The sequence below is a fragment of the Lepidochelys kempii genome, chromosome 3 (assembly GCF_965140265.1).
Source record: "Lepidochelys kempii isolate rLepKem1 chromosome 3, rLepKem1.hap2, whole genome shotgun sequence".
In the NCBI taxonomy this organism is placed as follows: Eukaryota; Metazoa; Chordata; order Testudines; family Cheloniidae; genus Lepidochelys; species Lepidochelys kempii.
Window position 1 is genome coordinate 58,638,397 of NC_133258.1, and position 72,089 is coordinate 58,710,485.

The window sequence follows — 72,089 nt, forward strand, 5'->3', positions numbered from 1 at the left end:
GCACTTACTATTCAATGGAGCTGCTTCTTTTATTTCATATTCTCTTTCTGCTAAATCATTCAGCTCTTCAAACCCCTTTTATAAATATATGCATTCAACTTTTCTGCTTGTAGCTTGTGGAAATGTATATTACTTGTAACTCTATCCTGCAAAACACATATGTCTTCCCCATATGTGCCCTTGAATCCTGCTAGTTTTAGACTTTTGTAAAGCTGTGACTTTGTGCAAAGTTGTGTGTGCATTTAAATCTGGCCATATTTTTAGGTATAAAAATGATTTAGGAACATACTCTGCGTATTTTTGACATATGTGCATATATCTTCTGTTTGCAGATCGTCCCCTGTGTCAGGCTCAGTGCTTTGGCTGCCTGTTATTCTTCCTAAAAAACATTCAAAATACATTATCACACACAAGCCTCTTGGGACTGTTGTACTGATAATTAAGGAGAGACCCCCACATAGTTAATCCTGAAAGTTCTGCTGTACATTGTGCTAGAATGTGCAAAATCTGTGTGTTGGGTCAAATAGACAGTGGAGGCTTTTTGTGACAGCAAGCATGGTTAAGCATTAGCCATCGCCTTCCACACTTAAGCCTCAGGCACGTTCACTCACTCACATGCAAACTCACAGGTAAACAATGGCTGGGGAGAGTGGAGAGCTGGTGTGTCTGAGGAAATATAGACATCAATGCAACCTTGTCATGGGCCTATAAAGCATTTAACCCCACATTCTCCTTAGACTTAGCTAAAGTATATGAAAAACACTCTGCAAAACAATGTTGTGTTGCATTTATTAAATGTACTATGTGTGTACTTATTAAGAGGGTTTTCATGGCTCTTAATTCTTATTTCCTCACAAACATTAATGCACTTATCCTTACAACATTCCTGTGAGATAAACTTGTCACCATGCCTCAGTGGGTCACAGCTGAGGATACCAGATTCAGGACAAACTGTTGAGAAATAGGGCAGACTCACCCCAAACTGGTGGTATATCATTAAATATACCAAGCCAGTAACAAAAGTAAACTTCTGTCTCACCACACTGGTTAACAAAAAGTCAAAAATGCAGTCTCCTTGAGGATCCCAACCCTTGTCTCACCACCCAGACACTGGACTTTATGATGAGTGGTTAACTGAAAACCAATTTCATCAAACAAAGTGTTCTTCTGAGCTCAAGACACCAGGCACATAGCCAGGTCAATATGTAACACAGATCTCACCCAATGTCACGCTGCTGCCAATCTTGTAGTAACAAATCTAAAGGTTTATATATAAAGAGAAAAGAAATAGAGTGTTAAAATGGTTAAGGAAATCATATGCATGAAAGTGATTGCAAAGTTCTTATATCAGTTTTGAAGCAGTGATGAAATAAACTCTCTCTGGAAATTACCCAAGCAGCTTGGGGGTCATCAGTCCTTGTTTAAAGATTCCTTCAGAAATCAGTGCAGAGAAATGAAGCAGGAAATGAAGACAAAATGAAGACATTTCCAGGGTCTTTTATATCCTCTCCCATGTGGGTGGAATTTTACTGTCCCAAACAAAGCTCCCAGTCTCAGCTGGTAGAAAATTACAGGCACAAGATGGAGTCCAGGGTCACATGAGTAAGTCACATGCTTTGATGATTGCCCATATTCTTTCTAAAGCCTCCACAGGAAGGCTCAGTGAGTGGGTCATATTTCATTCATACAGCGTCACAAAGGTAAATAACATATTTCTGTATTACAGATAAGGAAACAGATTTACAGAAAAGGTAAATGACTTGTTCACGATCACAGAGGAAGTCATATCAGAACTTGCAATAAAACCCATATCTGCTGAGTGCCACTCCAGTGCCTAATCACAGGACCATCCTTTTTCTCTTTTGGAAAAAAGTCTGAAAATATAAATTATTAAATGCACTTTTGTATTTAACCCTTCTGTCAGGTAGTGTTGGCAGCAGCAAGGGCCAGGTTCAATATCTAAGGGTCCCTTTTAACGTTACAAAAAGGAATAAGCTAAAGCCCCAACCCAGAAATCTGGGAAAACTAACCACCACCCCGGGCACCTCTAAGAGGCAATACTACCCCACTGACAAGCATTGAGCTTGGGTAGAACAAAAGTAAACTTTTATTAAGAGGGAGCGAGAAACACTACAATGATTCAAAAGTATGCAAACCATAAGTGACACCTGCCCCATGGGATCTTGGGTGTTGGCTTTGCCTCATTTTTCCATCTTGTGCTCTGAAAGTCCAATGGACAAATGTCGCTTTAAGACACCGCTCCCTTTTCCCTCTGCTGCACCTCACTCATAATTGGATGGCCAAAGTCAGCAAAGTCCCAGAATTCACAGGTGTCTTCACGTTGATTCACCTCCCATCCTGAAGGGGGCATCTACAGCCCCCACCCTGGTTCACCACTGCTTGATGTTGCTGTTGTCTCTGCCAGTGCTTAATGTTGTCTCTGCGGCCTGTGCTGCTGCTCAAGACCTGCTGCCACCTCGGCGTCTAGCTGTGATGCTGTGTTCTGAGGTTCCACTACTTCTTAGTGATTTCACTGCGTAGTGGGGAACCTCACTGCTGCTTTATCCTCTGCATTATCTTTCACAACACTGTCCTCACACCAGGTTTAAGGCTTTGCCCCCTCAATCTGGCCATCAGTGATTTCAGCTGTGGTGATCACTGAGCAGACACAAGGACTCTCCCACACGTCTTTAAATACTGGAGATGGAGGAGGGAGGGTGTCAAATTGTATCTAGAATGTTTTAAATAAGTCCATCCAACCAAACAGGAGAACTTGGATTTGGCATCATTACCCTCTACTCAGCATGTGAAATTAAATTTAGGTGACCCCTCAATTAGGGCATATTAAGTAAAATTTTCTGTCCCGTTAGTCATACAATAAGAATAACAACATTTCATTACTCCCTGCGTCCAACCTGCATCCTACACGGAAGTGAATTTTAATCCAAAATAGCTACAGCAGATCACTTTGGCAAAGCAGGTGTGTCTGCTGATCTCCTAGGCAAAGTAGGAATGTCTATGCAAATACAGTCTGCACCTGAAGTCTTTCCCCCCACTTCATCAGGAAAGGGCAGGGGAGAGATCCTTCAGACCCTGCTTGCATATATAGACCTTAAGCATGTTTATACTGAAGGTCTAGTCATCCTCGTCATTGTTGAGAGAATTTCCCCATATTCGATGTAGCTCCCAATGGCTGGTTGAGGTAAAAGTTATTCCACACTTTTTTGTTTTCTACTGACATGGCAATGGAGCAAAGTTGAAGCTCAAAAGTGAGCACATATTTAAATATTTAAAAAATCCCTAAAGTGTTTCTGAAGAGGAGCTCAGAAAAGACAATGGTTTCTCTTCTCCCAAACCACCCACAAGATTTGTTCAAACTGACAGCTCATTAGCACAAACCAGTTGCTGAGCAAAAGAATGGAAACTGGCAAATACATTAGCTGACATACAGCTTGGGAACTGAAAGAAAAAATTGGGTGAGAACCCAGAAAAAAATGTGTTTTAAGATTGACACAATACCTTCCCTTGAGTAATTTCTGGTCTATGTTAGTGAAGGAAGTGCCTCATAGCTTTTGAAGATCAAGATATTATTAATTAGTTGTGACTGCAAAATACCAGTAATTTTGGCTACAGACAATTTTTCTGCGTGTATATTCATAGGCAATGGGATTTATGAAAGGCTACAGATAGTAACTGGACATACAATAAGACAAATGGATGTCTGAAAAATATTTGGCTTATAAAGAGGCACCAAGCTAGATTTCTCAATTCCATGTACTTCCAAAGCTTGGCATGGTTAATCAGAAAAGCTGAAGATACTGAAAATATGATTTATGGCATCCTAGTTCTTGGTAATGTAAGAATATTTAAGAATTGTGCACACTTCACTGGAACAAATCACAATCACATTAAGTGCTGAAAAGTTATCACATTTTGGTAACAGTGCCTCCAAACATATGTCAGACCATATGTGTGTCAAAGTTTCTCTGCTCCCTTAAATTATGATATCACTTGGATTGTGCTTAGAGTTGAGTATCATTGAGAGAGTATTCTCCAATACTTGAATTGTTCTTCACTGTTTCTAAACATGATTTCTGAGATTCCTCTGCTATGAAGAATGACTGATCTGGCCTCTCTTAAAATCATATATCCATATCCTCAACTAATCAAAAACATCAGACTGCACTGGTCCCTAGGGGTATGTCTACACTGTAACTAAAGACCATGCTTAAGCTCAGGCTCAAGCCTAACACCCCTTGTGCCTACTGCAATTGTGCTAACCAGGGCTCAGACTCAGGGTCCCATGACCCTGCAGGGTCTGAGCATGAGTCAAGTGGGATCCAGGGTTTGAGACCGATTGCTTTACAGTGTAGATGCAGCCCCACTTGACTCGTGTTCTGGGAGTCTGCCAGAAGTATCCCACAATTCCATGGGCCAACGTCCTTAGTCCTTCTATCCCAACAATCTCCAATCCACTCTGTTGAAAACAGAAGCCCCCCCCTCCCCTTGGCATACAGCAGCAGCTCAGGTCAGCGGTAATCCATTCTCTTCTGATCACCAAACTGCAAGCACACTATCAGAGTGCCTCCTGGATTTGCAATGGAGACCAAAGTAGAGCAGGATTTTTGCAAAACGTGCGGCTTCATGGTCTTGGAAGCACAGCCAGATTTTGGTGAATCTCTGGCGTGAGGCCAATAAAACTGTGAACTTCAGCAAAAGCACCAGGAATGACCACATGTGCCAGCAGATAGCTAAAAGCTGGCAGCACTGAAGATTTTCTGGGATCAGTGCAAGAAGCATATTAAGAGGCTGAAGAGCAAGTACCAGAAGACCAGGGACAAGAACTGCACATCAGGCAACTCACAAACTATATGCCTGTATGATAGAAGTTTATCTGGGTGCAGACACTGTGCCTAGCATGGAGCCAGCCATGCTTCATGATGACCTGGTCAGTCAGGATGGTGCCCTGATGGCCCCTGAATCCAGCCTGGGGACTGATGGGAGACATAAAGAGACTCCCATTGAGGTGTATGAAGTGACTCTGTTTATGAAACCAGTTCGTGAGCAGGCTGTGGATCCGGATCAACAGCAAATTCAAAGTCCTTACTTGGAAGAGCGGTTTGACCTGCCACTCACCCACCCTGCTTCCCCTACTGAGAAGCAGCCCACTGCTGAGCCTGCAGCCTGCAGCAAACATGGTGGAAACAGAAGCCACCTCACAGCCCAGTAGGTGTCTCCATTTACAGTTTATTATTACAGTAATGGGAGGGATGTCTGCTGTAAGCAGCAATGCAAAGCCTTTCTTCTTCAACCCTTCTTCTGTGGATACCTCCACCTCCCTCCTACATGCCAAGTGCATGAAAAACGCAGCCAGGACACATGTAGAGGTAGGGGGTTTCAGTTGGGTTTGCAGTATTTCTAGCATTTTTTTTTTTTAGAAAATATTCTTCTGGTACTTGTTTTGGTGTGTTTTAATACCCATTGACAAATAAAACCTTTTAGGCCTTCAAGAAAGTTCATTGCTATCACTGCATCACTTGATGCAACCATGATTTCAGATGACAAAGCTAGAAACGTGATCAGGAGCAATTATACATTAGTAAATAAATGGTGTTCTTCTATTTACCAAGGTACAGCAATTCTCATTTCAATACATTGCATACGTGTTGCCCTCAAAATCCATTAATCATTGTCGTTCGTAATTATATCACATGGCAATCAAGCCCACACAACTTCCAAAGCATTAAATGCCCCACCCCAACATTTAACTAGCCTCCCTTCCATCCCAAAAGCACATTTGTACAGGTACTATTCCTCTTCCATTGGGCCAAGTCCATAATGCGAGAACACAAAGCATCCCTGACTTCCGCTGGGTGATAGGTGCACTATCTGGCTGAGGGTATCAATTCAACTGCCCCCGTTGATCCATTCAGGGGGAAATGGCTCACCTCCAGCTGCACAAATGTTGTGAAGAGCATAGCAAGGCACTGTCATGAGGACAGCATTAGTTACACTGGCATTCAAATGGGTCTGTAGACATCTCCAACGTGATTTTAATCTGCCAAAAGTCAATTCCACAACCATTCTACACCTGCAATTAAACTTTCTTTTGCTAGGGTCTCTGAAATCAGGGTATAGTTTCATAAGCCAAGGCAAAAAGCAGTAAGCACAGGGTCCTCCAGAATAACAATGGGGTCAGTATCTCCATTTATGTCTATGTCATTTTTTGGGAATAGTGTCCCAGCATGTCCATGAATGTAAATTCTCGAGCGGCAAAAACTCTGTCATTGTGAACTTTTCGAGTACAGCCCACATTGACATTCATAAATCAGCCTCTGTGGTCCATGAAGACCTGCATAACAATGGAGTAATACCCTTTGCAGTTTATGTACTCATTTGCTCACTGAGGAGGGCAAACTATGGGCATATGAGTCCTGTCAATAGCTCTAGCACAGTTTGGAAACCCCATTGTCTCAAAGCCAGCAATGACCTCCGGAATACCTTTAATGCCCCCCACCTTGAGGTAAACCACAGACCTGGTTGCCTCAGATACCTCCATCACCCATTTACCCACATTGGACTTTCCAGCCCCAAACTGGTTGGCAACGCCCTGATGATTATAGCAACTAACTTCTGGATGAGCAAGGGTGATCTCAGTTATGTCTCTTTATGCTGGAGGCATGGGTGGTGGGTGGAGCCCCCCTTTGGCGAGGCTAGCCCCCCAGCCCTGCCCCTTCCGCCTGAGGCCACACTTACCTGCAGCCGGAGCCCCAAGCCCCCCCCAACACTTGCCTGGAAGAGCCCTGACTCCCAACAACCCTCCACACACACACAGCTGGAGGAGCCCCAGGACAGCCTAAGACGCCCCAGCTGTGCTGCGCCTCCCAACCTCAGACCCCAAGTGTGTCTCTTTCCACAGAACCTGAGCTTTGATATGCCCCATGCATGTTCCAGGGCGGCTGAGGAGGCAGTATGTTCTACTCAGCTTCCTGGGTTCATCAGTCATCTCCCTGGGCTCCAGAGAGGTGCCTGATGAAACCAGGAAGCTGATGACAGGTTTCAGAGGAGAAGCCGTGTGAGTCTGTATCCGCGAAAAGAAAAGGAGGACTTGTGGCGCCTTAGAGACCAACCAATTTATTTGAGCATGAGCTTTCGTGAGCTACAGCTAGAACACACCGCCTCCTCAGCCGCCCCAGAACCTGGAAGAACAATTTAATCACCTCAGTAGCTACAGCTCAAAAGAATTCTAGAAATAACTTTATTGAAACTGATTTATTTCGGTCAAAAGGATAGCCGCAGGGACGAATGGGGAAGTGGGTGGAGTGGGGACAGCAAAGTCAACCCAGGGGTGCCCACCCACCATTTCTCCCACTATACTAAGAGGGGACGGGGACAGGGATGAGTAGCGAATGGGGGCAGAAGGTGGGGGAATCGGAGAGGCCAGCCACTCCTCCCTGCTAGGCTGTGGGCAGGGGAGGAGGGCATTATTGCGGGGGAAGGGAGTACCAAGACGCCTTAATCAGGCAGGGAACAGGGGGTGCGATAACTGACATGGGATGGGAATACTGGTTCATCCAGCTGCACTGGGAGGGAAAGACTACAATATCATACGGGGTGTAGTGAATAAAAGGGTTCAACATAAAAAGGGAAGGAGCACAAGCGTATAGGGGGAAAACATGGGTGCACGGAATGAGGGGGCTAGACAAAGGGGGATCAGTGGAAGGCAGGCTGGAAAACAGGCTGGGGACTAACTGTAAGGGTTAGGGTGGGGCAGGGAGATCAGCGAACATTCAGGGGTCAGAGTGGGGCAGGCAAACCAACACACTGCTGGGGACTGGGGTGGGGTATGCAAGCAGGCAAACGGCCAGGGGTTGGGGCGGGACAGGCCAAAAGGGGAAGGGGGGGGGAAACTGTTGCAGGGAGGCTGGTGGGTAAAACTGACAGTAGGGAGGTCTACCAGCCGAAAGGAGCAGAGGAGGGGGTGGGGGCTAATCAAGGGGGAAGGTACGTGCGCCCATGAGTACTTAAAAACTCAGTCTATGCTGGCTGCTGCAATAGTCCCAGATGATGGAGGAGACCACGGCAAGCTGCTAAGTCCAGGAGTGAGGAGTGGAGGCAGATGGTAGGTGGGGATGGTGGAGGGGGACGGGGAGGATTGGAGAGGGAGGACAGATGGATGAGGGGGAGGGCTCCACACCACCTCCCATGTCCCCACAACAACAGTAATTACCCCCACCACAAGAGCAAGGATGTAAACAGTTACTCAGTCCAGCAGTAAGCCCCCTCCACAGTATCCTGAAGGGTTCCTGCACGCTCCCCCGACAGCAAAGGTCCTCCTCTTCCTCATCGAGGCAGCAGCAGGGTTTCAGGGAGCAAAGGTAGCAGCAACCAGCAGGCAGGAGGGACTGATTGTAGTTTGGAGGAGTACTGTTGTTGATCGGAGCATCAGAGTACCAGGGGAAGGGAATCCCTACTCAAGCAGAGCAGAGGGACTCCCCCGGCATGGAGGACCAATAGAAACCCTGCCCAAGGGGAGAGAGGACAGGAAGCTCGAGAAGCTGAAGGGGCAAGAGGCGTTGCCTGACCCACCACATGAAGGAAAAGCATGGGACCCACCATAATAACGTTAGCCATTTGCGACACCCTGAAAACCCCAAGAAGCATGCTTTGTCCACCCCCTGATACAAGAACTCCAGTTAGGACTCTAGATATCATATTGAGAGCTACGTACAGAGGTATTCTTAGGAGAAAACCTGCCCCATGCACAGCAAGAAGAAACCAAGGAGCTGGTTAAAGACTTTAGTGATGTTTCCACTACCAAACCCAGACGAAACCATTTGATAGAACACAACATTCATCTTAAGCCAGCTTGTGCCATCTAGAAGGGCCATTCCTGGATATCTGGATAGCTAAGGGACACCATAATGAAAGAACGGCAGAGCATGCCCCACAAGTGGGGGTGGGGAGGCAACGGAGGAATCTCACGGCAAATGGTGTAATGCGATTGTGCTAGTCCTTAGCTTCTGCAAAGTAGACACAGTGTCTAAATTTGATACATACCTTATATCTTGGATTAGTGAGAGGCTGCATGGGCTGGGAAAGGTCTGTGACACAGAGGCCCACTGGTTCTCTGTGTCAAATACTACTCTCAAGCCTGAGAAACTCACTGTGCCTAACACATTGTTGTTGGAGTATTTTTCTATAAAGAATAATATATGAGGTATCAAATGAAAGCTTAGATCATACTAGTCTTCATAAGCACTGTGATGGCCAGTTTGTAAGGAGCTACGCATACCTACTAAAAATGTGTTTTAAACTGTTCAGCCAGGCAGAGTTGACAAACAGGGTTTTTTTCAGACAGGAGATAAGATGCATCTCTCTCTGGCACACGTAAATTAAGCCAATAACACTTGTATACATCTTTCAGAACATTTCAGTATAAAGGCAATAGTATGGAATGTTAAAGAAAAATGGAAATGATAAAGCTGCTTTCCCGTTTTTCTACATCCATTTTGAAGTGAGGGCACCAGAATATTACACAGTATTTTGGTAATTGTCTTAATGCTGTTACTATCACCTCCCTATAATATTATTCCCCAGCTTATGCATCCAAGGACCACATTTACCATCTTCGCTACAACATGCACTGGAAGTTCATGTTCAGTTGGTTATCTACCACAAGCCTTAAGCCCTTTTCAGTGTCATTTCATTCCAGGACACAGTCTCTCATCTTGTAAGTGTGATCTGCCTTCTTTGTTCTTAGATGTATGACCTTTTAGTGGGCTTGTGTATTCTGTTCAAATGAACTCAACATATGAAGAGATAAAGGTCAGTCTGTATAACTGACAAGTCAGTATTTACCACTCTGTCAATCTTTGCATCATCCACAAATTTTACTAGTAATGATTTTATATTTACTTCCAGATCACTGATAAAAATACTGAATAGTATATGCCTATTCCTTTTATCAGAATGTCACATGGGACTAAGTCAAATGCCTTACAAAAGTCTAATTATTTTAAGTCAGGCAATTAACTTTTATCAGCCAAACTTGTGATCTTATCAAAAAAATGAAATCAGGTTTGTTTGACAAGATCTATTTTCCAGAAAACTTTGTTGACTAGCATCAAGTATATTCCTGTCCTTTCATTTTCTATTGATTGAATCCATATGAAAGTTTCCATTATTTTTCAAAAAACTGATATCAGGCTAACCAGCCTATAATTACCTGGGTCATCCCACTTTTCCCTTTTGAATATTGGCACTTCTGAACTTTTCCAGCCTTCTAGTATTCCAAGACTTATTAAAAACTAACATAAGTGGATGAGAGATCTCCTCAGCCAACTTTTTAGGTCTCCTGGGTGCAAGTTATCCAAGCTGCTGGTTTTAAAATGTTTATCCCTAGTAGATGTTGTTTAACATCCTCCTTAGTTATTAATGGACTGAATGATAGTTCATCAGCCTCATGTAATATGAATACATCAACCTTGGATCTGCCAGCCATGGATTTTTCCCCGATGTCTTTAGCTTCCTTATCAATTTTATAAGCTTCTTTACCTCTACTGTCTATTGATTGCTATCTATCTCCCCTTTTTCCATTTGTGTGTGTGAATATATATATTTATTTCTACCTTTGCTTCCCATATTAACCAGAATGGGCTTTTAACCAAAGTTGTTATCTTTAACATTGTGGAATTGTGACTTTTTGCACATCTTCTAGACTCTTCTTAAACAACTCCGAATTTCTATTCACATTTTGCTGTCTAATTTTTTTCTTCCAATCAATTTCATTCATATTTTTCCACAGCTTTGGGAAATTATCCCTTTTGAAGAACCAAATATATCTATCACTGGTTGGGTCTGTCCTCTGTTTGCCTTTAATTAACATAATCAGGTCATGATCGCTGGTCCCTAGGCAACCACCAACTTGTAGTCAGTGATCAATTCATATTTAACCATTACAATGAGTGTTAAAATAGAGTTCCCACACATTGGGTTCAATTTTTAGACACTACAGTGATGTTTTACTAGTGACTACAAGAAACTTCAAGCATGTGTGTCCCAGGCTGAAGTCCTCCATGATAACACAAATTTTCTTTCCACAAATTGCAGACATGGTCTGAAGAAGCAACTAATCCTGCTCTTCTGGTCTTTATTAAAAAAAACTTATTGAGAAAATTCCATCTCTTTCCTTCTTAGTCAAAAAGGTCTCTTAGTCTTTGTGGTGCTTAGGTACATATTTGAATGGTAGAGTAAGCATTGTGCTTTTTTTTTTTTTTAACCATTATGTTTGAGGAAAACAAAAATAATTAATTATTGTCTATTAGGAAAGAAAGCAAACAGTGGTTAAAATGCTCACATCCGGCACCACTTTGTTAGATCTAATGGCATCTGAGGGTTTTTTTTTTGTTTTTTTTTGTTTTTTTTGTTTTTTTGCAAATGATTGTTTGAAATATGCTTTTGGAAAATGTACATAAAAATAGAGCTGCTGCTTGTATTCATATTCACTGTACAAATAATAGTAATGTACTTTGTTAGTTAATCAGGATTTCTGTTTATGCTAATGGGAAACGTGGAATGAGCTATGGAAATGAGTTAGCACAATCTCTCTCCATCTCAGGTTTCTGTATATGATATTAGAGTATTTTGACCACTCGTGGTAGAGTTGATGGCTAGCTGTAAGTCTATTTTTCTGCTACTAGTCTTTTGCGGAGGTAACACAAGTCTAGTAACTAAACTCTAAAACCCCCAAGGATGTGAATAAAGTTCATTATTTGCCAAAGTGTCTGTGAAAGGATATATAAGGCTAGCACATTCCTTTCAGACAGGCTGATGCTATAAGCCCTGTGCACTCAATATTGCAGTTGAAGTAGAAGGGCCAAGTAAACCTAGACCATCCCTGACGGGTGTTTCTCTAACCTGTTCTTAGAAATCTCCAGTGCCAGGGATTTCACAACCTCCTCTGGAAGCTAATTCCAGAGCATAAAATACCCTTATAGTTAGAAAGCTTTTCCTAATATCTAGCACAAATCGCCCTTGCTGCAGATTAAACTGATTAATTCTTGTTCTACCTCCTGTGGACATGGAGCACAACTGATCACAGTCCTCAACATATTTGAAGACTATTATAAGGTCCTCCTCCCCCGTGCACAGTGTTCTTTTTTCAAGACTAAACACACCCAATTTTTTTAACCTTTCCTCATAGGCCAGGTTTTCTAAATCTTTTATAAGTTTTGTTGCTCTCCTCTCGACTCTCTCCAGTTTCTCCATGTCTTTCCTAAAGCATGGTGCCCAGAACTGGACATAGTACTCCAACTGTGGCCTCACCAGTGTTGAGTAGGGTGGGACAATTACCTCCTATGGCTTACATCCAACACGCCTTTTGATACATGCCAGACTGTTATTAACCTTTTTCACAAGTGCATCACACTGCTGAGTTATATTCAATTTGTGATCCACTATAACCCCCAGATCCTTTTCAGCAGTATTATCACCTAGTCATATATTCCCAATTTCATAGTTGTGCATTTGATTTTTTTTCCTTGCTAAGTGAAGTCCTTTGCATTTGTCTTTATTGAATTCCATCTTGGGGAAGGCATATACAAGAAATGCTAGATCAGGTCCGTTGATTTTAACTTAGAGCCTAATCCTGTAAACCATTACTCATGTGAGTTGCCCTGACTTCCATTTAGACTACTCATCTAACTAAAGATAATGCATATGAGTAAGAGTCTGCAGGATTAGACCCATCGTTATTATGCAAGGTTCCAACTCTGCAACTGATAGCTCCGTGAAAGGAAGGCTATTGTGAAAACTTTCATTCCCAACAATACGTTTGTATTGTCAAGACTGTCTTCACAAGGAAAAGGACTAAACAGAGAGCTGGCTAAATACCGACAATTCCATTATGCAATGGCTTTTGAGGTTATGAAATGTGTTTTTATTCTTCATTGGATTGAAAACAAAACCTTTAGAATATTTTTGTGAAAAGGGACTGTTTCAAAATGTCCATTTTCCAACTGAAAAGGTTTTTGATACAGATCTCTCTCTTTCTGGAAGTGACCTGAAAGATGATGCTGGACCTCAGAAATCTACCCATCAGAATCAATATATCTCCACAAAACATTTCAATGTCAACAAAGTAGCACAGTTCAATGAGCTCTAGCTAGCTTTTTTGTTTTTAAAAAGGTAACTTAATATTAGCTTTGAGAGTTGGGTAGTCTCCAGAACTGATGGGCATAAAAGTGGAGCTAAAAAGGGCCCAATGCCTGGCTTTAGAAAGAGGATCTCAGGCTGAATTTCATAACCCTATGCAGACTCATTACTAGTGTATGCAGGCCTCACTGTTGTTTCTAACAAATCATAATTCCACTTTGGAGTTTTATAAGACATATACACCAAAGCATTGCAATCCACGTTTATTGTCCTGATTTGGTAGTAAAACTGAAAAGGAGAATGGTAGTCCACTGGTATGGTTAGTAGTAGTCCTAGTCCTAGAAAGAGTAGTCAGTGCTAAACCTGGAGAAAAATCTTTTTTTTAATCATTAAAATAAAATAGCACAGATTAACTATGTCATGGAATTTTATTGGAAAATGTAAAAATCAGATTTACCCTGTGCTTGGTGGGGTAACACATTCTCCAATTTTACTGAAGCCTAGCATTGTCCTCAACTCCTCATACACTGGGCATTTTAGTGGCCATTCTATTGTTTTAACCAACTATCTGGAGAAATTGCTGGAAAAGGCTGATGTAGCTGCTAATGTCTTTATCCAACAGACATTCCCACCAGAGTGTCTCAGCACCTCTGTACTGAAATTGCCTCTTGCTGAATATTACGTGTCAATAAATATCAAACCAACTCTACTGTGTTCAAATCCAAGGAACTGCCACAAGATAATAGATGTGCACTTAGTCTAACAAAACTGTGATTTCTCCCCAGAGTGCCATCTGGAAATGTGGTATCACTGAGCCCCCAATGCACCAGGCTGGGCTCCCTTTACACTGTATTGCTGTGACCAGCCTGCTAAGACCCCTCCCAGGCTCCAGCCTGCACTTTTACCAGCACACGTACAGGTAGGGACACACCCAGCTGCAGTTACATACAGACACTGTGATCAACTCTGCATGGGGAGGCTTCAGCTAAGGAACTTCCCAGCTACTCAGGCATGCGCCCCCCACTCTGGAGTGAAAACCCAAAATTATACCATCTTGCATTGCACAGGAAAGTGTACAACATAAGCTTATGAAATTCGTCCCCTCCCTCAATTTGGAGAGGAATACACAACAGCTTTTTGCCCCGAGTTATGCCTCCCACACACTGGTTTTAGACAAAGCAAAAACAAGTTTATTAACTACAAAAGATAGATTTTAAGTGATTATAAGTCATAGCAAACAGATCAGTGCAGTTTCCCTCGTAAATAAACAAAACATGCAAACTAAGCTTAATATACTAAACAGATTTAATATGAATAGCAGATCCTCACCCTAAGCGATGATACCAGCAGGCTGCAGATTCTTAAAGGGCAAGCTGCACTAATTTATAGCTTAAAATCCCCAGGTGTTCCATTGACAGGCTAAAAATCCCTTTAGCCTGGGTCCAGCTCTTCCCCCAGTTCAGTCTCTCTGTTTCTTAGGTGTTTCCAACAGTCTCTTTGGGTGGGGAGGTCAGTGAAGAACCACGATGATGTCACTCCCCTGCCTCATATAGCTTTTGCATATGGCAGGAACCCTTTGTTTCAACACTTGCTTCCCACACTAGTCAGTGGAAAAACACTGACATCCCAAGATGGAGTCTAGCACCAGGTGTCCAGGTCGCATGTCCCTGTAGTGTCACAGTGGCCATAATTCAGAGGCTGTCTGTAGCATCCTCCAGAACACTCCCCAGGTCCAGGAAGATAAGCTCCTTCTAAGGCCTATCATTTTCCTAATGGCTCATTAACCTGAATGGACCCTTCCCAGCCAGCCATCTAGACTGAGAGTCTTTTGCCTAGTGGACATTTCCCAGGTGTAAATACATTTGTAATACAGATATATAGTCAATATTTTTAACTTCAGATACAAAAATGCTACATACATATGTAACCCCCACACCTCCTGAGTGTGGTGTTTTGTCCCATCTAGTGAGACCAAGACCACTTAGAGAGAGTTAAATGAGTCTTCTGTACAGCCTTAGCTAACAGACAGTTGGCTTTTAGCTCATGTTGTGGAGGCTCATGCACTAAGCTCCAAAGGCCCCAAGTTTGATCCTGCCCGCCGATGACTGGAGTCTGTTGATGTTACACATACAAATAGGATAATCATATCCAGTAAATCATAACCTTTCCAATGATATCTCACATGACCTATATTACATAAAATACATCATAATTATGTCATAATCATATAATATCTCTATGAAGAATATGGGATGTCGTGTCACAAGTGGAATAATGATAAACTCTAAAAGAAATGAATGTGAAACACACCATTGTGATGGAACTCAGCTGGGTGGTGTGGTATAAACATATGTTTAAAGAAACCAAACAGGTTCCAAATCTACAGATTTTACATGACCCATCTTTATATGGAAGGAATGCTTCGTATCACTTCCTAAACTTTGTCATTGGTTGCCATATTTCTTGGAGTTCTATAAAATGCTCCTACATATTCAACATGACCAGCTCCTCTCATGTGCTTCCACTGTATCGAGCTTTTATAGACAGACACCATAGACAGGTTTGTTTTCTCTCTGGGTGCAGTCTCAGACCAAGTGTACATTCCCTCACCTGCTAGCTGACAGAGGGAGATACCTTGTTTTCTATTTACTCAAAGTAATCCAATGCATTCTCCCTCTCCAACTTTCTTGTTTGTCAGAAACCAAGTCTGTAAATCTTCCACCACCCCTGTCTTTCATCCTTCCCCACCAGTTTGTATTGATCAGTCAATTTCCTCACTGATGAAACTTGAACAGGTTGGAAGAACGAGATCTACTGTCACCTGATCCTGTGAAATGAAGATCCACTGCTTCAAAAGCTCATGGGTGTCTGAAGAACTGGGGTCAAGTGTTCATGACACTCAGCTCCAAGGATCTCTTATTGTATGAACCTGCTGGAAACTAGGGAACGGTAAATATCAGGCTTTGTGATTCCACTGAATGGTGATTTAGCAGATGTGAAGCAGCAATAAACCATAAATCAAAATTAAATTTCATTAGACAAACACCCCTTTTTTTAGGGCTCACTCAGAACCATGAGGGAGAGAACAACCTCCCCACCAACATCCTCCTCATGTTTTCCCAGGAGCCCTCTTTATAAGCCTGACTCCTGAGCACCTGTACAAAGGAAGGAGAAAATGAAGATGGAGTTAACCCCTTATGTACTGGGGACCAGTAGTGTTACTGCATCTGGTCACTTTCATTAGAGTGAGATTCTGGAAATCATTACTGAGGCCAGCAGTCATGTTAGAGTCAGCAGTGGACCAAAGAATAGCATTTCAGCATTCCAGTGAGGTCAAAATTGGGCCAAATATGTTTGCTCATCTCTACAAGAAAGCACTGAAGTTTATCACCATCTTTGTACTATGTTTCTGGGTGGTAGCAACCTGTATTGCTGTATATACTTGTTTACTCAGTTATTCTCTGTATGATTTTAAAACTATTATTCAATATTTTGAATTCCAGTGAATAGCAGAATTTGGTGGGAATATTCTCTTGTGCAACTGGCCTGTGGAAGATCTTCCTCTACCTTACTTGCTATTTCCAACTGCTTTTCTTCACTAGATAGATAATATTTTGTTAATAATAGAAAGAGCAATTACAATATTTGTAATAGATTTTAAAATAGTAATAGTGTGTAGAAAGAAAATGCATATACATGTACATAAATATACTGCAATGTATGTTTTAAAATATATTGTTTATTTTCTATAAACTATTGCTAATATACTGTAACTAAACTATATAAAAAAACCCACACACTGAGTCCTCTCTGGAAACATCAGAAAGACAAACAAGAAAGACATTCACTAGTGAAACTTATTTGACCAAAGCTGAGATCAAAGGGGACAAGAGAAACTGGGAATGTCGAATTCAGCCTTTATCACGGACTCCTGTGATGTGGTGTAAAGTGAGCAGAGAGCATGTTATTTGCCAGATGTTGAAGGAATGAGAAGCAAATAAATAATATTAGTCAGACAGCTGCACTTATTTGTACAAAACAAATTCCTACAGTATAACAACATGCAGGAGAATACAACAAACAGTAATGTTAGAGAATCAACTTATTATGGAGTTAGATTAGAAATCAATGCCTTTAGGAAGTGAGGTTTCCAGTTTAAGGCCCCAATCTTGCAAACACTTGTGCACATGTAAGCAGGGTCTGAATGAATTTTCCTCTGACAACTAGCTGGGAGTGGGAGAGACTTCCGGAGCAAACTGTATTTACATGAACACACCTGCTCTGCTTATATATCCATCAGATAGAGCTGTGTTGCTCAAAGTAATCAACTTTGGCTGGTGTTGGGTTACAAATCACTTAAAAACTGAGTGCAGGGATAGTGAAATGCTGTTACCAATGTTGTCATTATTCTATGAATAAAGAGGAGCAGAACTGTGCTTAACCTGTCCCAAATGAAGGGTTCACCCTCACCTGTTAAGCCAGGGGCTCAAATGCCAGAGCCCTGGGAAAGTAAGAGTGGTGGGGAGTCTCCCTAAGTCTGGTCCCTGGTCTGGTTTAAATGCTCAATCAGAACTGAAATCAGTTGTGGTGAGACTGTGTTTCTGCCCAGCCTGCTAAGAGCTAAAAATCACTGAGAGCTGAAGTCACCTGGCAAATGGTAAAGCCCTCTTTCTCAGAATTTTCAAAATGACTCCTATTCTTCCACTGTGTTCCTATCACCCTTCCTGTCTCTCTGTTTCAGATTTTTTCCTTTCACTGTACCTGTTTCACTGCTATTGAAAGTAGGTCCCTTATTTTTGTGCCTAAGTAGCTGCTGAGTTCTCTCGAAAATCTTACCCTTATTCTTGTTCTGCATCAGGTCTCCACATGTAAAAGGGGGCTAATGATACTTGTCATCCCGCTCTTTGTCTGTTTAGTCCTTATGCCCTTTGAGGGTGGGTATATCTCTTACTATGAATGTACACAGTGTCTAGCACAAGAGTGCCCCAGTGATATATGCCACCACTAATCAGTACTGTAAGAGAAATAAGTGCTGTGACTATTTATTATTATTATTAATAATAATTAATACATTTCCCTGAACCTGCCTTGGTCCAGTTGTCTTGTCAGGTAACTTATTTGATATATTTATTGCACATTATAAGAAAAACTCTGTCTGTAAACTTTATTTAATCCTATCTTTTAGATTATAGGCCCTACTTTTTTAGCCCTTTTTACTGGCTCTTAATCACTAACAGAAATCTGCACCAAACTCTGTGCCATTGTCTTTGCTATGGAATTTATCTTCCAATTATTGCCTGTAATTCATCTGGGCCTGGAGCTTTCATCATCTTTTCGTAATTCTGATGATCCCATTTTCTGTTCTCATACAATGGTAAAAACCATTAAACATGCCATTTTTTACTTTTTGGAAATGGATTCCAGTCTTTTTGGGACACTATCCATTTGTCTGCTGAATCAATTAGGTGAAGGAATAATTTAAGTCCGAAGTAATATCAATATTGTGTACGAAACGTTACACAATGAACCTTCTTATTCTGCAACATTAATAATTTATTTTCATGCCCGCTATGTGTGTTACCAGCTCCATCTGCATACAGTAGCTTTTCCTTAGGAACCCCACAGTTTCTTCTCTCTCTGCTTTTATGTTATTCCATTTGATTTTAACTAGCATACCCTGCAACTTATCCATAATGGGCTCTTTCTGACTCTTCACACTGGAAAGGAAGAAGGGCCTTAATCCAGCAATCTGTTCAATGGGGTTGAGTCCTGTGCCTTCACAGAGACTGCAGCGTGCATCACCTCACATGGCACTGGAATCCACACTGATGCTATTACTTGCATGATTGTGGCCATGGTTCCAGAGATAGAAGACAATTTAATTAAAAAACAGGAAACAAAAGAACGACCCTTGAAAATATCTACAGTAAATATATTAGGAGAAATATTTACATTTAAAGTAATGCTGATAAGTAAATTCAGCCAATAAAGGAGCCTATCCTGATCCCGCTGATATCAATAGGCCCAAAAGTGGACCCAAAGGAACTCATTGTGTGACAGATAGGGAAACTTCCTGCAATATCTTTGATAAACCCTACTGTACTAACTGTAGGACTGGTTTATGTATCATTGTGGGCTAGGGACTGCTTGCACTCCACAGGGGATGGTTACCACAGCTCCTCCAGGAAGTGAAAGCAGTAGGGGATGATTAAAGCAAATCACTCAGTTTGTAACACTTCCAGAAAAGTACCACCTGCTGGGATGGCTCATATATTCTGATTCAAATTGGATGCTCTGGAGACCAGCAGACATAGAAAGGATTTTTTGATGAACAGTCTGAGCTTTGTCCTGGTTCTTGACCTAAAGTCTCACATGAACCTGTAACCTGAGGAAAAACCCAGTTTGGGAGTTTGAAGAACTAACAACTGTCGGAGTTGGGAGTGACCTCTGATAAGCATTTTTGCATGTATGTAGGTTGTGTAATTGTTTCTATGTACTTTCTCTATAATGCATTTCCCTTAAGAATAAATGTGCTTGCTTAAAAGGAGCTGTGTGGTCAGTTGTAATTTCTGGAAATACACTGCTCATAGCCCTCAGAGAGAAAGCAAAGCACAGGAGCTGGACTTTTAGGCAGACTGGCTTGCCGGGGATATCACAGTGTAGATCAGAATGCTGTGCAGCCTTAAAGCCCCTGGTCAGAAGGGAGTGAGATGCTGGTTTCTACCCAAGAGACGTGACAGCTGGGTGCCAGAAACCTTTAAGTGGGTGCCCTCAAGGGACCACAGAGTGAGAAATAGAGACACAATTACCCTGAAACTGTAACATGTTGCTCATTCCATCATGTAGTACTTCCTATTTAACTCTTGCATCACTCCAGTGAGGAACCTGAATACAAATTAGTTGTTTACATTTCCTTTCAGCCTCTTTTATTTAGATACTTATTGCATTCTGCATCCTATCTCTTCAAATCAATTGTTTCTTCATTTGAATTATAAACATTGCTTTTCCCATGTCTCTTCCAGGCATCTCCAAAACCACATCAGATTATCAGTCAAAAGGAGAAATGAAGTTTGTGAAATACAGTATTTATTTATCTCAAGACAAACAGTAAAGTGCAATGGTGACATCAGTACTTGGCATAAATATGCCTCTTAATCAGGAAAGCAGCATGACTTTTCCTGTTTGTATGATGATAATACCCCCAAGGCTTTATTTTTCAATTTCAAAGTCCCAGTTGCTGGTTTCTTAGTTTTGAAGATGCAGCCAAGCTATAAAAAAATAAAAAGTTTTAAACCATTAGTATTGTGCTTAAAAATAACCACTCAATGAACAGGCCATTGTACAGTGTCCCATTGTACATACAGTTTGGAGCTGGCTGGGGAAATGGAGGGAGGACCAGAACTGGGGTCTGGGCTCCCTACTCGCCACCGCCCCCCCAAGATGGACCTGACTGAGGCGTCCTATTTTCTGTACCTACAAGCTCTGTTTTGGACTGTGTTCCTGTCATCTAATAAACCTTCTGTTTTACTGGCTGGCTGAGAGTCACGGTGAATCGCAGGAAGTGGCGGGTACAGGGCCCTGACTCCCCCACACTCCGTGACACTTACAATTAGGTTTGGAAGAATTCATATTTTTTTAAAAAACATTTTGATTAATAATATCTGTTTATTTTTAAGCATTTTTTTTCAATTTTTATGGATTTAAATTTTCACAGGTGTGGGATATCAGGGAGGTTTCAGAATTATTCAATTATTGTAGATGCTGAGATTCATAAAGTTAAAGCTTTCTAAACCATTAAAACACAAATTGGCAACATCACATGTCAAAATATATTAAGTCAATATCCTTAAATCAACAAATCATATTGTTTTTTACTATTGATTCACCACTACATTTGTAACAAGCTTAATTCAAAAGTCCAAATCACTGTATTTTGACTATAATCAGTTCTCAATTTTTTTCCTTTATATTGCCTATCTGTAAATTTTTATTTTTATCAATAGAAATATATTTTTGTCAGTTTGAGTGTGTGTGTGTGTGTGTGGTTAAATTGATGTTTATCAGCAGTTACCAAGGAAAATCTACTCCTTCCAAGCCTACTTAAAATGTAAATAGCCATAGAGCACATTATGGTATATTGGATTTTGGACCAGATTTTCATGGATTTTGAACCAGAGGATTTATTGTGCTAGAAAGTAATTCATGACAAGAACTCAAAACTTAAAATCAATCCACTCTTATTGTCAGAGACACTTTCTAAGCAGAACAGAAGGCATGGTCCCTGCACCAAAGACTGTACATTCTATACAAAACAAAGAAAATGGCAAGAGAGAGAAACAGCAATAGACAGGTTTCAGAGGAACAGCCGTGTTAGTCTGTATTCGCAAAAAGAAAAGGAGTACAGTAGGACAGTGGGGTGGGAGGAGGTATTGTTTCATGATTTCTGTGTGTATATAAAGTCTGCTGCAGTTTCCACGGTAAACATCTGATGAAGTGAGCTGTAGCTCACGAAAGCTCATGCTCAAATAAATTGATTAGTCTCTAAGGTGCCACAAGTACTCCTTTTCTTTTAGCAATAGACAGGTTGGTGCTGAGTTGAACTCACTGCTCCTGATTGAATAAAATCTGTGAACATCCTATTATTTTTATTACTCCATCTTCCCCACCCTGGGAAGATTCCCACCCTGAGTTTATCACTCAGTTGTCAAAATCACATATGTATTCCTTTCCCAACATTTCTAAATGCTTCAAAATCATGTTACAAATCTTGTTAAAATATATTTTGTAACCTATCTAAGGTATAAATGTGAACTGTAATACACAATAGATGGATGATTATAATATGAATAAGCCTGATTTCAAGGGAGTTGCCAGGAATTTGGTTGAAAGGTGAGTAGCCTCCAGCACCCGAGAATCTTGCAAGCTCAACAACACTCTAGCTGTATGACCCACAGTATAAGAGATGGACCCAAACTTAAGCTATGGGTCCTAATACTTCCAAATGTCATGGCTGTCCCAATCTGCATAATGGACAAAACCAAAATTCCTGCTACAGACACTCACATTTTGGGAATGTTCACTCCACATTCTGGATTTGGATCCAAATCCTGTGGCATGAGTCCAGCTCTCTGACAGAGAATATATATTGTTATGACTGCAAGTACCAACTTTTGGCAATTGGAATTTATGTTGGTATAGTTCCATAATTACACAGATCAGATTGCCTCCCACAAACCAAGAAACTTTATAGTAAAAAATAGTGGTGAAATTGAGTGTTTATCTCTTGTGACTCAAAGATTAATCAGCAAATTGAAATCATGTGAAAATATTTATTTAGAAAATAGATTTGCCCCTGGAAACCTTCCTTCTGGGTGAATGATTTACATATTCTTCTGTGTATCCTTGCAATGAATTGGAGTTTGACACAAACCTCTTCATGATTATTCATAACTGATTTTTATTAGCTAAGGCAGGTTCCAGAGGTCCCATGAAGAGTTACTTAATTGGATTAGGGCTAGATATTTCCCTCCATTGCATGGCATAGAGCAAGCAAATGTGCTGGGTGAAATGTGACTGGGAATTATATAAGAAGGGAAACAGCTGCAAGGTATATTACCCTCTGTCACATAGCAAGTGGGGCAGGTCTCTGTGGCAATGTCTCCAAACATTAATTAAACTGGATAAGTGCCTGGTCACAGTGGAGTGGTCTGTGGCAGTAATCCAGAAATACTGTCACAGAGTAGTGCAGGGAAAGCCAGCAGAGGAATGAGGATTCCATTCGTACGGTAGGGAATTCAGTGGGGGAATCTGCTCAACAGCTTAGATGTTTATACATAAATGTAAGGCATATTGGGAATAAACAGGACAAACTGGAAGGATTAGTACATAACCTGAATTATGACTTAATTGGTATCACAGAGACATGGTGGGATAAGTCTCATGACTGGAATATTGATATAGAAGTGTATAGCTTATTCTGGAAGGACAGGCAGGGTAAAAATTGAGGAGGTGTTGCATTATACATCAAGAGTATATACACTTGATCCGAGGTCCAGAAAAAGGGATGGAAGAGAGACCAGTTGAGAAGCTCTGGGAAAAGATAAAACTGGCAAAAATAGGGGTGATGTCCTGGTAGAGGTTTACTGTAGACCACCAAATCAGGAAGAAGCCATGGATGATGCATTTCTAGAACAAATAACAGAAACGCGAAAAACACAAAACCTGGTAGTAATGGGGGACTTTAACTATCCAGACATCTGTTGGAAAAAGAAATAGGGCAAAACATAATTTTTCTTGGTATGTATTGGAGCTTTTTTTCCCAGAAAGTGGAGGAAATAACCAGGAGGGACTTATTCTGACCAACAGGGAAGGGCTGGCAGCAAATCTAAATGTGGAAAGCAATTTGGGTGAAAGTGATTATGAAATGATAGACTTAATGATTCTAAGGAAAAGGAGTGAGAGCAGCAGAATGACAGAGGACCTCAAAAATAAATAAATAAATAAATAAATAAAAAAGCAGACTTTACGTACCAGTTAGAATCATAGAATATTAGGGTTGAAAGAGACCTCAGGAGGTCATCTAGTCCAACCCCCTGCTCAAAGCAGGACCAACACCAACAAAATCATCCCAGCCAGGGCTTTGTCAAACCGGGCCTTAAAAACCTCTAAGGATGGAGATTCCACCACCTCTCTAGGTAACCCATTCCAGTGCTTCACCACCCTCCTGGTGAAATAGTGTTTCCTAATATCCAACCTAGACCTCCCACACTGCAACTCGAGAGCATTGCTCCTTGTTCTGTTATCTGCCACCACTGAGAACAGCCTAGCTCCATTCTCTTTGGAACCCCCCTTCAGGTAATTGAAGGCTACTATCAAATCCCTCCTCACTCTTCTCTTCTGCAGACTAAATAACACCAGTTCCCTGAGCCTCTCCTTGTAAGTCATGTGTTCCAGCCCCCTAATAATTTTCGTTGCCCTCTGCTGGGCTCTCTCCAATTTGTCCACATCCCTTCTGTAGCGGGGGGCGGCCGGGGGACACCAAAACTAGACGCAGTACTCCAGGTGTGGCCTCACCAGTGCCAAATAGAGGGGAATAATCACTTCCCTCGATCTGGTTGCAATGCTCCCACTAATACAGCCCAATATACAATTGGCCTTCTTGGTAACAAGGGCATACTGCTGATTCATATCAAGCTTCTCATGCACTGTAATCCCCAGGTCCTATTCTGCAGTTCTTTGAGTTTAAGGTCGCGTGGGAAGAAAATCTAAGCTTAAAAATTGTTCAGGAGAACTGGCAGTTTCTCAAGGAGACAATATTAAAGGCACAACTTCAAACTATCCTGATGCAAAGGAAAGATAGGAAGAATAGTAAGAGGCCAGGCTCCTTCAGGAGCTCTTTAATGATCTGAGGGAAGATTACAAAAAGTAGAAACATGGATAAATTGCTAAGGAGTAGTACAAAAGAATAGCCCAAGCACATAGGAACAAAATCAGAAAGGTTAAGGCACAAGTTGAGTGATACCTAGCAAGGGACTATAAAAGGAAGTAAGAAGAGATTATTTAAATATATTAGGAGAAAGATGAAGGAAAATGTAGGTCCTCTACTTAACAGGGAAGGAGGGCTAATAATGATGATATCAAAAGATTGAGGTGTTTAATGCCTAGTTTGCATCAGTCTTCACTTAAAAAAAGTGAATGTTGACTTGGTACTCAAACACAATAAATATTAACAAAAAGGGGGAAGGAATCCTAGCCAAAACAGGAAAAAAACAGGTTAAAGAATATTTAGATAAGTTAGATATGGGGTCTCAAACACAAATGACCATGAGGGCCACATGAGGACTAGTGCATTGGCCCGAGGGCCGCATCACTGACACCAGCCCCTTGTTGCCCCTGGCCCCGCCCCCACTCCACCACTTCCATGAGGCCCCACCCCTGCCCCGCCTCTTCCCACCCCTTCCCTGCTCCCATTCTAACCCCTTCCCCAAAGTCCCCACCCCAACTCTGCCCCCTCCCTGCCCCCAGGGTGTGCAGGAGGGGTGCAGGGTGTGGTGGGGGCTCAGGGCAGGGAGTTGAGGTGCAGGAGGTGTGCAGGGTATGGCAGGGGGCTCAGGGCAGGGAGTTGGGGTGTGGGGTGCAAGAGAGGTGAGGGGTGCAGCAGGGGGCTCAGGGCAGGGGGTTGGGATGCAGGGGGAGTGCAGCATGCGACTCAGGGCAGGGAGTTGCCACGGTTACCTGTTCCCGGCCAATGGGAGCTGTGATTGGCAGTGCCTGGAAGCGAAAGCAGGGCACGGAGTCCTCTGTCCATCCCCCCCGACCCAGGGCCACAGGGACATGGTTCCGTGTGCCACAGGGGGGTGATCCCACGGCTGGATTCAGTCCATGGGCTTTGGTTTGCCCACCGTTGGCCTGAAGGTAGGCAGAGGGGCCGGGGGGGGGGGGTGCAGGGAGCTTGGCAGGCCACACAAAAGAGCCCCGCAGACCATGTGTTTGAGACCCCTGAGTTAGATGTATTCAAGTGGGCAGGGCCTTAAGAAATTCATCCTAGCGTACTTAAGGAACTAGATGAAGCTGTCTCGGAATTGTTAGCAGTACTCCTGGATGACTCCACTGAGAACCCCTGGAGGACAGAAAACTGGAAAAAGGCAAAAATGGTACCTATATTTAAAAAGAGGAACAAAGAGGCCCCTTCGTCAGCCTAACTTTGATACCTGGAAGGATATGGGACAGATAATTAAACAGTCAGTTTGTAAGCACCTGAAGGATAATAAGGTTATAAGCAATAGCCAGCATGGATTTGTCAAGAACAAATCCTACCTCACACCTAATTGCCTCCCTTGACAGGGTAACTGGCTTAGTAGATGTGGAGAGAAGCAGTAGACATGATATATCTTGATTTTAGTAAGGCTTTTAACCCAGTCCCACATGATAGTCTCATAATCAAGCTAGGGAAATGCAGTCTAGATGAAATTACTATATGGTAGGTAGACAACTAGTTTAAAGACCATACTCAAGTGTAGTTATCAATGTCTTGCTGTCAAAGTGGGAGGACAAATCCAGTGGGGTCCCACAGAGGTCAGTCTTCAGTCTGGTATTATTCAATATTTTCAGTAATGACTTGGATAATAGAATGGAGAGTACATTTATAAAACCTGCAGATGACACCAAGCAAGGGGGAGGGGTTGCATGCACTTTGAAGATGAATATTAGAATTCAAAATGACACTGACACACTGGACAATAGGTCTGAATTCAACAAGATGAAATTGAATAGACAATTGCAAAGTACTACAATTAGGATGGAAAAATCAAATGCACAGCTACAAAATGGGGAATAGCTGACTAGCTGATAGTACTGCTAAAAAAGGATCTGGGGTTATTGTGTGTCATAAATTGAATATGAGTCAACAATGTGATGCAGATATGAAAAAGGCTAATATCAATCTGGGGAGTATTAACAGGAATGTTGTATGTAAAATCTGGCAGGTAACTGTCCCACTTTACTCAGCACTGGTGAGGCCTAAGCTAGAGTACTGTGTCCAATTCTGGGTACCACACTTTAAGAAAGATGTGGACAAACGAGAGCCCAGAGGAGAGAGAGAGAGGGGAAAAAAAAAGATAAAAGGTTTAGAAAACCTGACCTGTGCGACAAGGTTAAAAAAACAAAATGGGGCATGTTTAGTTTTCAAATCTGATAGCAGTCTTCAAATATACTAAGGGCTGTTATAAAGTGGACAGGGATCAAATTTTCTTCATGTCCACTGATGGTAGGAAAAGAAGTAATGGGCTTTATCTGCAGCAAGAGAGATTTAGGTTGGTATTAGCAAAAACTTTCTAACTACAAAGGTAGTTAAATTCTGGAATAGCACTTAATCCCCATCACTGGATGTTTTCAGAAACAGGATGGATAAACTCCCATCAGGGGCAGTCCAGGTTTACTTGGTCCTGCCTCAGTGCAGGAGGCTGGACTTGAGGACTTCTCAAGGTCCCTTCTAGCCCTACATTTCTATAATTCTATGGTCCAGATGCAGGATTTAGGCCAAAGCTTCTTGTGGGTTCTATGGTCAACACAGTTGACAGGTCAGGACCCGTTGCCAGGAAGGGAAATAATATGAAGGCCAGGACATGTCCATGAATCATTGCCAGGAAGGGAAATAATATGAAACAGTGTCTGAGAACACAACCTGGGCAGGATTGAGCTCTTTGCCTTTTGAGCACATTAAATAAACCTGATCTTGTGAGACTATCTGCTGAAGCTGGATTTTTTTCCAAGTCAAGTCTGAGGAAAATACACAAATGGTATTTTACTCTTGGTTGGCTACAGCTCCTTATGAGGCCTACCAATAATAGAGCCAAAGGTCTGTCATATCCTGCTCCTATATTATTGCCCAGGATAGTTGAAAAATACCTAGTATGATATGTTTTCTGAAAATGTAATCAAACTAAAAAAATTAATCCAGTTAGACACCAACTATAATTTGTGTCAGGCTGCATGTAAATGTTTTTCTTCTGATGGTACTTTTAATAATTACAGATGTGTGTTTACAAAATAAGTGACATGTAAGCTTCTCCATTGTTTTAAGATGTGTGACAGGCCAGATGGCAACAGGAGAGTGCAGGAAGGAAGGTAGATTAGCTTCAGGATAAGCAGGTCCCTCTTTGTTGTATCAGCCAGGCAAGGTACTAACAAGCTTCAACAGGACTTTATTTTCTAAGTGGAAACCTCTTTACCAAGCTGCTGCTGCACCCTCTGTAGCTTTCTCCCAGCCTCTCAACTCCTCCCCCCTCCTTCCTGTTTCCTGTCCTTTCAGATTCCCAGCAGCCAGTGCTCCCAATTCTAATAATTACAAGCAACATCTAAACACCACATTCTTCCCCTGGCAACTGGTCAGGGGTTACTCCAGGTTAATTAGGACACCTGAAGCCAATTAAGAACCAGCCAGAATGGGTTAAAAGCCTTCCCCACAGCCAGTCAGTGGGGGTGACAGCTGATGCTGACAAGGACCAGGGGAAAACTGCACAGGTATAGAGATTGGGGAGAAACCCTATCCTAAACAGGACCTAAGGACCTTTCCAGGTCCAAAGATCTGAAGAAAAGGACCCTGCCAGAGGGGAAAGACTGAGGGCTTAGCTACATTTGCAGATCTAGAGCGCTGGGAGTTAAACCAGCCTTCAGAGACCACAGCAGGGAAAATGCTGCTATGTGTTTACACTGTCAGATTCAAGTGCACTTGCATGGCTACATCAGCAGCTCTTACAATGCCACAAAGAGCAGTGTATTGTGATAGCTATCCCAGTTTGCAGGTGGCTACAACGTGCTTTTCAAATGAGGGGAGGTGGAGTGTGACAGGGAGTGTGTTATATGTATGTGGGGGGAGAGAGTGTGTGTTTTGGGGGGCTGAAAGCATGTCAGCATGCTGTCTTGCAAGTTCAGACAGCACCAGACCTCTCCCTGCCCCACACTCACAACAGCAGCATTCCACACTAATGGTTGCTTTGTCACCGAGCAGATAAACATGCCTACTGTCAGAAACAGAGCTTTGAAAGGGGATAGCCGCATGCCTACTGCCAATTCAAAACAATGAGAAGAGTGGCCACTTGACCGCAGGGGATTATGGGATGTTTCCAGAGTCCAGTCACAGTGTAGTAATGCAACACCAACTCCACACTGACACCTGGGTGTTTCAACCAGGGTGCAGCAATCTTTATGCTTCTTATGGAGGTGGATTACCAGGAGTGGTCCAGCTTCAGAGTCCAGGTGCTCTATGTGCCTTGCCAGTGTGGACACCTCAGGAGTTAGGGCACCCAGGGCTGCTTTAATGCGCTCTAACTTGCACGTGTAGGCAAGTCCTGAGCCGTGCATTTGGTGTGGTGCTGCCATGCCTGGAAGGGCTACCAGAGACTAGAGGCTTTCCCTTCCCCAGCAGGAGGGTCCGGAGAAACCCTACACAAGCAAAGTGGGGACAATAAGCCGAGGGGTGGGGAAGTAACCCAGGAAAGCTGCAAGCTTTTTGAGGCTGCTACTTGTAGGGGCCCAGAGTAGAGGGTGGGACTGGCTCCCCCCTACTTTTCGTCTCACTGGATGTCCACCAAGGAGGCCAGAAGCCCCAGTGAAGCAGTGAGGGCCTAGCAGGCCCAGAAATGGGAAGGTCGCTTGGAGACAGAAATTCCCCGCCCACTGTGATCAGAAGGGGGAATTCTGAGAGATGAGACAGTATCCTGACCCACTGCAAGAAGGAAGCATAGGACCCACCAAGGCAGAGAAGGAGTCCTGTTACAGTTGTTAAAATATAAAGATTTTAATTCAGTTCCCTCGGCATCCATTTGGAGGGGTCTGATCTCACTCTTATTAAGTATAAATGGGAATTTAGTCATTTATAAGAATGTAAGAATACAGGACTGGAAGGTTCCACCTAGGTCATTAAGTCCAGACCCCCCTGTTTTGTATTTTTTTTCCTCATTCAGTTTGTGGAAACTTGTAGGGAGCAATTTGCTGTGAAAGAAGCAGAGCCCTGATTAGGGACCCTATAAAGGCAGCCATACAGTCATCCAGTGGCACAAGAGCAGGCAAACAGAACTGTAAACAGGGGAGTTTGAGTGAGAGTTCTGTTGGAGGGAGTGTGTAGTGTTTGTTTGTTTGGGTTTATGGGGTTTTTTTGTTTTCCTTTTTCTGAGACAGGACTTTAGGTGGGAAGGCTACGACAGATACAGGGGCAGCAGTGGTAGAGATCCAAGCATTGGAAGAGACAAAGGGTATGTCTACACTACGAAATTAGGTCGAATTTATAGAAGTCTGTTTTTTAGAAATTGTTTTTATATAGTCGATTGTGTGTGTCCCCACACAAAATGCTCTAAGTGCATTAACTGCATTAACTCAGGGGAGTGCTTCCACAGTACCGAGATTAGCATCGACTTTCGGAGTGTTGCACTGTGGAACAGTGCCCATTGGAATTCTGGGTTGAGATCCCAATGCCTGATGGGGCAAAAAACATTGTTGCGGGTGGTTCTGGGTATGTCGTCAGGCCCTCCTTCCCTCCCTCTGTGAAAGCAATGGCAGACAATCGTTTCGCGCCTTTTTTCCTGAGTTACCTGTGCAGACACCATACCACGGCAAGCATGGAGCCCACTCAGGTCATTGTCACCATATGTCTCTTGGGTGCTGGCAGACGTGGTACAGCATTGCTACACAGCAGCAGCAACCCATTGCTTTGTGGTAGCAGACGATGCAATTGGCCTGAAAACCATCCTCATCGTGTCCGAGGTGCTCCTGGCTGCCTTGGTAAGGTTGGTCAGGAGTGCCTGGGCAGACATGGGCGCAGGGACTAAATTAGGAGTGACTCAACCAGGTCATTCTCTTTAGTCCTGCAGGCAGTCCTATTGTACCATCTTCTGCTGAGTAGCCAGGAGATGTGGATGGCTTGCAGTCCTACTGCACCGTCTGCTTCCAGCCAAAACTGTAAAAGATAGATGGAGTGGATCAAAACAAGAAATAGACCAGATTTGTTTTGTATTCATTTGCTCCCACCTCCCTCCGTGAAATCAACGGCTGACAATTGTTTTAGTGAGGTCTGTCAGGGGCACCTTGAAAACTTTAATGGAGATTCAGTCCTGCCTCAAATACCAGAGGGAGGGATAGCTTAGTGGGTTGAGCATTGGGCTTCTAAACCCAGGGTTTTGAGTTCAATCCTTGAGGGGGCCATTCTGTGTGATAGTTGTTTTTGTTTCTCCTTGATGTAAAGCCACCCCCTGTGTTAATTTTAGTTCTCTGTAAGCCATGTCGTCAGTCACCCGTCCCTCCGTCAGAGCAACGGCAGACAATCATTCCGCGCCTTTTTTCTGTGCAGATGCCATACCATGGCAAGCGTGGAGCCCGCTCAGATCACTTTGGCAACTAGGAGCACATTAAACACCACGCGCATTATCCAGCAGTATATGCAGCACCAGAACCTGGCAAAGCGAAACCGGGCGAGTAGGTGATGTAAGTGCGGTGACAAGAGTGATGAGGACACGGAAACAGATTTCTCTCAAACTACGGGCCCTGGCAATGTGGGCATCATGGCAGTAATGGGGCAGGTTCATGCTGTGGAACGCCGATTCTGGGCCCGGGAAAGCACAGACTGGTGGGACCGCATAGTGTTGCGGATCTGGGATGATTCCCAGTGGCTATGAAACTTTCGCGTGCTTAAGGGCACTTTCATGGAACTTTGTGACTTACTTTCCCCTGACCTGAAGCTCATGAATACCAAGATGAGAGCAGCCCTGACAGTTGAGAAGCGAGTAGCAATAGCCCTGTGGAAGCTTGCAACGCCAGACAGCTATCGGTCAGTCGGGAATCAATTTGGAGTGGGCAAATCTACTGTGGGGGCTGCTGTGATGCAAGTAGCCCACGCAATCAAAGATCTGCTGATATCAAGGGTAGTGACACTGGGAAATGTGCAGGTCATAGTGGATGGCTTTGCTGCAATGGGATTCCCTAACTGTGGTGGGGCCATGGACGGAACCCATATCCCTGTCTTGGCACCGGAGCACCAAGCCGCCGAGTACATAAACCGCAAGGGGTACTTTTCAATAGTGCTGCAAGCTCTGGTGGATCACAAGGGACGCTTCACCAACATCAACGTGGGGATGGCCGGGAAAGGTACATGACGCTCGCATCTTCAGGAACTGTGGTCTCTTTCAAAAGCTGCAGGAAGGGACTTTATTCCCAGGCCAGAAAATAACTGTTGGGGATGTTGAAATGCCTATAGTTATCCTTCGGGACCCAGCCTACCCCTTAATGCCATGGCTCATGAAGCCATACACAGGCAGCCTGGACAGTAGTCAGGAGCTGTTCAAGTACAGGCTGAGCAAGTGCAGAATGGTGGTAGAATGTGCATTTGGATGTTTAAAAGCGCGCTGGTGCAGTTTACTGACTCGGTTAGACCTCAGCAAAACCAATATTCCAACTGTTATTACTGCTTTCTGTGCGCTCCACAATATCTGTGAGTAAGAGGGAGACATTTATGGCAGGGTGGGAGGTTGAGGCAAATTGCCTGGCCGCTGGTTACCCACAGCCAGACACCAGGGTGGTTAGAAGAGCACAGGAGGGCGCGGTGCGCATCAGAGAAGCTTTGAAAACCAGTTTCATGACTGGCCAGGCTACGGTGTGAAAGTTGTTTGTTTCTCCTTGATGAAACCCCCCACCCCTTGGTTCACTCTACTTCCCTGTAAGCTAATCACTCTCCCCTCCTCCCTTTGATCACTGCTTGCAGTGGCAATAAAGTCATTGTTGCATCATGTTCATGCATTCTTTATTATTCATCACACAAATAGGGGGATAACTGCCAAGGTAGTCCGGGAGGGGTTGTGGAGGAGGGAAGGACAAGGCCACACAGCACTTTAAAAGTTTAAAACTTTAAAACTTATTGAATGCCAGCCTTCTGTTGCTTGGGCAATCCTCTTGGGTGGAGCAGCTGGGTGGCCGGAGGCCCCCCTACCACGTTCTTGGGCGTCTGGGTGAGGAGGCTATGGAACTTGGGGAGGAGGGTGGTTGGTTACACAGGGGCTGTAGCAGTGGTCTGTGCTCCAGCTGCCTTTCCTGCAGCTCAACCATATGCTGGAGCTTATTAGTTTGATCCTCCAGCAGCCTCAGCATTGAATCATGCCTCCTCTCATCACGCTGCCACCACCTTTCAGCTTCAGCCCTCTCTTCAGCCCACCACCTCTCCTCCTGGTCATTTTGTGCTTTCCTGCACTCTGACATTGTCTGCCTCCATGCATTCGTCTGTGCTCTGTCAGTGTGGGAGGCCAGCATGAGCTCAGAGAACATTTCTTTGCGAGTGCGTTTTCTTCACCTTCTAATCTCACTAGCCTCTGGGAAGGAGAAGATCCTATGGTTCTTGAAACACATACAGCTGGTGGAGAAAAAAAAAGGGACAGTGGTATTTAAAAAGACACATTTTATAGAATGATGGGTACACACTTTCACGGTAAACCTTGCTGTTAACATTACATACATAGCACATGTGCTTTTGTTCCAAGGTCTCATTTTGCCTCCCCCCACCACGTGGCTAGCCCCTCCCCTCTCCCCATGGCTAACAGCGGGGAACATTTCTGTTCAGCCACAGGCAAACAGCCCAGCAGAAACGGGCACCTCTGAATGTCCCTTTAAGAAAAGCACCCTATTTCAACCAGGTGACCATGAATGATATCACTCTCCTGAGGCTAACACAGAGAGATAAAGAACTGATGTTGTTTGAACGCCAGCAAACATACACTGCAATGCTTTGTTCTACAATGATTCCCTGGTACATGCTACTGGCCTGGAGTGGTAAAGTGTCCTACCATGGTGGACGGAGTAAGGCTGCCCTCCCCAGAAACCTTTTGCAAAGGCTTTGGGAGTACATCCAGGAGAGCCATGAATGCCAGGGCAAATTAATCATTAAACATGTTTGCTTTTAAACCATGTATACTATTTTAAAAGGTACACTCACCAGAGGTCCCTTCTCCACCTGGCAGGTCCGGGAGGCAGCTTTGGATGGGTTCAGGGGGTACTGGCTCCAGGTCCAGGGTGAGAAACAGTTCCTGGCTGTCGGGAAAACTGGTTTCTCCACTTGCTTGCTGTGAGCTATCTTCCTCATCCCCAAAACCTGCTTCCATGTTGCCTCCATCTCCATTGAAGGAGTCAAACAACATGGCTGGGGTAGTGGTGGATGAACCCCCTAAAATGGCATGCAGCTCATCATAGAAGCAACATGTTTGGGGCTCTGACCTGGAGCAGCTCGTCACCTCTGCTGATGAGCTCTGCATGGTCACCTCTGCTGATGAGCTCTGCACTCACCTGCAGCTTGCTACGCTGGCCAAACAGGAAATTGAAATTCAAAAGTTCATGGGCCTTTTCCTGTCTACCTGGCCAGTGCATCTGAGTTGAGAGTGCTGTACAGAGCAGTCACAATGGAGCACTCTGGAATAGCTCCCGGATGCCAATATCATCTAATTGCTTCCACAGTACCCCAAATTCGACACGGCAAGGCTGATTTCAGCGCTAATCCCCTTGTCAGGGGTAGAGTAAGGAAATCTATTTTAAGAGTCCTTTAAGTCAGAAAAAAGGGCTTTGTCGTGTGGACAGGTGCAGGGTTAAATTGATTTAACACTGCTAAATTCGACCTCAACTCCTAGTGTAGACCAAGGCAAAGATGACCAGATGTGGAAGCTGCAGGGTGTATTTGATCCTGGAGTGGGTACCTGAAAAGAGATGGCATTTCATCCTAACAAAGCTGATAGAACTGATGGAAGAGACAATCCAAGGTTTGGAGATGTAGGTGGAAACTATGTTTGAGTTTTGAAGGGGATTTGAGCAGATGATGGTGGGAAGGCAAGAAGAGGTTGAAGGAAAAACTCAAGACTCACAGATACAAGCTGGCCTGAAGAACTCTGAGGGGAGACTGCTGAGTGAGGAAAGAGAACCAGGCAGAAGAAAAGACTGGCTAATGAAGGAGAAAGAGAGCTCAGGAACAGGTTTGCTGAGTTGGAGAATGAAGAAGGGGCATAGCAGGCAGTAACTGAAGTTGGGAGGGCAAGAAAGCAGAGAAGAGCAGCTACTCCCATAAGAAGAAGGGCAGAGTTCAGAACCCTGGGATACAGAATACTGGTTGACTTGCAGAAGATTGCAAGGGAGAATAAAAGACAGGATGACTCTCAGCCAGAAAAAATAGGAGGAAGGCTGTAGAATGACACCATCACAAGGGAAAGGCAGGTCTATGTGACTGGGGACTCCCTGCTAAGAAGACCAGGATGGAATCCACCTGTGTGTGTGTGTGTGGTGGTGGTGGTGGTGGGAATATACTTCTGGGATAGAGGTTGCAACAACTGATTAAAAGAGCTTTATACTAGAAACTTGGGGCAGATGGTTGGGAGATGCTCAAGTAATCTCCCCACCTGATTTCAACATTGAGAGAGAGGAAAATCAAGAAAGGGTACAGCAAAGGAGAAAGAAACAGCAGTGGGTAGGAGAATGGACATTAAGAAGATAGATAATGCCAATACCAATGAAGCTAACAGTCAGATAGGTGACGATGGCAGTAGAATGACTGTAACCAATCGGGCGAGGAATGTGGGCAAAGCCAATCAGCAACAATTAAGATGCTTGTTCACTAATGCAAGGAGCCTGGATAACACAATGGAGGAACTAGAACTAGTGATGCAGGAAGTGAAACCAGATATTCTAGGGATAATAGAAACATGGTGGACTAGTAATCGTGACTAGAGTACAGGTATTGAAGCGTATGTGCTATTCAGGAAAGAAACATAAAAAGGCAAAGGTGGTGGAGTAGCATTGTATATTAATGATGAGGTAGACTAAAGAAATTTTAGAATTGACCAAATGGATAAAACAGAGTCTGTTTGGGCGAAAATCACTTTGGGGAAGAAAACTACTAGCAGTTCCTCTGCACTGGTGCTTGGAGTATGCTACAGCCACTGAGGATCCAATCTGGATATGAATAGAGACCTATTTAATGCTTTTGAGTAAATAAATACTACTGAGAAAATGTTGTTATCTGTGTGATTATGGGAGACTCTAGTTTCCCAGATATCGGCTGGAGGGCAAGTGCTACTGATAATAGTAGGGCCCAGATTTTCCTGGATTTAATAGCTGACAGATTTCTTCACCAAATACTTGCTGAACCAACAAGAGGTGATACCATTTTAATTTGGGACTGGTGAGTAGCGAGGAACTCAAAGAACTGTTTGTAGAAGACAGCCTTGGTTCAAGTGATCATGAGCTAATTCAGTTTAAACTAAATGGAAGGATAAACAAAAATAGATCTGCAACTAGCGTTTATTTCAAAAGGATATTAAAAATGTTAAAAAATTAAGTTAAACTCAAACAGCTTAATAAGAACTAAATCGGGGGCCCAGATAATGTTCATCCAAGAATATTAAAGGAACTGTCACATGAAATTGCAAACCCAATAGTAAGGATTTTTAATTAATCTGTAAATGCGGGGGTTGTACCCTACAGCTGCAGAATTGCTAATATAGTTCCTATTTTTAAGAAAGGGAAAAAATGTTATCTGTGAAACTACGGACCTGTTAGTTTGACCTCAATTGTACGCAAACTCTTGGAACAAATTTTGACAGAGACAGTAATTAAAGACATAGAGGTGAACGGTAATTGGGATAAAATACAACATGGTTTTACAAAAAGTAGATCATTCCAGACCAACCTGATCTCCTACTTTGAGAGAATAGCTAATTTTCTAGCAAAGGAAATGCAGTAGATCTAATCTACCTAGATTTCAGTAAGGCATTTGAAACAGTTCCACATGTTGCATCCGATGAAGTGAGCTGTAGCTCACGAAAGCTCATGCTCAAATAAATTGGTTAGTCTCTAAGGTGCCACAAGTCCTCCTTTTCTTTTTGCAAAGACAGACTAACACGGCTGTTACTCTGAAAACAGTTCCACATGGGAAATTATTAGTTAAATTGGAGAAGATGGGAATTAATATGAGAATTGAAAGGTTGATAAGGAATTGATTAAAGGGACAACTAGAAAGGGTTGTACTGAAAGATGAAGTTCCTCAGGGATTGGTCTTGGGATCAGCCTTATTTCACATTTTTATTACTGACCTTGGCACAAAAAGTAAAAGTGTGCTAATAAAATTTGTGGATAACACAAAGTTGGGAGGTATTGCCAATACAGAGGAGGACCGGAATATCATACAAGAAGATCTGGATGACCTTGTAACCTGGAGTAATAGAAATGGGATGAAATTTAATAGTGCAAAGTACAAAGTCATGCATTTAGGGACTAAAAACAAGAATTTTTTGCTATAAACTGGGGACGTACCAATTGTAAGTGACAGAGGAGGAGAAAGACCTGGGTGTATTTGTTGATTGTGATATGGCCAGAAAAAGGCTAATGTAGTCCTAGCATGCATCAGATGAGGTATTTTCAGTACAGACAGGGAAGTGCTAGTATCATTATACAAGACACTGGTGAGACCTCATCTGAAATATTATGTGCAGTTCTGGTGTCTCATGTTTAAGAAAGATTAATTCAAATTGGAAAAGGTGCAGGGAAGGGCTATTAGGATGATCCGAAGAATGGAAAACCTGCCTAAGGAGAAGAGATTCAAAGAGCTTGTCTTGTTTAGCCTAATCAAAAAGTCTGAGAGGAGATATGAATGCTCTCTATAAATACATCAGAGGGATAAATATCAGGGAGTAAGAGGAGTTAAGTTAAGTGCCAACATGGACACAAGAACAAATAGAGAGAAACTGGCCATCAAAAAGTTTAGGCTCTAAATTACACTAACGTTTCCAATCATCAGAGGAGTGAAGTTCTGGAACAGTCTTCCAAGGGACACAGTGGGGGCAAAAACCTAACTGGCTTCAAACTGAGTTTGAGAAGGAGGGGATGGTATGATTGCCTACAATGGCATGTATCCAATCTCCGACTGCTAGTAGCAAATATCGCCAATAGTCAGTGATGGGGCACTAAATGGGGCGGGTTCTGACTTACTGCAGAGATTTCTTTCCTGGGTGTCTGGCTGGTGAGTCTTGCCCGCAAGCTCAGGGTCAAACTGATTACCATATTTGCCGTCGGGAAGGAATTTTTCCTGGGTCAGATTGGCAGAGACTCTGAGAATTTTTTGCCTTCCTCTTCAGCATGAGGCGTGAGTTACTTGCAGGTTTAAATTAGCATAAATGGTGGATTTTCTGTAATGTCAAGTCTTTAAACCATGATTTGAGGTCTTCAGTAATTCAGCCAGAGGTTGGGGTCCATTATAAGAGTGGGTGGGTGAGGTTCTGTGACCTGCAATGTGCAGGAGCTCAGACTAAATGATCATGATGGTCCCTTCTGGTCTTAAAGTTTATGAGTCTAAAACATTTATTGCAATCTCTAGGCCTAATTCCTTATGTCTACACTCACAGCTGTGAAGCCATAGTTCAGGAAAGCTGAGAATCTGGGTCTAGTTCTCCTCTCACACTAGTTTTTTCTGGTGTAAATTCCTTTGACTTCAGTGGAGTTTCTCCTGATTCACACTGATGTAAGTGAGAGGAGTATTGGACATGGGGGGCAACTTGCATGTATCATGACTCCTTCCATGAGCCAGGCTTACAGAATACAGCCCTATGAAATGTACCAGGTCAAGTGGATGTATGGCTAGAACTCAGTGGAAATACTCACAGTGGTAAGTATTAATTTTGATAATTTGTGTTTGCAGGACTGACTCCTGAGATTGAAGATACAGATAGCAAAACTTGTTTGTAAAGTGCCAAAGTTTAATATTAAATAGAAATAATCATTACATATCAATGCCACTGATTTTTTGATAACATTGTTTAAGTGACTAAACATTATTTAATTCAATCATTTTAATTGTGTATATCTGTCCATAATAAACCAAACACATATTGCGCTCAATTCTGCCTTGGTTTTGCATCAGAAATTCCCACTGATTTTTGGACATGTAAAGAATACCAGATTACACCCTGTGTTAAATACAATTTTTCAAAATAAATGTGACATTTTACACAGCATAGACAATCCAGGAAGTTTTTGGAAAGCGTAGGGGACAATTTCCTAGCGCAAGTGCTAGAGAAGCCAACTAGGGGGGGCGCTTTTCTTGACCTGCTGCTCACAAACTGGGTAGAATTAGTGGGGGAAGCAAAAGTGGATGGGAATCTGGGAGGCAGTGGCCATGAGTTGGTTGAGTTCAGGATCCTGATGCAGGGAAGAAAGGTAAGCAGCAGGATACGGACCCTGGACTTCAGGAAAGCAGACTTCGACTCCCTCAGGGAACGGATGGCCAGGATCCCCTGGGGGACTAACATGAAGGGGAAAGGAGTCCAGGAGAGCTGGCTGTATTTCAAGGAATCCCTGTTGAGGTTACAGGGACAAACCATCCCGATGAGTCGAAAGAATAGTAAATATGGCAGGCGACCAGCTTGGCTTAATGGTGAAATCCTAGCGGATCTTAAACATAAAAAGGAAGCTTACAAGAAGTGGAAGGTTGGACATATGACCAGGGAAGAGTATAAAAATATTGCTCGGGCATGTAGGAATGAAATCAGGAGGGCCAAATCGCACCTGGAGCTGTAGCTAGCAAGAGATGTCAATAGTAATAAGAAGGGTTTCTTCAGGTATGTTAGCAAGAAGAAGAAAGCCAAGGAAAGTGTGGGCCCCTTACTGAATGAGGGAGGCAACCTAGTGACAGAGGATGTGGAAAAAGCTAATGTACTCAATGCTTTTTTTGCCTCTGTCTTCACTAACAAGGTCAGCTCCCAGACTGCTGGGCTCGGCATCACAAAATGGGGAAGAGATGGCCAGCCCTCTGTGGAGATAGAGGTGGTTAGGGACTATTTAGAAAAGCTGGACGTGCACAAGTCCATGGGGCCGGACGAGTTGCATCCGAGAGTGCTGAAGGAATTGGCGGCTGTGATTGCAGAGCCATTGGCCATTATCTTTGAAAACTCGTGGCGAACGGGGGAAGTCCCGGATGACTGGAAAAAGGCTAATGTAGTGCCAATCGTTAAAAAAGGGAAGAAGGAGGATCCTGGGAACTACAGGCCAGTCAGCCTCACCTCAGTCCCTGGAAAAATCATGGAGCAGGTCCTCAGAGAATCAATCCTGAAGCACTTGCATGAGAGGAAAGTGATCAGGAACAGCCAGCATGGATTCATCAAGGGAAGGTCTGCCTGACTAATCTAATCGCCTTTTATGATGAGATTATTGGTTTTGTGGATGAAGGGAAAGCAGTGGATGTATTGTTTCTTGACTTTAGCAAAGCTTTTGACACGGTCTCCCACAGTATTCTTGTCAGCAAGTTAAGGAAATATGGGCTGGATGAATGCACTATAAGGTGGGTAGAAAGCTGGCTAGATTGTCGGGCTCAACGGGTAGTGATCAATGGCTCCATGTCTAGTTGGCAGCCGGTGTCAAGTGGAGTGCCCCAGGGGTCGGTCCTGGGGCTGGTTTTGTTCAATATCTTCATAAATGATCTGGAGGATGGTGTAGATTGCACTCTCAGCAAATTTGCGGAGGATACTAAACTGGGAGGAGTGGTAGATACGCTGGAGGGGAGGGATAGGATACAGAAGGACCTAGACAAATTGGAGGATTGGGCCAAAAGAAATCTGATGAGGTTCAATAAGGATAAGTGCTGGGTCCTGCACTTAGGACGGAAGAATCCAATGCACAGCTACAGACTAGGGGCCGAATGGCTAGGCAGTAGTTCTGCGGAAAAGGACCTAGAGGTGACAGTGGATGAGAAGCTGGATATGAGTCAGCAGCGTGCCCTTGTTGCCAAGAAGGCCAATGGCATTTTGGGATGTATAAGTAGGGGCATAGCGAGCAGATCAAGGGACGTGATCGTTCCCCTCTATTCGACATTGATGAGGCCTCATCTGGAGTACTGTGTCCAGTTTTGGGCCCCACACTACAAGAAGGATGTGGATAAATTGGAGACAGTCCAGCGAAGGGCAACAAAAATGATTAGGGGTCTAGAACACATGACTTATGAGGAGAGGCTGAGGGAGCTGGGATTGTTTAGTCTGCAGAAGAGAAGAATGAGGGGGGATTTGATAGCTGCTTTCAACTACCTGAAAGGGGGTTCCAAAGAGGATGGCTCTAGACTGTTCTCAATGGTAGCAGATGACAGAACGAGGAGTAATGGTCTCAAGTTGCAGTGGGGGAGGTTTAGATTGGATATTAGGAAAAACTTTTTCACTAAGAGGGTGGTGAAACACTGGAATGTGTTACCTAGGGAGGTGGTAGAATCTCCTTCCTTAGAGGTTTTTAAGGTCAGGCTTGACAAAGCCCTGGCTGGGTTGATTTAACTGGGAATTGGTCCTGCTTCGAGCAGGGGATTGGACTAGATGACCTTCTGGGGTCCCTTCCAACCCTGATATTCTATGAACTAGAGAGAAGTGTGATTACTAGGTGTCCCAAATCAGTAAAACACGTGGCAACACTCTAATACTGCAAATGCCAGTTTTTCAGGGCTTCTGCAGCCTCGCATAGAACCTGGACATACTTTTTACTACATCTGGCAACTAAATTACTCTACATGGAGACTTTCAATATGTCGTAGACTGTAGGCTATATCTAGCACCATTGTATATCGGAGACAGTGATGTATAAACTTCAAATAATTAAAATAAAATTATTGGCTTTCAAAATGTCTAATCTTATTGGTGTAGTATTTAGAATCTGCATCCCTGCCATACATGTTTGGCAGATGGTTGATGTTATGTCAGTCACAAAAAGGGGGGAGTTTCTGCAACTATTAATACACACACAGTTCTCCTTTATACCTGGGCACCTGACACTGTTTCCCCTTTCTTTAAGTTTACTGCCAATGAAATTTAATGACTAAGTGGCTGATCCAGTGCCCACTGAAGTCAATGGAGAGCCTGCCATTGACTTCAATAGATTTTGGCTCTGGTCCTTATAGCACAGACAGGTTCAGCTTTGTCATGGAGCTCTGCCTTTGCTCCTCGTTCCCTAGGGGCCACATTCTTATTTTGTTCCCAGACAGGAAACTATGTTAAATTGGAGTTCAGGCTAAGAGTATATGGCAATAATTTAGGTTAAAAAGAAATTATAAAGATGTTGTAATTATCCCAAAACGAAGCACTACACAACCAGGGAATTCAGACATAAAAGTTTACACATAAAGGAAACCCAAATATATTAAGGCATGGCAATGTACAATTAAGACACTCAAACAACTTCACTTGCCCTGTAATTATAAGCACATAAACACTAAAATGCCATAGTCATAAGCAAATGTTAATTGCATGGTGCCATAACAAAAAGGGTGAAGCCTTCCTTTAAGGGAAAAACTCAACTCAACTTAAACTATGGAGTCATGACCAAAGCTTCTATAATTACTTCTCTTCAGCAAATATTACTAGTCTGATAGCCCTTGTGCTGTTTCATTAGGGGATTGTGTTTTGTGGAGGTGTAGCGAGGCGACGACTCACTGGTGCGGTGCCTCCTGCAGGTCGTCTCAGGAATTAGCTCTTTCCAGTTTTCGGAGCACCGGTGTCTCACCTGCCGCTGGTATCTGTGTCCCTCCTGGACCCCAGTGCCCTTTTACATCAGGGTTCTGCCCCAGCAGTACCCCCACAATCTGGGTCTCTCCACCCAGGGGAACCCCCAGCCCTCTATCCCCACCTTGCCTTAGTGGCTACTGCCAGTCATCATCTAGCCCCTGCTCACTGGGGCAAACTACAGTCTGTCAAAGCCACTCATCATTGGCAAGGAGGTTGGGCCAGGTGCCTCTGCCAAACCCTATGCTGCACCTCTGCAACCCCAGTACCCGTGTAGGCCTACAACAAGGCCCCGCTCCCTTGCCCTATTCCCCAGCACTGCTCCATTTTCAGGTATTTTGCTCCCAGGCAGCTAGCCCTTCCCACTCCAGTGCTAGAGTGAGACTCCTCCAGCTTCTGGCCTACAGCCTTCTTATCAGAGCCAGCTGGGCAATAATTAAGCTAGCCACAGCTGTAGTCAACTACTCAGTCAGCTTCCCCAGCTGTTCTTAATCCCTTTTACCCAGCAGCAGCCCTCTCCAGGGCTGCTTTTAACCCCTTCAGGGGAGGAATGGGGTAATTACCTCACTACAGGAAGGAGAGGTCAGTCTGTCCTGCTGGCTGGAACTCTCTCCCTTCCTGGGCTGCTGTTTGGAGCTCCTTCCCTGGGCTGTTGCTGCTGGCTGGAGCTCTCTCCCTCCCTCCCTGGAGGGCTACTGCTGGCTGAGACCCCTTCTGGGAGCTGCTGTTGTTACTACTGTGGGGAGGGGGAGCCTTGCTGGCCTGCCCCCCCCATCCCCACCCCTCTGGAGGGAGGAAAAGTGAGGACCACTACCACCACCGTTGTCACCCCTTCTGCCTGGGTCCTCACCTAGCTGGCCGCCACCTGCTTGCTGCTGCTCCTAAGCTTGCTGCCTTGTCGAGGAGGAGGAAGACCACTGCGAGGAATTGTGGAGGCGGTCGGTTATTGGACTGAATGACTTTAACAGCTGTGTTCCTGAGGTGGTGGTCACCTTTTGCTGCTGTGGGGGGCTGGGGGAGAGGTGTGGAGTGCTCCCCCAGTCCTGCTGCCCCCCACCACATCTTCCTTCACCATCACCACCACCATGCCTTTTTGCCACCGCCGTCTCCACCAGCCCAGCTGACCATCAACACCTGCTGCTCGCCCCTCGATGGGGTTGCTTGCTTCTTCGCCCACCACCATCCGGGACTGTTTCCAGGAGCGAGCAAGGACTGGAGTGAGCCCCACAAGCGCTCGTGGGTGCACTCTCCCGCTCTTTTGTTGGGACTTGGCCCCCCTCCCTCAGTTGCATTTGCGTGGAGGGCCTTCCCATTACCCCCCAGCCCAGTTTTTTTTTTTCGTCCCGTAGCTCCCTGGAAGACTTTTCCCTGGTTGTTTGCCTGTCCCACCCTGGCCCCCTCCTAGGTTCCTGGGTTTGTTAGTGTTCCTACCCCGCCCCAACCCTTGCAATTGTTGCTTTGCCTGCCCCGCCCTTCCCCAGGAGTTTGGTTCCCCCTGCCCTTGTGCTCTACTTGCCCCACCCTCAGTTGTTTGCTGTTCTCCCTGACTCCCGCTGACCCCTGCCCTGCCCCACCCACAGTTTGGTGTGCCCACGTCCCCTTTCGGAGTGCCTGTGGGCCCCTCCCCCCGTTTTAAGTTGTTTGTTCTGATCACTGCACCTCCCCTGATGCATTTGTAGTCCTTCCCCTTCCGAGTGCAGCCGGAGGAACCGGCGCCCCGCCCTGCGCCCGTGATTGTCCCCCCTCTCCTTTGTTGTCCTCGTCTCCTCCTGCTGTTAGCACCCTCTTTCCCTGCCTACAGCCTAGCGGGGAGGAGTGGTTGCTTCTTCCCTTTCCTCGGTTCCTCCCTACAGTTCCCCCCCGCCCACGCTGATACCCTCCTTCCTGCATACAGTCTAGCAGGGAGGAGTGGTTGGCCCTGTCCCACCTTTCCTATTCCCAATACCCTGTTTGCTGGAGCCTCCTCTCCTGCCTGCTGTCTAGTGGGGCAGAGCAGTTGTCCATTGCCCCAGTTTAGGGCCGCCTCCTGCCTCTTTCCACTATGGAGGAGGACCCTGCCCCTGCCCTTGGCCCTGCCCCTGCTCCTGCCCCCCCTGCTCCCAAAGTTCCTCCCTTGCCCACCCAGTGGCTACCCTCTCAGCCACTACTAACCTAGATTCTGCCGCTACCATGGTTGCCCCTTCCACCAGCAAAAAGGGCCAGGGGAATAAAAAGGGCAAAGGCCCCGCCTGGAAAACAAAACCTCCCATTGGCGGGGCTGCCCTCCCTGCCGCAGTCCCTTCCTCCCCAGCCATTCCCTCCACCAGCTCTGGGGGCGCTCCATCCCTAGCCCCCAGAGTGTAGGCCCAGTTGGCCGCCACCCCCTCGCATGCTACCAGGCCATCTACCCCGACTGCCGCCTCCGGTACCCTTCCTGGTGGCCGGGGCCCCTTCCCCTCGCTGACCAGGAGGCATGGTGTGCGCTGCCTCCTGGTGTCTGCTTCACCCCACGTTGAAACATACGTGCGGGCATTGGCGAGGGTGGTAGGTCCCACGGCCATCGTGGCAGCCTTCAAGATGTATGGTAAGGTTGTGTTCTTCCTAGCAACGGAGGCCACAGCTCAGGAGGTGGTAGAGAAGGGCATGGCAGTGGGGGGTGTGTTCTTTGCCCTAGAACCCCTGGAGGACTTGGGCGTACAGGTGGTATTGACCTCCGTCCTGCCCTTCCTGCCCAACGTTGCCCTGTTGCTTGCCCTCTCCACCCTGGGAAACCCATCACCATCATCAGCCCTCTCCCGCTGGGCTGCAAGGACCCCGCCCTCCACCATGTTTTGTCCTTCCACCGGCAGGTGCAGATTCAAGCGCCGCTGGTGACGCATGGTGGAGTGGAGCTCGAGGGGTCCTTTTTGGTGCCCTATCAGGGGGCCCATTACTGGGTGCATTATTCAACAGGAGAAGCCCAGTGCTTTCTCTGCCAGGCAACAGGGCACATCCGGAGGGACTGTCCCCCGGCCTAGCCCGGAGGAGTGTCCGGGACCTATGAGACCCAGGAGGGCGCCAGCCCTTTCACTGCCGGCGACCCTGAAAGCCCGGCTGCCGCTGCCGCTCCTCCTGTGGAGGAGAGGGCGGCAAGACCTCTGCCAGCTGAGGGAGAGGGCCCGCCCCAGGGGAAAGTTTCCCTTTCTCCCGTTGTCCCGCCCTTATCGCCCCGAGCCCTGAAACGATCGCCCTTGCCCCCTGGCCCTGCCCCTGCTGACCGGCCCTCCACCTCCACTTTGGAGTTCTGGGCCCTCATCTGGGGGAAGCGCAGTGCCTGTAACTCGTGGGCTCGATCCCTCCCCTCTGACGATGAGGGAGAGGAGGCCCCCTGAAAAATGCTGCGGGGGGCTGACGCTGTCACATCTTCTGCCATACCCCTGGATGGAGCCCAGCAGGAGATGCTGGCCATGGTAGCCATGGCAGCAGACGGAGATGTCACCGCCCCCCCTTGTTAAGTCCCCTCCTGAGGAGGCCTCTGTAGGAGTTCCCCCCCGGCCCCTTTGCCATCTGTGCCCTCTGCTGCTGTCGATACTGGGGCTATTACTGTCCCAGCTCCTGGCGGGGAGGACTCTGGGGCTGCAGGGACTGAATTTGCTTCCATATTCGAGGAGATCGAGGCCCTGGGTCTGACCCCAGTCACCCGGGGGAAGACGACCCCCTCCTGCCAGTGATCTGGGCAGTGGATCAGTTCCACCGCCCCCTCCTCGTTCCCCCTGCCCCTCACTCCCAACTGTAGCCCCCGCTCTGGTCCTGGTGACGACCCTGGCTCTCCCTATTTGCCTGGCCATGGATGGCAGCTCACCTGAGGCCACTGAGCCCTTAGAGGCGACAGCCAATGCCGAGCGGTTCGGGCCCCAAGCCTGTGGGTGTGCCCTCTAGCGCCCGGACGGAGCTGTTGGCTTCCCCTCCGGAGGGGGGCCTCACTGAAGTTTCCGTAGTGCCTGACGCCGTGGCTGTGGGTGACGTGTTTCTCACAGCTCCCATGCCCAGCATCAGTGAAGGCCCCTCTCTAACCCCTGTCCCGTTGTCTCCCACTCCCGGCTGAGAGGAGCTGCACTCTGATAGCCCGGCTGCCGGGGACTGTGAACCCATCAGTGTTCCTGCTCCTGTTCCGACCCCTGCTCCCAGCCCCTCTCCTGCCCTAGTCCCAATATTAGCCCTTGTTCCTGCTCCCATCAGTTCTTCTGTCCTCATCTCTGGCCCCGTCCCCACCCCGATCCTGTTTCTGTCCCCAATGAGTTGCTCGCCCCTTTCCCTGCCACCGCCCATGTTATTGCCGCCCCCGAGGTTGTCTCGTTTCCTTTGTCTATGGACAATTCTCAGGGGGCGGTTTTTGTGTCCCCTCTTCCTAACATCCTGGGGGCTGCACTATTCCCTCCGTCGCCCCCTCCTGTGCCGGGGATGGAGACGGGCTGCACCATTTCCTGCTGGACACCCATTTCAAAGGGCAAGGTGCAGCTCACCCTCCAGCGCTGGGGGGACTTCCATCGCATCCTCCGGGCCATGAAGGGCCTTTTGGGGGAGGGGAGAGGGACCAGGAGGCAGGATCTCGCGGCCTACTGGCGGGCCCGTAAGTTCCACGACTCCCTGATGACCTTTGGGGTCGAACGTGGGTTGTTGTGGGGACTGTTGGAGGTTGTCGATTCCCCTGCCCATGAGGATTCACCCCAGCCCTCCCTATGAAGGATACCATCTTTGCCACGCTGAACACCAGGGGCTGTAGCGTGGGTCTCCGCAGGACCCAGGTGCTCTCCTTCCTGCGGCGGGGTGGGGGTACTCTGTGATCTTCCTGCAGGAGACCCACGCGGCTCCAGCAGTCGAGGCTAGCTGGCAGCTGGAGTGGGGGGACGAGGTTTACTTTAGCCACCTCGGGGCCTTTTTAGCTGGGGTGGCCACCCTGTTCTCCCCCGAGCTATGGCCCGAGGTGCTGGGGGTAGCTGAGGTCGTGCCGGGTCACCTGTTGCACGTCCGGGCCTGTGTGGAGGGGTTGAGATTAAACCTGGTCAACGTTTATGCCCCCAATGCAGGCCTGGAGCAAGTGCGCTTCTATGGGCAGGCGTTGGCCTTCCTCGGCACCCTGGATCCTCACGAGTTCCTGGCCCTGGGCGGGGACTTCAACACCACCCTCGAAGACCGGGACCGCTCAGGAGTCGAGACATTCCAGGCAGCCGTGGGTGTCCTCAGGGAGATCATGGATCATCACTCCCTGGTGGACGTCTGGCGTGACCACCACCCAGACGACGATGTTACCTTTACTTATGTCCGGGTGGGATCGGTTGTGCCACTCCCAGTTGGACTGCATTTATATCTGGTGTTTCCATCTGGCACGCAAGCCCACCCACCTCGTGGGTTTCCAATAAGACCCCGCTACAGGAGGACACGGTGGTCACATGGGTTGTAGACTCAGATACCAAAAAGTGGAAAGAGGCAGAAAAAGACTCAGGAACATTGGAGGGGGAGGAGGGGGAGGAGGGGAAATGCAATTAATGTTTAGCCCACTAGGAACTGAAATAACTAAAGTTAAATAAATTACCACAGCAACTTCATGACAATGTAGCTTCCAGCTAAAGTAAAACAAACAAACAAACAAACAAAAAAAACCCCTTAGTATAAGAACAACCCTTTGTCAAAACTGAACAAAAATATTTCAGGGCTAGTGTGGTCCAGGCTAAATGGAGTTTTCCAGACCTGGAGAAGGCCTCTGTCTAACCCAAGCTCCTAGGTTAGACTAACTCTTTCAAAGGTGAGGCAAGATTTGTTGTTCCTGAGCCACTGAACTCCAGCCAATCAGCAATCACTCTCAGTGGCAGACCACTTTGTCACAGTATACAGTTGTTCATGAGGTACTAAAATAAGACCATTAAACTCATGTTAATTGTCACCTAAAACAGGATTAAGATCAGTTCCACAAAGATGAAAGTCTTGTGTAGGAACATAACTGCCAACCCTCTCCTACCTAATTTCAGAAAATCAAACCAAGGTACACCAAATATGGCCTCCCCTCCATCCAGGTGGCAGCCTACCATGTCTCAATTGAGCCTCTTCTTTAAAACAACCTGTCAAGGTTCCTCCCCCACTCTGAACTCTAGGGTACAGATGTGGGGACCTGCATGAAAAACCTCCTAAGCTTATCTTTACCAGCTTAGGTCAAAACTTCCCCAAGGTACAAAATATTACACCCGTTATCCTTGGACTGGCTGCTACCACCACCAAACTAATACTGGTTACTGAGGAAGAGCTGTTTGGACGCGTCCTTCCCCCCAAAATACTTCCCAAAACCTTGCACCCCACTTCCTGGACAAGGTTTGGTAAAAAGCCTCACCAATTTGCCTAGGTGACTGCAGACCCAGACCCTTGGATCTTAAGAACAATGAACAATCCTCCCAACACTTGCACCCCCCCTTTCCTGGGAAATGTTGGATAAAAAGCCTCACCAATTTGCATAGGTGACCACAGACCCAAACCCTTGGATCTGAGAACAATGAAAAAGCATTCAGTTTCTTACAAGAAGACTTTTAATAAAAAATAGAAGTAAATAGAAATAAAGAAATCCCCCCTGTAAAATCAGGATGGTAGATATCTTACAGGGTAATTAGATTCCAAAACATAGAGAACCCCTCTAGGCAAAACCTTAAGTTACAAAAAAGATACACAGACAGAAATAGTTATTCTATTCAGCACAATTCTTTTCTCAGCCATTTAAAGAAATCATAATCTAACACATACCTAGCTAGATTACTTACTAAAAGTTCTAAGGCTCCATTCCTGGTCTATCCCCAGTAAAGACCAGCATACAGACAGACACAGACCCTTTGTTTCTCTCCCTCCTCCCAGCTTTTGAAAGTATCTTGTCTCCTCATTGGTCATTTTGGTCAGGTGCCAGCGAGGTTACCTTTAGCTTCTTAACCCTTTACAGGTGAGAGGAGCTTTCCCCTGGCCAGGAGGGATTTCAAAGGGCTTTACCCTTCCCTTGATATTTATGACACAACCAAATAAAAACATATGTGCATCTACTGAAACTCCCTTTTGTAACCCGACCATCTCTGTTCTAAGGCTTCCCTGAGGGAAATTTTCCCTCAAGGATGCAGCTGAGTTTGCAGTTAAGCAGGTTGAACAAATTTCCCACCTGTGGACTCAGTTCAATGCAACCAGTGCATAAAAGGTGCAAACTGCACCTTCCTGGGCTTGCGGGGCTGCTGAAAGTAGGACTGTTCACACTGCTCTGCTCCCTCAGGAATTCCACCAAGGATGTCATAGAGGTGGAACCAGTACATCCCTTGGTTTCTGTCCACCAGGCCACTTTGGGCACGCCAGGGAAGCTAAAAAAGTTGTATACAACTTTTGTCACTGCAGTTCTACATAGAATCATAGAATATCAGGGTTGGAAGGGACCTCAGGAGGTCATCTAGTCCAACCCCCTGCTCAAAGCAGGACCAGTCCCCAATGTTTGCCCCAGATCTCTTAATGGCCCCCTCAAGGATTGAACTCACAACCCTGGGTTTAGCAGGCCAATGCTCAAACCCCTGAGCTATCCCCTCTCAATGCACTTTCCATTAGGGCTGGCGAGAAAGCAATAAATCTGTTTGGAAAAAATTCAAGGTTTTGATTTTGTTCTTGCTCCATATTGGAACAAAAACTAGAACTTTTGAATGAATTTATGCAAAAAATGAGTCTGCTACCCTAGAATAGCCAATAGCCCATAGTCGCTAGGCTGCTCATCTGGCAGTGGGGGAAAACCAGGTTCAAGTCTCTATTTTGCCTGAAGGCACAAATGTTCCATAGAAAAAAACTTTGGTGGAACAAACCGCAGAAAGCTTTTCATAAAACCCTGCTGATAAACAAAGAATCTTTTAAAAAGCTCTGTACATTAATATTTTATAAACAGAAGGAGAGGAAAAAATCCCATGACTGAAAAAAGTGCCTTTTCATCACAGAGAAGAAATTACAAATATTCTTTAAAAGAAATGAATAAGATGATTTTAAATTGGGATGAGCATAGAGCTGATCTTATACAATGAGCTCCGCTGCTGCTGACCTTCTTGCTTCTCATACAACGATGTTGGAAAAGAATGATGTGTGGACCGAGGAGATAGATGGGATCAGGACTCGTGGTAATATAATTTATAAGGAGAGATATTTTGCAGGTGTTCTGCGCTATATATTTGGATTTCCAAATCTGCACCTATTTCCCCCCCTTCCCACACATTTAATCCTGTCATGAACACAGTAGATTAATCTTAATACAAGACAAACAGAACTAGAAAGAACATTTCACGTTTTAGGCTAAAGTTGTATATGCATTTTTTAACAGAGCATATGTTCATATTTGCTTTTACAGTTGGCACCATCACCATAACACTCCAAGCATAACTTCTCTACTAATGGACTGAGAAAAGGATTAAACTGAATTCTTAAGGAAAACCTGTTTGCGAAGGTGCGACTGGGAGCCTATTCAACAAATGTAGCTTTCAATTTCCACATTAAAATGAAATTTTAATTCTGCATTAGTGGGCAAAAGATGAAAGAAAGAATATTGACCCAGGGAATTTCCCTTCTCCCCCAGTATCTTGCAGTAGAGACTCTAGCCCAAATTGAGGCATGACATGCTATAAATAGTGGTGTAAATTACACCATTACACTGCTCCCTAATGAGTAAGTGTAAACTGATGGGTCTTCCATGCCAAAGGGACAGAAGACCAGGCAGGTAGCAAGAAACACAGGAGTGGATGAAGGGAAGCTTGTTTGACCTTATACCTTCCTTTTGGGTCATTTTCCTGCTATATCCTTGCCCTTCTGTTCCTTCAGCATATAAATTATGTCAGATGGGCCACATCCACAGAGATGGTATTTTGCACTTATCTTCATTGACACCAGTTTGCACCACCATTTTTGTTAGCTCTCTATCTGGCCCCAGGTATAATGTGAACATGTGAGCAACACAATGCAAAACAATTTAGAAATCTGACATGATCACCTGCTCTTGTGGGTGGCCCTAAAGAAGCCATCTCTATGAGGGTCCCTGCTCTGATTGTGCAATCAGGGTTTGCTCCCATTGTAGAACAGGCCCTATGGGAATAATCCCTCCCAGGGGACCAGAAGGGAGGGAACAGTGCCATAGAGGTTGCTGACTCCCACTTCCATGCAGAAGGGATTTGATCTTTATGTAGAGGGCGCCTTTCATGTGCAAATCTGACATGGAACAATCAAGACATCTGACTTGAAAAACATTGTTATTGTAATTTTGATTTTGCATTCTGCTCCAGTATCTGAGGTGGCAAGAGTCCTCTTATTATCACACCTACAAGGCGGATATGTCTCCCCTTCTTATCATGTGTTACTTTCCTTCTTATTAATAACACAGTGTTTCAATGAGCTGACAACAACAACTATCACTACCAGAGGAACTGAGTGATAATGACCACAAAACTCTGCTCCAAATGCAAAACCCAGTTCTGTGACCCCTTGCTTCTCTAAAGAGCAGCACATAGAAATATTTCTGCATTAAAAACTATAATAATATTAGACATGTCTTATTCCACCTTGGATGAAAAGAGAGAGGACACATTATCTGACAGATGTATCATGCTTATTTTAATTTTAATCTGTGAAAGATGCTATTATGGTGATGCACAGGATACAAGAACTTCAATGAAATAGAGGTGGTGTCTCCTCCATGCCTCCACTTTTCATTATTGCAGGCTAAAATTAAATAAATAAAACGAATAGAAAGGTGACACATCCCATCATGTACATCACCACTCCTTTCCCCAGTGGAAATCGGGGAGTCACAAATAAAGTGAAAGGAAGTGATTTCGGTTCCATCTCTGATGTGACAGCAACTATAATATGTTCAGTTCTAGGCACCACATAAGCAGAAGGTAATGGCAAATTGGAGGGAATTCAGAGAAAAGAAACAAGATGGATCAGGAACTTGGGACTCTGATTTCTGAGAAGAGATTAAAAGACTGATGGGTAAAATCCTGCCCCACTGATGGCCGTGGGGATTTTGCCATTGACTTCAGTGGAGACAGAATTTCACCCTAAATACATATAGCTTGACCATCTGATGACTAAAGAGGTGACATGAGAGCTGACAAATACCTGAATAGTATAAAAAATAGGGAGGGAGAGAAATTAATTAGTGTATGTTAAAATAATAAAATTAATAAAGGAAACATTTGGGTTGGGGTTAGGTAGAACTTCATGACAGTGCAATATATTAGGTTGTGGTACAGTCTCCCAAAATAAGGGGTGAAGGGCACCTTAGTTTAGGATGCTAAAATCTAGATAGGGCAAAGTACCGAACAATCCTGCAATGGCAAGGAGATAAGCCAGATGACTTAACAGGTCTTTTCCATCTCTAACTCCAATAGACAGGGTGAGCTACACAGGCTTGCTGCCTCTTGTAATTCATTATCTGAAAGTTGATTTTTGACCAGTTGGTTGTGACCAGTGCTTGATTTTAAGGAAAGAGGTGCCGGGGCTATGGACTGCCAGGCCTAGCAGGGCTGGGGCTCTGCTGGGCAAGCCCTAGCATAAATTAAACACTGGTTGTGACAGTGTGAGTAGCCTAAGGTTGACTCACCGCTCTGTGCACTTTTTAGGTATTGCCTCATGAGCCAAAGCGCAGTGATAAATGATTAAACACCAGGTGATTAACCAATTAACAAGGGGATTCAGCTTGTCAGTTAAGGATGGTTAAGAGAGGGACAGGAAGAAGCAGGAGAGGAAGGGGGAAGGCTGGAAGTAAGGGCAAAGCAACCTAGAATCTCAGAGTGAGATCTTCTTTCTCTCCTCCTGTACCTTGGTAGTAGGTAAAGGCTTGGGGAAACCCCTATGCTGTAGGGACCAAATACTTGTACAGGTCATTGTAAATAAAGCACATGGTGCTATAATTGCCACTTGTAGGCCGGAGGACTGTTTCAACAAGGAATTCAGGGTGAGGGAACTCCTGAAGGATTTCTTTGGAAATATATGTCACTAGACAATACACAGCTGGCTTCTTTTAAATTTCTGTCCAGACGGATTTGGCCCACTTGGTGATGCTGACATAATGCACAATGTTCCAAGCCTGGGATTAGGCATAAACAATAACATTTGTATTCAAGCTCCACCCTGAGGAAAGCAGCTGTCCATGAGATGGACGTGATATACAGTGTATGTCATCTCGGGTACCTCAAGCATGCACAGGACTGAGAATTTAGGTGACAGCAACCTTAAATTATTGGTGTACAGAAGCATTTACTTGAAATTTATACTGCAGTGGGGCATATTTCTTGACCTGCTCTACTTTAGAGAGCTTGGTGGAGAATTAGTGGACTCAGGATTATTTATTGGGAGGGTATAACATAAATTTTCTTTAAAAAAAGATACATCCTCTAGGTCTCCCTCAGCTTCTTCCCCTGAGTCATTACCAAGTAGTTTGAAATAATCTTGATTGCCCAAATGGGAATCCTTCCTTCAGTCATGAAGCATTTGAGAAAATAAATGTATGATTAATTGCCTACTTTTATAGGTTTTTTCCCTTCTTTCTTTCATAGACTGGCACGTGGGGGAAGAGGGCAGAAAGTGAAATATTTCTTTATTAAAAGCATGGAATTGGTTTTCATTTTGTTGTAAAAGCTTCTTGATACTAGAATAAAGATTACTGTACTTTTCCATCTGTATAAATTGTGCCTGTGTATGTGCCCCATGTTGCTAAACACGCTCAGTAATTCACATTCCCCCTGTATTATAAAAAAAGCATATTGGCAGGTCTGGAGTTGCAAACTGCAGTATGACGCACAGAAAAGCGTTCTGTTATAATGAGAGTGCCCTTTGTCTCCTGTACTTTCTGCAGGTTTGGCCCTGTATTCAGATCTGATTCCTAGTCATAAAAGCCAAATACAAACTGAAGCAGTATGAGTTTTCCAAAAATTTGGAAGGAAATCTCTATGTTAGGTGCCTTTATACCGTGGCAAATTACCTGCACTACTATAATGGGTCTCGCGCTTTCTCTTCTTGGGTGGGGGTTCAGGGCACTGTTTCTTGCCCCTGAACTGGGGTATTAACTGCCCCACTAGTGTCTCCGGGTCCGGATTCCAGCCCAGGGGCCCTAGGGATAGCGGTAAACAACTAGAACTAGCGATTCTTCCCTGGGCTACTTCCCTCTCCTGCCCTTCAGCTTGTGGGGCTTCCTGCCCTCCCTCTGCACAACCCAGGTGTCCCTTTACCTAGGGTCTTGGTCTTCTTAGCCCACCGCAGCACTTCTCCAAACTGCTCTTTGCTCCAACACCAATCTACTCTGCTTCAACTCCTCCTCGTCTGATTGAAGCAGGGGGGTTTTATCATGTGACTGGCTTCAGTGCTTTAATTAATTTAAGGCAAACTTTCTTCCCTCTACAGGGAGTAAGGCTCCCTTCTCACACTCTCCTGCTGCCCTCTGGCCTGGGCTTTCCTTACTTTTTACCCCTGCTTTCAGCTTCCCCCCGACCAGGCCAGACGCTCTCCCCCCCCTCCCTTTTTTTTTTCTGCTGTTGCTTGAGCGCTGGTTGGCTGCCGGCTGGCTGTTAGCCCCCCTCCCCTGCCGTCGGATGCTCCTACTGCTCCAGCTGAAACCCCCTGGGGGGTGGGCCTGCTGACCCACTCCCCAGAGGGGGGGAGTGGAGGGACCCAGCCCCCAGACCCAGCCGCTTGCTGTTTGTTTGTGGACCCGTATCTGGCCAAGAGAGACTCTTATCATCTGTTCCAGCATCCCTGGAATGCTACAGCTGCAAAGGAAGCCCGGAAAAGAAAGGGAGAAAGCCGTCTACCGGAGGAACACCGCCCAGGGAATCTACTAATCACCGTGGAGGGGGCCTTAAGACTGAGTAACTTTCGAACTGTGCTCTCATGTGAGGGGAGGCCTTGACTGTGTTTGTAGGGACACAGGGGGTGTGGCACGGAGCTGCCCCCCAATCCATCTGTGTCCTCCCAACCCCCACACTACTATCTTCACCACTGCCCCCCTCTACCGTCTTTGCTGGCTGTTTAACATCTGCCTCTGGACTCAGCTGCTCGCCCTGATTCCACCATGTGGGCCAGAAGCACCAGCCAAACAAACAGGACTCTCTGTACAAGCGTACGGTGGTTCATCTGCCCCCCCCCCCCGAATTGTCCACCCCACAGCTTGTCCCTTTTTACTTGACCCCACCTCCTGTTAACCACCTGCCACCACCCCCTCTGGGGCATCAGCAATGGAGGGCACCGGGGTGACCTCCGCCGCTGCCATGCCCATCGCCTCCCCAGACTCTAGGGGAGCCCCCCCAGCTGGCGGGAAAGGCCAGGGCAAGAAGAAGGGGAAGGGCCCCACTAAAACCACCAGGCCCTCCATGGCAGGGGCCACCCCCACTGCTGCAGCCCCGCCACCGACCACGGCATCCTTCCCCACTGCCCCCTCCACCAGCTCTGCGGGTGTCCCTCCCTCAGCCCCCAGGATGTATGCCCTGGCGGTGGCAGCCCCCCCGCCTGCTGCCTCATCATCTCTCCCGCCCACCGCCTCCACCACCATCAATAGCGGCCAGGGCCCCTTTCCCACCATAACAAGGAAGCACGGTGTTCGATGCCTCCTGGTGCCCGCCTCGCCCCACGTGGAGACCTACGTGCGGGTGTTGGCGAGGGTGGTGGGGCCCTCGGCCATTGTGACGGCCTCCAAAATGTACGGGAAGGTCATCTTCTTCTTAGCATTGGAGGCTGCTGCCCAGGAAGTGGTGGAGAGGGGCCTGGTGGTGGTGGGGGTGTTTGTCCCCCTAGAACCGCTAGAGGACCTGGGCGTCCGCCTGGTCCTGACCTCTGTCCCTCCTTTTCTCCCCAATGCTGCCCTGTTACCTGCCCTTTCCACCCTGGGGAAACCTGTTTCTGTTATCAGCCCTCTCCCGTTGGGCTGCAAGGACCCCACCCTCCGTCATATCTTTTCCTTCCACCGGCAAGTGCAGCTTCTACTGCTGTCGGTGGCGCGTGACAGAGAGGCGCTTGAGGGGTCCTTCCTAGTCCCCCACCAGGGGGCCCGTTACCAGGTGTACTTCTCCACGGGGGAAGCCCAGTGCTACCTCTGCTGGGTGTGAGGGCATGTCCGGAGGGACTGCCCCTTAGCCTGGCAAGGAGGGGCACCTGGGATCCCCGAGACCCGGTAAGACATCAGCCCCGTCATTGCCGACGCCCCTGGCTGCCCGGTACCTGAACCCGCCACCCCCCCCCTTCGGACCACCACTACTCCCACTCAGGCCCAAGGGGCACCTCCCCTACAATGCCCAGACGAGTGGGAGAGCCCCGCCCTCGCTGCTGACAATCTGGCGGGGCCTATTGAGGAGGGTGTGGTAGAGATACCACCAGACTTGGGAGAGAGCCTGCCCCAGGGAGAATCCTCCCTCCCTTATGCTGCCCCACTGTTCCCCCCTGCAAGTCCCTGAGCTATCGCCTCTCCCCCCTGACACGACCCCTGCTAACCAGCCCCCAGATGATGCCATGGAGGGCCGGGCCCTAGTCCAGGGGAAGCGAGGCAAGCAGAAGACTCGAGCTCCGCCTCATCCACCCAAAGCGGAGGCCCTCCAGAAGACCAGGAAGGGGGACACCAATGCCGAGCCTTCCGCTTTGCCCACAAGTGCGTCCCATCTGCCAGTGTCAGCCAGGAAAGATGTAGCAGCACCGGAAGGTAGTGTCTCCCCTCCACGGGAGACCCTCCCCTCCAAGACCCTCAAGGAAGCCCCTTCTGTCCTGACACTACCCGAAGCCCCCGTGAACCCCAAGGCAACCGTGGTGGCGGGTGCCAGCGGGGAGAACCCCGGGATGGTGGAAAGTGTCCTCTCCTCCATGTTCGAGGAGATCGAGGCCTTAGATCTGACCCCGGTTGCTCATGCAAACTTCGATCTGGGCGACCTCACTCCACCCCTCTTTTCCCCATGCTCCCTCCCCCTAACTGCTGCTTCTGCTCCCACCTCCGAGGAGCCCCGGACTCCTCCATCGACCCGGCTGCTGATGGCACCCAGCTGACGACCACCGAGCCTGCTCAGGTGACAGCTGGCGCCATGCGGCCGGGACACGAGTTGCCAGGGGCACTCCCCATTGGTGCAGAGCAATCGACTTCCTTCCCGGGTGGGGGCTCAACAGAAGATAATCCACCTCCTGATACTGTGGCCACTAAATCCACCATAGAGCCCGTGCCCGGTATCACTGAAAGCTCCCTCCCCACCCCCGTAACCCTTGAGCCTGATCGGGAGGCGCCACCATCCAGCTGCTTGACTCCCGAAACCCAGAACCTCGCCTCTGCCTCTGCCCCTGCCCCTGCCCCTGCCCCTATCCAGTTTACCTCCTGCAATGTTATCGCCGCCTCCTGGGAGCGGCCTTTGTGTTCTCCTGCCCCGACCCATTAGGGGCTGCTATTTTCCCTCCACTGCCCCCTATCACCTCAGGGCTTGAGGTGGGCCTAGAAGCTGCAGCCCATCAGGCACCCTGTCGGGGGTCCACACCCTGCTTGCCCATTTTAGTGGGCCACGGGGCTGCACCAAGGGCGCCGCCGGGGAACAACCGGGAAACCGTAACCCCACGCCCCCATGAGCTGAGAGGAGAGCTGCGGAAGTTTTTAGAGGATGTCCATGGCTCCCGCAACAAGGTACAACTTGCTCTCCAGCGATGGGGGGACTTTTCTCAAATCCTCCGGGCCACAAGGGCCCTCATGGGGGAAGGTAAAGGGACGGGGAAGCGGATGCCGCGGCCTACTGGCGGGTCCGCGTCTTCCATGAACAATTACTCACCTACGGGATGGGTCAAGGACTTGCATGGCCTGCTGGGGGATGCGAGCGTCCCTGCCAGTGAGGATCGCCCCCGGCCCTCCCCATGACCCCTCTCACCATCTCAAAGTTGAACACCCGGGGTTGTAGGATGGCTCTTCGCAGGTCCCAGGTGCTCTCCTTCCTTCGGGAGGGAGGGTACTCTGTGGTTTTCCTGCAGGAGACCCATACAGATCTGACCGCCGAAGACAGTCGGTGGCTGGAGTAGGGGGACAGGGTCTACTTTAGCCATTCCACGGTTCAACAGGCTGGAGTGGTGACCCTGTTCTCCCCCGACCTACGGCCCGAGGTGCTAGGGGTCGCCGAGGCCATGCCGGGTCGCCTGCTGCATCTCCGGGTCTGTATGGAGGGGCTCATGGTTAACCTCGTTAACGTCTATGCCCCGACATCAGGCCCGGAGCGGCTGCAATTCTATCAGCAATTCTATCGGTTCACCCCCATCCCAAATACTTGTCCCTTTTGCGGTGTGAGGGAAACCCTGGCACATGTATATTTGGAGTGCGCCAGGCTACAGCCCCTATTCCAGCTCCTCACAAATCTTCTATTACGTTTTTGGTTGCATTTTCTCCCTCACCTTTTTATTTATGCACTCCCCATCCGTGGCCTCACAAAGTCACGGGATCTCCTAGTTAACCTCATCCTGGCCCTGGCTAAAATGGCCATCTATAAAACCAGAGAGAGGAGGTTGGCCGATGGGGTTTCCTGTAACTGTGGGGCTGTTTTCTGATCATAGAATCATAGAATATCGGGGTTGGAAGGGACCCCAGAAGGTCATCTAGTCCAACCCCCTGCTCGAAGCAGGACCAATTCCCAGTTAAATCATCCCAGCCAGGGCTTTGTCAAGCCTGATCTTAAAAACCTCTAAGGAAGGAGATTCTACCACCTCCCTAGGTAACGCATTCCAGTGTTTCACCACCCTCTTAGTGAAAAAGTTTTTCCTAATATCCAATCTAAACCTCCCCCACTGCAACTTGAGACCATTACTCCTCGTTCTGTCATCTGCTACCATTGAGAACAGTCTAGAGCCATCCTCTTTGGAACCCCCTTTCAGGTAGTTGAAAGCAGCTATCAAATCCCCCCTCATTCTTCGCTTCTGCAGACTAAACAATCCCAGCTCCCTCAGCCTCTCCTCATAAGTCATGTGTTCTAGACCCTTAATCATTTTTGTTGCCCTTCGCTGGACTGTCTCCAATTTATCCACATCCTTCTTGTAGTGTGGGGCCCAAAACTGGACACAGTACTCCAGATGAGGCCTCACCAATGTCGAATAGAGGGGAATGATCACGTCCCTCGATCTGCTCGCTATGCCCCTACTTATACATCCCAAAATGCCATTGGCCTTCTTGGCAACAAGGGCACACTGCTGACTCATATCCAGCTTCTCGTCCACTGTCACCCCTAGGTCCTTTTCCGCAGAACTGCTGCCTAGCCATTCGGCCCCTAGTCTGTAGCGGTGCATTGGATTCTTCCGTCCTAAGTGCAGGACCCAGCACTTATCCTTATTGAACCTCATCAGATTTCTTTTGGCCCAATCCTCCAATTTGTCTAGGTCTTTCTGTATCCTATCGCTCCCCTCCAGCGTATCTACCACTCCTCCCAGTTTAGTATCCTCCGCAAATTTGCTGAGAGTGCAATCTACACCATCCTCCAGATCATTTATGAAGATATTGAACAAAACCAGCCCCAGGACCGACCCCTGGGGCACTCCACTTGACACCGGCTGCAAACTAGACATGGAGCCATTGATCACTACCTGTTGAGCCTGACAATCTAGCCAGCTTTCTACCCACCTTATAGTTCATTCATCCAGCCCATACTTCCTTAACTTGCTGACAAGAATACTGTGGGAGACCGTGTCAAAAGCTTTGCTAAAGTCGAGGAATAACACGTCCACTGCTTTCCCTTCATCCACAGATAATTTCCACAGAACCAGTTATCTCATCATAGAAGGCAGTTAGATTAGTCAGGCATGACTTTCCCTTGGTGAATCCATGCTGACTGTTCCTGATCACTTTCCTCTCGTCTAAGTGCTTCAGGATTGATTCTTTGAGGACCTGCTCCATGATTTTTCCGGGGACTGAGGTGAGGCTGACTGGCCTGTAGTTCCCAGGATCCTCCTTCTTCCCTTTTTTAAAGATTGGCACTACATTAGCCTTTTTCCAGTCATCTGGGACTTCCCCCGTTCGCCACGAGTTTTCAAAGATAATGGCCAATGGCTCTGCAATCACAGATGCCAATTCCTTCAGCACTCTCGGATGCAACTCGTCCGGCCCCATGGACTTGTGCACGTCCAGTTTTTCTAAATAGTCCCTAACCACCTCTATCTCCACAGAGGGCTGGCCATCTCTTCCCCATTTTGTGATGCCCAGCGCAGCAGTCTGGGAGCTGACCTTGTTAGTGAAGACAGAGGCAAAAAAAGCATTGAGTACATTAGCTTTTTCCACATCCTCTGTCACTAGGTTGCCTCCTTCATTCAGTAAGGGGCCCACACTTTCCTTGGCTTTCTTCTTGTTGCCAACATACCTGAAGAAACCCTTCTTGTTACTCTTGACATCTCTTGCTAGCTGCAGCTCCAGGTGCGATTTGGCCCTCCTGATATCATTCCTACATGCCCGAGCAATATTTTTTTACTCTTCCCTGGTCATATGTCCAACCTTCCACTTCTTGTAAGCTTCCTTTTTATGTTTAAGATCCGCTAGGATTTCACCATTAAGCCAAGCTGGTCGCCTGCCATATTTACTATTCTTTCGACTCATCGGGATGGTTTGTCCCTGTAACCTCAACAGGGATTCCTTGAAATACAGCCAGCTCTCCTGGACTCCTTTCCCCTTCAAGTTAGTCCCCCAGGGGATCCTGGCCATCCATTCCCTGAGGGAGTCGAAGTCTGCTTTCCTGAAGTCCAGGGTCCGTATCCTGCTGCTTATCTTTCTTCCCTGCGTCAGGATCCTGAACTCAACCAACTCATGGTCACTGCCTCCCAGATTCCCATCCACTTTTGCTTCCACCACTAATTCTACCCTGTTTGTGAGCAGCAGGTCAAGAAAAGCGCCCCCCCTAGTTGGCTCCTCTAGCACTTGCGCCAGGAAATTGTCCCCTACGCTTTCCAAAAACTTCCTGGATTGTCTATGCACTGCTGTATTGCTCTCCCAGCAGATATCAGGAAAATTAAAGTCACCCATGAGAATCAGGGCATGCGATCTAGTAGCTTCCGTGAGCTGCCGGAAGAAAGCCTCATCTACCTCATCCCCCTGGTCCGGTGGTCTATAGCAGACTCCCACCACTACATCACTCTTGTTTCACACACTTCTAAATTTAATCCAGAGACACTCAGGTTTTTCTACAGTTTCGTACTGGAGCTCTGAGCAGTCATACTGCTCCCTTAAATACAGTGCTACTCCCCCACCTTTTCTGCCCTGCCTGTCCTTCCTGAACAGATTATAACCATCCATGACAGTACTCCAGTCATGTGAGTTATCCCACCAAGTCTCTGTTATTCCAATCACGTCATAGTTCCTTGACATCACCAGGACCTCCAGTTCTCCCTGCTTGTTTCCAAAGCTTTGTGCATTCGTATATAAGCACTTGATCCTCGGTTCGTTCACGTATCCGCGCAGAGTTCCTCTGGGCGGCGTCCACCGACTCCCTTGATGCTTTTGAGGAGCAGTGGGCGCTGTCCGAGGTTCTCTGCTCGGTGTCCCCATCCAGTTCCCTTTGTTTGACCCTTTGATTGGGGGAGAGAGTAAGGGACCCCAGGCCCAGCCATTGCTGCTGCAGACACCACCACCTTAGAGGGGTCCTTTCACACGTGAGCGCATGTGCTCCCCCCGGATTGTCCACCCCACAGCCTGCCCCTCTTGTTGGGTGCTTTCAAAGGAGGGAATTGTTGGTGGCACTGGGCAAGGCACCAGGTAACTCGAGGGGGTGGCAGACCTTGGGAGTCGATGAAGCCCCCCACCTGGGCCCAGGCAAGCTTGAACACTTCCCTCCCCTGAAGCTAATGAGGAAACAATTGTGATTGGTTGCTGTGTTACACATTTGCATATGCTGTTGTTTTTGTTTTGTAAGTGTGTTATGCAAATAAAACCACCTTTTTTGCTTAAAAAAAAACTAAAACACTCCCCTGCTGCCCTCTGGCCATTCTGTATCACAATACCTAGACTGGAATACAAAGTATACCTGTCTCCCTGCACCAAAATTTTATTTCTGTTTCTGTCTGCCTGAGAAGAGAATTTTACCCAGGGCACATAACTAATGTATAGGCTGTGAAGAAGATTCCTACACTTGTTGGATAGCAAATGCTGCTGTTCATTTAACCCTGTTTCTTTTAGTTTTCTTCCAATCTCAGGACAACCCATTTCCTCAAGAAAAGATTGTTTTAGCAACCAAAGTCACTTTTCATGACATTGGGTGAAAGTTTTTAAAAACCACATTAAATTGACAAGCAGAAAAGTACTGCAAAACATTGTAATGGGGATGCCTCCGGACTATATTCTGCACTGTTGGGCAGACTCCTGTGCCCATGCAGCGCTCCACACCAAAGTGACTGGCATGGGTTCAGGAGTAAACTTGTATAATTTTCAGTGCAGAATCAGGGCTTAAGATTGTAGAAATACCATATAAAGGGTTAAATACTAGCAGAGTTTTACTAGAGTTGGTTGAGGATTTTTCCCAGAAGCTCTTAAAATATTTCATTTTTAAAATTTGTATCAACATTTCCCATAGGAAAGTGTCTTGTTCTTTTGACAAAAAAAAACAAACACCAAAAATAACAGTTTTTAAAAACAACTTCCAGTTAAATTATTATGATTATTATTTATAACCACTTCAGTTACAATTTTTAGGTAAAAGATTTCAGTTACAACATTTTGTTCTGGTTTCTGTTTTTGCACTGAATAATCAGGAAATTTTTGTGAAATATTAGACTGAATTTTGTGAAATAATTACTTTTCATGGAAAATAAAATTTCAGTCATAATTACACCTCTATGGCAAAATTTTGACCAACTCTAATATTGTTATATCAGTGTTTGTTTTCAGGGGATAGATACAGAAACACAAAATGTTGTCATAGAAGATGCACTGGGAGATGCATGGACCTCTCTGTAGATGGCAAAATAGAGGGAGGCAGGGAGTCCTCTCTTTTGCCATAACATGAACAAGAAAAAAAGAGAAGTAGCATGGTAATGTGGTGAAAAGTTTGTTTGTTTTTTTTTAAAAATCCCTAACTCAGCTCTTTGTATGATTAGGTTTTGCTTCTACAGTGGCTTCCTCTTCATGTCATCACGTTCATTCCTCTCACTTCGACTGAAAAAAGGGATGGTTCTTTTTGCATATGTTTGCTGGGGTATACATCGCTATACATACAAGTTAGTATGCATAAATATGAGTATTAATGGTTGAAAAACATATTGTAATTATCAACTTTTATTGCATAGGAGCCTTTTTTTCCTGTTACATTCACAGTTACGTCCTTCCTTTAATTACAGCATACACATTCTTTTGGCCCAATTAAGGGGCCAATTTTAAAGGAGTCAGTTTATACATGACTCATTTTATCAGTTTATGCATACATCTATGAGATGGGCATATCAGTTGAGACTTCCAGTACCCCTGGTTCCTGTCCACATATTACCTTGTATCTGCAATTCCCGCCCTCTGCACAGCTTAGGAGCAGCTCCATCACACTCTTCAGGTAGGACTTGGGATAGCTGCTCCATCTGACCCTCCAACAAGCATTAAGGATCAGATCCAAAGCTCACTGAAGTCTATGGAAAGTCTCCCATTAATTTCAATGGGCTCTGGATCATGTATACAGGGGTCATTACATTATTAGGATTTTAAAATATTTGATTAGGGGTTCCTTCCTTCAACCTCACAATTTGCCTGTGGTCCCCTTCCCCTGCCCTCTCTTGGTTTTCCTCCATTCATCCTTTTTCTATTCTCCTTCACACATACAGTAAGACTTCCCTGCTGCACATTCTTCTCCAGGCCCTCAGTTCCAGAGTCTCTTTCCTCTCCTCCAGTCGTAGGCTCCTCCACCCTAGAATCGTAGTTCACCTGTCCAACCATAGTCTCTGGATCTTCAGAAGTACCCTCCACCCATGTAAGCCCATTCTCTTAGCTTCAGAGATTTTCTTTCCCCATCCAGATGCAATATCAGCAGTGAAAGAAAATGCATCCCAAATCTGAAAACCTCCATTACCTGAATGTAGGCCAAATCTCCCAGCATGCACCCATTACACAAAAACTGAACTTCCCCTTATCCAATTAAATTCTTTTCCTACATTCCATTTAAATATGCTATATGGAGATCTATTGGATAAGATTCATTGCTATAGCACAAATCACTTTGCAGCATGAAGAATAAGTGCAGCTAAGCCTAAAACAAAGCAGAAACAATCTGAAGAAGCTTTGGTTGGCTCAGAGCTCACATGTTAATATAGTTTTTGGATGCCACACCATAAAATAATTCCTAAAATCTCATTTCTGAGCTGCTTATCAGGCTGTGGGAAATAGACAAAAGAGTTATGTCTGGTGAAATATGCTTTTATTTCATGCACATGGTGGCTGGATTAGTTCTGGCCTGACGTGGTGATCCTGAGTAGACCGGAGCTGGGTAGATGGAACACCATGAAAACATTTTATTCAAACCACATAACTGTGAAAGAATGGGCTTTGGTTGTCTATTATTACAAATAGCTTTCTTGTGTATACAGAAAAATCAAGCATATAATTGAAACAGAGAAAAAACCTTTTGTTTTTTAATAATCAGGCTGGACATCAATCTAGTACTTTGGTTGCATAAGAGAAAATGAACAGGAACGTAGTCGAATGCAAAAATAAAGACATCTCTATATTACTTATTGATCTAATATGAATTCCAGAAGTGTTCTGGAAAAAAAAAAAAAGCTGAATAGAAAATGCAGTATCTCCAATCACTATGAGCTATAACATGCGTTCTCAAACTTCAGTGCACCACGACCCCCTTCTGACAACAAAAATTACTTCACAACCCCAGGAAGGGAGACCGAAGCCTGAGCCCGCCTGAGCCCTAACTGCCCTGGGTGGGAGGGCCGAAGCCTGAGCCTCACAACTCTGGGCAGGTGGGGGCCAAAGTTGAAGCTCAAGGGCTTTGGGCCCCTGGGCTTTGGCCCTGAGCAGTAGGTCTTTGATTTCAGCCCTGGGCCCCAGCAAGTCTAAGCCAGCCCTGGCAACCCTGTTCAAAGGGAGTCGCGACCCACTTTGGGGTCCTGACCCACAGTCTGAGAACCACTGAGCTATAGAAATGATAGGCATTTTGATTTTTTGAAACAGTGACCAAAAAATCATTGCTCTATATTAAAATTTCCAACAAGAAAAAGCTTGGTTTTCTTCAGCACCTTAAATTATTATTATTTATTTGTATTACAGTATCACCTACAGGCCTCAGCTGAAATCAGGCCCTTGTTGTGCTAGGTTCTATAGATACACTTGGAATGAGACAAAGAGCTTATAATTTAAATAGACAAGACTGGGAAAGGGAATTATTATTATCCCCATGTTACAGATGGATGAAGTGCAGATATAAATCCAGAATATTTTTTACCCAGTCAAATAGAAACTGCTATTCATCTCCACACTTTGTTTTTATGTTCAAAACAGGAGAAAATTTTGATCACAAATATCAGAATGAGCCATTACTACTGCCTGATTTTGAGGTGCATGTTTTAACACATTTTTTGTGGTTTTTGGTGTGCCTGATTTTGAAACTCCTGGGATTCCTTTAAGCTTCAGATTTGTTCAAACCCAATGTGGTAAAGGTGAATCTTTTAATCAAAACTGGCATTCTTCATAGAACTCTTTGTAGTGTGGGTTCTGGAGGTCCCGTAAGCATTCATAAGGTTCCATTTGACCCCAGAACACTTACATGGGACCAACTAAGACAAGAGTTGTTGTAAAATCAAACTCAGGGTCTGATTTTGCAAACACTTTCACATATCACTGGTCCCTTGGACATCAGCCAAAGTTAGGCATATGCTATGTATTTGCAGGCTCAAAGCCTCAGTCTTTATATGATAAACTTTTGCTTTGAATCCAACAGTGGTTCACAGGCCCCAGAACTTTTCTCTGCTATTTTTTGTTTCCATGTTTGAATCTGAAACTACAGGGTTTCACATTGTCTAGGTTTGAGTTTGATTGTGAAAATGTTCTCACCACTTTCCCTTTGAGTTAACAAGAGATTTGGTATCTTTTCTATCATGTTCAGGTACCAAAAACCTAGATGAATTGATTAGCTGTCTAATAAAGAATTTCCTAGGTTTATATTTGGGGAGATTTTGAAGTAGTACATATTCCAGTCCTTTTTACAGTTCTGAAAATGATAAAGTTTTCCAAAAAATTGAGTGTGTTTTCCAACTTGTTAATGTCTTAAAAATGAAGGGTGACAACCTAAAGTTTAACGTATGGGCCAGAGTGAAGATATTTGACTCACTTGGGTGTCCACAGGCCTCCAAAGACTCAAGCTCCATCTCTCAGATGTATTTTAAGGTTGCAGGGTGGGAGTGACAGATTCATTGCATGTAATATCAATGCAGTCTTAATTTTTCAGATTGTTCCAGATCACTGTGTTTGAATCAAGTGGATTAGCAATGGCATATTGTAATTGATGCACCTTTCAGCTTGTATTTTGGAATTAACTTCTGAAAGCAACAGGCCACACCGGAGACAAAAGTTTAAAAATATCACAATTAGTTGCTTTCTTTCTGTTCCCCAAAATAAGTAATTTATCATCACAGGTGGAGATTTCCTATGTAGAATCATCTGTTTCCCACAGATATATAAGGAAAGAAGGGCACCTGAATGGAGACGAGAAACCGTCAAAAAGCATTATAGCAAAGAATGTTATAGCATATTGGCAGCATATGGCAGCAGTAAAAAGCTTATGTAAATCTGGAGAAAATAAACATGAAAGCATTTAAACCACTTTCTCACTGGATACAGACAATATGCCAGGCTTAGAAACACAGGAGAAAACTTTATATAACATAGCAAGTTATTGAGGTTGGCTTGAATCATGTCATTCAACAAAATAAGGGAGAAGACACTGAACTGCTTTTTTTATTTCCAAAAATTCCTCTTAGTGCATCCAGAACATGTAAACAAGAATAAACAATCCACTTTCCCTTGTGTATTTTAGCTGGTAAGCCCATCAGGCCAGGAATGAATTATCTCTTTGTCACTGATCTACTGCTTGTCCACCATGATGTATATTTAAATCATATAAGTTGTTATTATTCCATAATAAAATAGTTATATAATTGTATGCAGAAATCAGAATGCAACTGAAAAAAAAAACCACTGCAGAAAAATGGCACTGCTCCTGTTTACTAGTATTAAATGTGCTCTACAGCTTAAGTTTCAGACTTAGCAAGTTGTCAAATCCATGAGCAGCTCACTTGTCTTTGGTTACTGAATGTCTCATAACCATATTGAGTCTCATTGATTTCACACTGTGTAATTATCATAGCTACCATCCAAAAAAATTTAAAGAGAGAAAGGCCATGACTGCCGGCATAGAAATGTTGTGATTATTATAATCTTGAGCCAAATTGGTGAACAAGAAGAAATAGTGTAACGTCCTTATGCCTTTCTATTTGTCAGTTGCTCTTCACTTCCTAACAATAGACAATTCTTCAAGGAGGGTGGGGACACAACCCAGGAGCAGTAAATTAAGAAGACAGTTCCCAAAGAATAGTTTTTCTTCATAGGTTTCAAGAACATGCCGCAATAAGTATCAATATTATTTGGATGTTTGGTTCCCATTTCATACTTCCAGACTCATGCAAATGAACATACAAGTGTGTCTTTAGAATGAAGGAATAAATGTTTTCACAAGCATAGACATCACAAAATAACAACATATGCATATAGATACAGATGGGATAAATTCTCCAATAGAACTATGCAGACTTACTCCAACTGAGGATCTGGCACTCAATTACTTTCAAAGTATAATACATATATTTAGAGATAACAAGGGCCAAATACCAAGTTGCTGGGCCAGGCCTGGGTGAAATACATAAGTAGGGAGAAAGGAAAGGAAGAGGCTGTACAGCAAATAGGGATCTGCTTCAAAGAGATTACTCCAGCTTACCCTTTCGCCTCACCATGCGTGTCCTTGCCCTGCCCTGGGGCATGGGTTTGCAGGGATCTCATGTGAAGCTGAGATCTGCAGTCTACAGGGGTACAGCTCCTGCATTTTCCTCCTGCATTTTCCTCTATATCCTTCTTTCCACCACTGCCATGGGGACCTTTGCACCCATGGACAAGGGACCGGAGCACAGAATCATAGAAATGTAGGGCTGGAAGGGACCTTAAGAAGTCATCAAGTCCAGCCCCCTGCACTGTGGTAGGACCAAGTATGTACCAAAGTACCAAATCTAAACCATCCCTTACAGGTGTTTGTCCAACTTGTTTTTAAAAGCTTCCAATAGTGGGGATCCCATGACCTTGGAAGCCTATTCCAGAGCTTCACTACTCTTATAGTTAGAAAGTTTTTCCTAATATCCAAACCAAAGTCTCCCTTGCTGCAGATAAAACCCATTTCTTCTTGTCTTACCTTCATTGGACATGGAGAACAATTGATCACCATCCTCTTTATAACAGCCCTCAACATATTTGAAGATTTATAATATCACAAAGTAAACGAGTGGATTCATATGCTACAGGGGTTTAGTGAAACAAATATCTTGATCTAGTTGTTTTTTTTAAAAATCAGCCATTTCATGACCACGTTTTCCCATGTGGCCAAACTGGTTGGAAAATGGTGACAACGTTTTGCTTTTTTTCTGTTATATAGGGCCTTGGTTTCTGTCATCAGCAGGATATCTGCATAGATCAGGCAATATATGATGTAGTGTGGCAATCTGTATGTCTCTTGAAGGAAATCACTGAACGTCCTGCTGCTGGCATATTTGCTGCGTGGATTTATTAGTGTTTTCATGCATATTTTGATTTCAGTGGTTATGCTGGCTACATCCATTCTGCCCTGACTGTTAGACTACTCCATGCCTTTTATGGACCGAAGGAGAAAGAACTGCACATTCCCCGGTAGCATCTGTGCATACTTTTAAAGTAGGTTTTATAGGGTTTTATTAATGAAATAAGAGAAGTATTTTGCATGTTTTATAACAATGAATTATTACTATGGGAAGAAAAGAAGAAGAAAGAAACAAAACAGCATGGGTCTGCTTCCACTTAAAGAAGCGTCTATGACTACATGAAAAATATTTTACTGATAGTCACTGCTGCATATCATGGAGCAGTCATAGCACCTCAGGGCTCTTTCCTTCCCTTCATTTTTACATATCTCTTTTAGGGTACTGTACTGCCACCCATCACCACAGCGATGATGGTGTTGTCCTTTGTGATCAAAGATGACACTGATGACGCTATTACGTCTTGTGAGTATGGCTGTGGCTAAAAAGGGCAATGCGTGAACAGCAGTCCTTTTGGCATGAAGTGCATAGGTAGCTCGATGCCAAGGAAGAGATTACAGACCACACCTGTGGAGTCTGCTGCTGTTTACAACTCAGCCTCTGTGCCTCCAGATCCATATGGTGGTTAATCCTGAAATAACCCTATTATTGACTCCTACTTGCCAGTGTGATCTGTTGCTGACGACTCCCAGCTGTCAACAGCAATGTTGCACTGTTTCAAGTTATGCTTCAGTGTGTCCTTGAAGCATTTCTTCTGTTCGCCTTGTATGTGGTTGCCCACTTTATTTCACCATACAGCAACTACTTTGGCATTCTGGTGTTGGCCATTCTCAGCTTTCGACTAGCCCAGCGTAACTGTGATCCAATACGCCTGGCTTCAATCCCTGTGGAGTGGCTACATCCCCGAACCTCATTATTGATAACTTTATTGTGTCATTTGATGCTGAGTATGGCATGCATAGGTTGTAAATGGAATTTACCTAGCAGCTTAATGTGATGCCTGTAGCAGGTCCAGGTCTCACACCCATACAACAAGTTGGACAGCGCAACCATTTTATAGACTTTTAATGTGGTTTGAAGTTTAATACCATGTTGGTGCCAGACTCTGCCTGATAGCCTGCCAAATGATGAACTGGCTTTGTTGATATGACTTGTCAGCTCCTTGTCTATAGTAAGATCATTTGACAATATACTAAGATAGCAGAAGTCTGTAACAGCATTCAGCTGTGATGGTGACTTGTGGCTTTGTATAGGTTGCCCTGGAGCAGGTTGATACATGCCCTCTGTCTTTGTCAGTGTCAGCCCATTCCTTTCTGCAGCTTCCTGAATCAGTCTGTAATCAGTTGTCTCTCTTTTAGAGTATGTGCCTCTAGAGCAGTCATTGGCATGCAGCAGCTCATGAACAATTGCCTTGAAGACCTTTGTGAAAGTTCATAGTTTGTTTAGATTAAATAATTTTCCAGAGGATCGGACATGTATCCAGATACTGGCATTCAGGTCTCTTGTAGCATCACCAAAGATCATTGAGCATTGCTGCTTGGAAGAGATATTTCAGTTTTGGATATCTCTTTTAGGGTTTTGCACTGCCACCCATCACTGTAGCATATAATAGGGATACATCCATAAAAGCTGTGGGCTAAGCATCCTCTGCAATCCCAGTGACGTTAATGGGACTGCATGAGGTACAAGATTTTGGCCCAAGATCTTTATTAAGAATTCATCTGTTGGTGCCAGTTCTTGTCCATTCACTGAACAGAACACAGACCATTTTCCAGGGTCAAATAAGTCTGGGTAAGGATTCAATTCTTTTCTGCCATATTCCCTTTCTCTTCCTGATTCTCAGCAGGGAGTCCTCCTTTTCTCTTCACTCCTTTAGAACATAAGAATGGCCATTCTGGGTCAGACCAAAAGTCCATCTTGTCCACTATCCTGTCTTCCAACAATGTCCCAGAGGGAATGAACCGAACAGGTAATCATCAAGTGATCCATTCCCTGTCACGCATTTCCAGCTTCTGGCAAACAGAAGCTAGGGACACGATCCCTGTCCATCCTGGCTAATAGCCATTGATGAACCTGTCCTCCTTGAGTTTATCTAGTTCTTTTTTGAACCCTATTATAGACTTGGCCTTCACAACATTCTTTGGCAAAGAGTTTCCTCTAACTTTCCAATTGGCCACATAGCTTTCTCTGCGACCTTTCAATAGTTTCAGGCTCACTCCCTCTTTGCACGCTCCAATGCGCCTCCATTTTCATCTCTCCTCACTTCATGCCACTAGATCTCAGATCCTTCCTGTGCTGTGATCCTCTTCTCAATGTTCCCTTACCAGATCCAGCAGGTCTGACTGCAGTGCTGCAAACCTTATGTGTTCAAAAATCATGACACAGGCTCCAAAAATTATGAGATTGAATTAAAATTTATGAGACTTTTAAAAAAATACCATGTTGTTGGGATTCCTTTTATTGGCCTTCTGGTTTCTGAGCCTAAGCTGCATGGGCATCACACTTTCCAGCTTTTCTCTGAAACCATGAAGCCTACTTATTTTTTTTAAAATGAGAGCTGAGATTTTCACATAATGACTTGCCTCCAGAAACTTTGGGCCTTTCAGGACACCAGATATCAGGAGATTCATGATAAAAAATGTGAGATTTGGCACCATTGTGACTGCTTCTCTGCTAGGACCCAGCTACACCCAAATTCAAACATCGTACTTTCAGAGGGCCTGTGCATAACTCTGGGCTATATGGAATGAGCGCATGGGAAACTATAAATCAGTGGCTGCTAGGTACCAATGCTTCTGGCTGCAAGCTGCTATGAATCGTAAGGGCTAACAGTGCTGCTGTGAACTGTCAGAATAAAGGTAGCCTATGGCAAGATTGCAAGTCAGGAGAAAGGGGATATACTGAGGAATGGGGACATGTGGGAAGGAGAGGCAGTCAGGACATTTCTGAAGGGAGAAGGAGGCAGTCTCTCAAAGCTTAGTTAATTCAGGAAAAAAAGCTTTTGAGGCTTATCCAAACTAAACCAAAGCTCATAACTTTTTGAAGTTAGCTTTGTCCCAGGTTCTAATCCCCTTTTTGTGATATCACAAACATTTCCAT